The 70,112-nt window shown below is 48.9% G+C and overlaps 4 protein-coding genes across 6 annotated transcripts; 1 reads left to right on the forward strand and 3 right to left on the reverse strand.

The window, feature by feature from the left end:
• Positions 1-6,291: 6,291 nt before the first annotated feature.
• LOC125715804 (transmembrane protein 235-like) lies at positions 6,292-17,185 on the reverse strand. Its single transcript, XM_048987753.1, has 4 exons — positions 16,968-17,185; positions 12,379-12,459; positions 10,678-10,815; positions 6,292-6,830 (listed from the first exon to the last, which is right to left on the reverse strand). The coding sequence occupies exons 1-4, from the start codon at positions 17,143-17,145 to the stop codon at positions 6,517-6,519; spliced, it is 711 nt and encodes a 236-aa protein (XP_048843710.1). The 5' UTR covers positions 17,146-17,185; the 3' UTR covers positions 6,292-6,516.
• Positions 17,186-19,454: 2,269 nt separating this feature from the next.
• On the reverse strand, positions 19,455-21,949 carry birc5a (baculoviral IAP repeat containing 5a). Its single transcript, XM_048987943.1, has 4 exons — positions 21,573-21,949; positions 21,366-21,475; positions 20,684-20,801; positions 19,455-20,108 (listed from the first exon to the last, which is right to left on the reverse strand). Exons 1-4 carry the CDS (start codon positions 21,678-21,680, stop codon positions 20,016-20,018), a joined length of 429 nt encoding a protein of 142 aa, XP_048843900.1. The 5' UTR covers positions 21,681-21,949; the 3' UTR covers positions 19,455-20,015.
• Positions 21,950-22,146: 197 nt separating this feature from the next.
• Positions 22,147-27,902, forward strand: faap100 (FA core complex associated protein 100). 2 transcript variants are annotated; one of them, XM_048987938.1, is made up of 8 exons: positions 22,147-22,296; positions 23,556-23,674; positions 23,775-24,625; positions 25,157-25,313; positions 26,012-26,927; positions 27,019-27,135; positions 27,384-27,470; positions 27,563-27,902. In XM_048987938.1, exons 1-8 carry the CDS (start codon positions 22,147-22,149, stop codon positions 27,689-27,691), a joined length of 2,526 nt encoding a protein of 841 aa, XP_048843895.1. In that variant the 3' UTR covers positions 27,692-27,902. The 2 variants fall into 2 exon arrangements, with proteins under 2 accessions (XP_048843895.1, XP_048843896.1); XM_048987939.1 differs by lacking the exon at positions 22,147-22,296 and adding an exon at positions 22,741-22,969.
• A 4,276-nt stretch (positions 27,903-32,178) lies between these two features.
• fscn2b (fascin actin-bundling protein 2b, retinal) lies at positions 32,179-44,326 on the reverse strand. Of its 2 annotated transcripts, none has more exons than XM_048987942.1 (6): positions 43,814-44,326; positions 42,798-43,639; positions 35,442-35,598; positions 34,641-34,762; positions 33,374-33,541; positions 32,179-32,384 (listed from the first exon to the last, which is right to left on the reverse strand). In XM_048987942.1, exons 2-6 carry the CDS (start codon positions 43,618-43,620, stop codon positions 32,179-32,181), a joined length of 1,476 nt encoding a protein of 491 aa, XP_048843899.1. In that variant the 5' UTR covers positions 43,621-43,639; positions 43,814-44,326. The 2 variants fall into 2 exon arrangements, with proteins under 2 accessions (XP_048843899.1, XP_048843898.1); XM_048987941.1 differs by having other exon boundaries at positions 42,798-43,642.
• Positions 44,327-70,112: the final 25,786 nt, after the last annotated feature.

Here is a 70,112-nt window from a genome sequence, read left to right on the forward strand (position 1 = left end):
TTGTTTTTCAGTACCAGGGGCTGGTACTCCCATTGTTATTCAGTACCAGAGGTCAGTACTCCCTTTGTTATTCAGCATCAGGTGCAAGTACTCCCATTGTTATTCAGTACCAGAGGTCAGTACTCCCTTTGTTATTCAGCATCAGGTGCAAGTACTCCCATTGTTATTCAGTACCAGAGGTCAGTACTCCCTTTGTTATTCAGCATCAGGTGCAAGTACTCCCATTGTTATTCAGTACCAGAGGTCAGTACTCCCTTTGTTATTCAGCACCAGGTGCCGTTACTCCCCTTCTTATTCTGTACCAGGTGCCGATACTCCCCTTGCTATTCGGTATCAGGTGCAGATAATCCCCTTGTTATTCAGTACCAGGTGCCGATACTCCCCTTGTTATTCAGTAACAGGTGCCAATAATCCCCTTGTTATTCAGTACCAGGTGCCGATACTCCCCTTGTTATTCAGTAACAGGTGCCAATAATCCCCTTGTTATTCAGTACCAGGTGCCGGTACTCCCCTTGTTATTCGGAATCAGGTGCCAATAATCCCCTTGTTATTCAGTACCAGGTGCCGCTACTCCCCTTGTTATTCGGAATCAGGTGCCGGTACTTCCCTTGCTATTCGGTACCAGCAGATATTGAGAGGTGCCAGAACTCTAAAGAGAAAATACCTGTTGGTACTGCATACTGGTGAGTATCACTAGATGCCACTGATTCAAATATTGACTTGAATTGAATGATTTAATGATGATCAATTCATTTTCAGTACTGCCTTTCAGGCCTGCCTCTTCAGAGACAGTTAGTTTTGGGCACTGGACTGAACATCTCTGCTCCCCAATCCTGTATGAAGCATGATGCCCTTAGTGTAGGTCAGTAGTTCTCAATCCTGTTCCTGTCACATTATTACCGTCACAGTGCTGCCTGCCCAGATGTCCCCCTCCTCCCCCATCCTTAATATCTGAGAGCCATTACCAGAGATAAAGAGGCAATCTCTCCCTCGTGGTGGGACAGTTGACAGAGGGGGGGGGTATTACGCAAATTGCGCCGCAATTGCCTGTTTCAGTTGAAATGTGTTTACTGGTGCTGGAGTCTAATACTGGGAGGGATCTGGTCACGCAGGCTGTGGAGAAACCTGAAAGATGCTTCCCATGTCCTGTTCTCGAACCCTAGCAAGGTCCTAGTAAGGAAAGAGTTCAGCACTCATCGCTTGGTTTGGTTGGGTGAGGTGCAGTGATGCTGTGGTTTACACCGCTGCCTCGCACGCCGCAGAGACCAGGGTTTCGGTCTCTGCTAAGTGTGGAGTTTGCATGTTCTCCCTGTGCCATTGTGGTGTTTCCCCCCACAGTCCAAGAACATGCTAAGGTAAATTGGAGTTGCCAAACTGTCCGTCAGTATGAATGTGTGTGTGCCCTGTGATGGGTTGGCGCCCCACCCTAGGATGATCCCTGCTTTGTGAAAGTAGCTTCTGGGATTGACTACAGACCCCCATGACCATGCACAGGACCAGCGGGTACAGAAGATGGATGGTTTGGTTGGTAACTGATTCTAAGTATCCTGTTCTTGATTGGTAGAGTCAAACACTGTATTCTCGGATGTGGTAATTGGTCGGCTTATTAAAAGAAATATCTCAAGGAGGAAGCTGCAATGTGATTAGCTGCCCAAGTTTACTTCTGGGCAAAATTGACTGCAAAATAAATAAATGTCAAGGAAAATATGGAGCCAGAGTCCGTTCCCAGAGATTCAGCTGTGATCCTTTTATATCGCTAAGATACGTGCATCCCTTTCAAAAGCAGGGCAGATGTTGCCTATCTTTGTAGGGCGCCTGAAAACATTTGTGCTGTGATCGGAAGGTCGTTGGTTCAAATCCCGATGCGTAATTCAGAGTACAATGATTTAGTCCCTTAAACTCTGACTGCTCCAAGGACTGGTTGACCCTGCTTCCTGTGGGGGGGGGGACATGCAGCACCTGGGGGCATTTCATGATGACTGGCTATTCCACTGTCGGTTTATTTTGGGATAGTCTGTGCTCGTTCCTGGGGCTACATGAAGTGCCTGTTTATGAATAGCTGGGCTTGCCTGGGTGGCACATGTGACCCAGCAGTCAGGCTTCACGCTCATGAAAGCAGAGGTGATGGACTCTGCTATGCAGGGCCCGCAGCCCTTGGCCTCGCCGGATTACCATGGAAACACCTGCGGGGTCCAGTCATCGAAGCTGTCGGAGTCCCTACGACTCGGCTCTCGAAGGTAGGGTCATTATTCAAGCTGCATTCATTTGTAGCCTGTCATTCCAGTGGGTTGTTGGGGTGCAGGATTACAGAGATAGGGAGTAACTCTATTGGGTCGTGCTCCTCTAGGACCCTGGTGGAGGAAGCTCAAATTTCTATGGGGGGGCAAGTGTGTGATTTATGGACTGCAGCAGTAACAGTGTGGAGGTTCCGTTCAGCATGGTGACAATGGCCACATCCTTTCCAAAGCGGCCAGAACACATTGCAGCTCACGCTCGCAGACGTCGCATCACCGGCCCCTCCTGTCTACCACGGGGGGGCCACCTTCCACCCAGTGCCTCTCATTTTTCCGTGTCTGCTCTCCCCGAGCCGGACCCCCCACAAGGCGCCGGCCAGCTTTACCTGATTGGGTGAGAACCTCATTGTCGGTGAAAAGGACACGTACGCAAGGCGCGAAGGCACAATTATCACCCTCACTCCAACATAGGGCCGCAGAGCGCAAAACAAGCGGCAGGCATGTCCGGGGGCACTGCGGCTCGCGTCCTCGGAGACGGGGGGCGTGGCATGCGCTAATTGTCAGGCCAGAGTAATTCCCCGGCATGGCGATTCACCCAGGTGCCAGCCGAGTGCTAATTAAACAGTACGTTCATAAACCAGCCCCCCCCTTGGGGGTGGCGGAACCACAAACTCCCACCTCAGAAAGAACGCAGTGTGAAGGGATGTGTAGGCGCGTATCCCACAGTCCTTTGCTCCATGTCAAATTAAGGCGGCCCAGAACCCCACGGGGTCTCGGCCACAGTCTGTACACGCGCGCTTTTCCGTTCTGGACCGGAGCGGTGCCGCTTGAGCCGTTGATGGAATTTCTCACACATATTCACATGCTCCTACTGCATTGACGAGCTTCTTTTCTTCTTTATCAGGAAGCGCTATTGCAAAGATGATGTCGGGACGTCATTTCTCTGTCTTTATTTGTAAACCCTTATCGATCTTGATTCGATGAATTAGACATGATGAATTGTTAATGACTGACATATTAATTGCGCTAAGCTGCCGGACAATTAGGCTGAAGCATGAATTCCTCTCCATTACCAGGTACTGCTGCCAGTGATAGGCAGCCTGGCTCTCATTAGTGCTGGAAAGCATTACAGTTCTCACAGGCCAAACTGCAGTGCATCACAGCCACTTACAGGATGATTATAGAAGAGAGTCGGTCATCAGCTGTTTTGCAAAAACGAATCTGAAAAATTCTAAAAATAACTTGGTTGCGTTCAAATAGACAGGCAACAGGAATCTTTTGGCCAACCAGCATAACTAGCCAGACAGTTTATCCACGATTCCCTGGAACAGGAACTGGTCACATGATCCTCACTGGCAAATGACAGCATACCGTCAGTCTTCGAAGCACCAGTTGTGACGTTCCTTGTAGTAATGATCTGGGCTGCATGTCTAGAGTGTCCATCAGCTGAGGCAGCAGCAGGGGTCATCACTAAATGCCGAGAAAGGACCCCTCAGCGGGGCTGCCCTAGCACTGCCTGTGAGGTTTGCGACAGTGTTGAGCAGAATTTGGCGAGATCCCTGTTCCAGGTCCCTGTTCACTGGAACTGGCTCCAGTGCTACGGCTAATTGTCCAATTTCCGCGCACGTACGCACCCCGCGATCAGCATGATCCCTCTAATGAGCATCGTCTAATGGTCCGTCACCATCACCCGCCGGCATTATCGCGTCTCTGTAATCCACTCCGGCTCTGCAGAAATCGGACACCGCCGTTCTGCCGCGCCGCTTCCCGGCAAACCGATATTACCCCTCCGCTCGGCGTGGATACAGAGACGCCGGCATGATGTCAGCGGGCAGTCAGGGGGCGTCCGGCGGCAGTGCCACTGCCATCCCTTTCACCAGGGGGTGCTGTCCTGCTCACGGGACCCCTGCACTGATCTGTTCGTACGGCTTGGGCTGTGATCCGTCCCTCTGTCTGTGGAGCTGGAGAGATGGCTCAGCACTGTTTACGCTGGGGGGGTGAAGGTGTCATGAGGTGGGGGCTTCAGGGTTTGCGGCTGGATTGTTTGCGGAGGTCTGCCCAAATGCTGAGATCGGTCGTGTCCCTGTAAGAACGTTTACTGGGGAAGGTGGGATGGCATCAGCATGCTGTAACTGTGACCGTACTCTGCGGGTTACGCCGCGCGGTTGCCGGTTTTGACCCCGTGCCGGCTGGGACTTGCTTCCGGTCTTCGACCCCATGGCCCTCGGCGGCCCTGTGATGAACGAGCTGCTCACCTGTTGCCTGAGGCGACCTTGGGAACCGCCCTCGGCTGCCTCATCTGGTGCCGGGTTGCTTAAATTTGGTGGCAGGTCACCTTAATTCTGCGGGTAAACAAGGGGCCCTCGTTACCAGGCCCGGCCCTGGCACGTCCTTCGTCTGCATTTCTAATTCCCCAGGAAATCATGGCAGGTATATTTTTTAATGACCTTCTGAGTGAGTGTGTGCAATTCAGCTCCCATTCCACCAGGGGCAGTGTGTGCCAGCATTCATTATGCAAATAAAGAAAAGGACTTAAAAAAATTGCTAATTACTCCGGTAGTTTGCTGATTGGGATCCTGGATCGGAGCCCACACACAGGGCTGGGGGGGGAGGCAGGGTGATCCTTTCCCGCGGGCGCTGACGTCATGCAAACTGAGGTCATGTCTGCCCGGTGCCCCCTGGCACCAGCGAGGCAGATGAATGTAAGGTCATTAAAAAACTTTTTAAAATCCATTAAGATATTTTTCTACAGACCTGAGACGTGAAATGTGAGCCATTCTGGAGGGAGAAAAATGTAGTCAGATGCAGTTTTAGGTCACTAATATAATTCTAAAACCGTATGTGACACATTATGTTGTTTTATTCTGGTTGCCGGAAGCGTCACAGCGGCTTCCACAGGTGAAGTTCAGAGAAACACGAAAATGAATCATTCGCCATCTGAGGGTTACTTTACATCAGCTGTAGGACGGAGGACAACAGCCCCTCAGTGCAGGCTGCAGTACGCCACTGAACACCAGTTCAAAGTTGACGCTGCGATATGGATTTAATTAGCAAAGCGAGACACCGCTTACATCTTCAGGCATCCACTTAGAAACACATTGTACAGATAGCAGGTGACCACATTCAGGCATCCTACCAAATATAAACAAAACACTGAAATCAGTAAGGCACAAAAATCGAAATTTTCTGTGGGTTTTGCGAGTTTCTCCGAGGTAAAGCTGCACGATTTTCTTCAGCCGAGCCTGACGTTCACACAATGACGTCCAGCCATCCAAATCACAGGCAAATGGATGTCTGCAATTTTGTGATAAAATTTCAGTGAATTAAAGCCAGTAGCGAGACTCGATATGTGAATCCATTCACATTAGATGATGCGGTTGAATTCTGTGCCAGTTCTCTGCCAGGAACAAATTACGCATTAATTGCTGCATGACAGGGCTGCACACAAAGTCTGGCGAGTAAACAAATTAATGGGGAAATAAAATGCTACAATCTAGCCGAATACAAAAGCACACGACGCAGGTATATTTACCGAGCGGAAGGTGTGTTTGGGGCTAATCGCGATGCATAATTCAGAGAGACAAGCTTGTGGGGGGACGGGGGGTGGGGTTACACATGGCTGCGAAGGTCCGTTATGGGGGGGGGGGGCTGCTCTGGAGGGGGCATAATGTTCCACGCGTCTCCACCCTCACTGCAGAGAGCCGTTCTGCCCAGGAACATCGCAACAAACACCAGAACTGTTTCTTTCCCAGGATGCACTAGTGGTAGCTGTCCTAACCCCACTTGTGAAGGTAACACACTTTACTTAAAGCTCTGGGGCCTGTACTGCAAAGCGGGGTTACTGGCATATCAGGGTAACTAGATGGATTTAAGGTAGTCGGGGCAAAATGTAAATGAACGAATATGAAGTCCATTTAAACTGTGGTACCCTAAATCCGACAAGTTACCCCAACAAGCCAGTAACCCCACTTCGTAGCACAGGCCACGGATCTATACCGCACTGTAGATAGTTGCGTTCATGCATTCTCATAGACATGACATTCATAGAAAGTGTTACTGTCTATGTTATTGACACATGGAGCATGAATACGAGTTGATATTTACAGATGGGGTCCACGGGCTCTGCCTTTTCCCAGATGGTGGAAATGCCGATGGTGAAAGCCGGAAGAAGCTCCCCATTCATATGCAAGCATCTGACTTCTCTCTTGAGCTTGACTGTGTTGCGTGAAATAATGGCTGGAATTTGGACGCAATCTATGGTGGGTGTAGAGCTGTGGGGGGGTTATTCCATGACAGAGAGGCTGGGCTGCGGCAGGTAGGAGAGGCAGGGGGGCTGTTCGGGGCCCGGGGGCCCGCCCCAGGCCATGCCGGCGGTGAAATCGGGGCCCCGCCGCAGCGAAGCCAGCCTGGCAGCCAGGAGCAGCAGGAGGCCAGCCAGCACCTCCAGGCAGAAGGAGAGCCAGGCCACGCCCAGCGACCAGCCGAAGGACACCTCCACGTCGGCGAGCTCCTCCGGGCCCAGCTCCCGCTCCAGCTCCGCCAGGGCCTGCTGCGAGTAGCTGATGTAGATGCTGACCCCCGAGAGCGTCAGGAGGCCTGGGGAGACACAGCAACAGGGAAGACATTAGCGGGAGAAACCCCACCGTGGGCGGGAGTACACTGCGCCGTCCAATCACTGCTCAGGTTCACTCAACGGGAATCATGGGTCGGAGAAGTGGGCGGAACCAAATGTTGATCTACAGCACATTGTAGCCTCACCCACCATGGACATCAGGGCCTCTCCCCAATCAGCTTCCTGCTTCTTCACATGTTGCTGAAACCTTCTCTTCATCATTATGTTAGCAGGCTACGGCATCAGCAGTGATCAGTCACAAAACCAAATATCACTCCGTAGCTTCTCGAAAATACACAGATAATAGTGTTTTACTCCCCTCCCTCCTTCACTGGCCACGTGTCCTTTATAGTGACCTTTGTTTGACCTCCACCCGCTCCATGGTGACAGTGAATTCTTTTTACACTGCAGGAGTTGTGAACTTTGGACCAGGCCACCATCTGTCTCAGCCTATATAAAGGTGGTTTTTTTTGGGAGGGGGGGGGATCCAATACACCCCCCACTATCTCACCCCCAGACTTCCTGGTGGTCACAGTTAATAAAAGGGTTCGAGTTCAGAAATGGCTTCCAGGGTTCCTGCATCCTGCCCGGGACAGATCTGATGAGGCTGCAGCCTCTGTCCACGTGTCTCTGTGTCCCCCGGGTGGGACGAAGGGGGCAGTGTGGTCTGATGTGTCTGAAATGACACCCATTTATATCCCACAGCAATCTGCTCAAACTGATAGTGGCACAAAAGGTAAAGAGACGGGGATATATGCAGACCGGATGCATACAGATTACAGCTTTTATTTCATTAGCACAAAATGACCAGACTTTTACAAAACCAACTTGATAAAAACAGGGTCCATAGACTGGGGGATTAGGACTGCGGTTGAAAGGTCGCTGGCTCCGAACCTCCCACCACTTTGGACAAAGACAGTCCATGATGTGAAATATGAGGGTATGAAAAGACAAGAGCATTGGATATTGAGGTGATTTTTTTTGAGATCCTGTGTAAAATATAACCTCCTCGTGGTGTAGACATGCAATGATGGACATGGCCCTCAATGTCCTCCTGACCAGCAGAGGAAGCAGTGCCGGGGGGGGGGTTCATTCGCCATTTAAGGTGCACATCATTTCCCTCTTAATGTCCTCGTAACATCATGCCCTCTTGAAGTGTAGTTGATGGCAGACACGCTAAATGGCGTAAAGAATCTAACGGCTTGACTTGTTTCTGTAGTCCTTCATGATGTCCATGAGCTAAGCTCCATCCTGGGAGGGGGGGGAACCAGCGTGTAGTGGGCATACGGGGGGGCTTTTTCTGAGCTAAGCTTCCCCTTGACCTTCTCAGAGGGTCCCCATGCCCCCCCACCTTGCGGATACGTGAGCTGAATGGCAAGATTGTTGGAGATGCTGATGTCCACGGTTGGAGGGGTGGAGGAGGCTGATGCTCCGGATGCTTCTTTTTCTGCCATGAGTTGCCTGGGTTACCGGAGTCGTTTCCTGACGCTTCTCTGCTCAGCGGCGCTAAGGAGCAGGTTCTCAGCCAGCCTTGCTCCCTGACCTCCCCTCGACACAACCAACCTGACCCCCCCCCCCCGGCACATCCTGCCTGATTCCCGTCCCCCAGCACAGTTGACTCAGATCAGAGTCAGCATTTTAAGCTCAGCATGTTAAAGTGAGCACTGGCGCTCAGTCCCTCACATGGCCGCGTGCAGCTAACATCTAACCTTACAAGGCAGCGTCCATGTCAAGAACAGAGTACAGGGTCTGAGTATCTACAGAGCCGCCTGATCACATGATCAGCAGGGGAAAAGATGATTGGCTGGTGGGTACTGCCAATTGAACTCAAGCAATCATTCAAGTGCTATTCAAGAGTATTACTGGTATGAACGTATAATCGGCTCTTGAATTGAGTTTTTAATTATAAATAATGGAATTATAATTACTAAATTACCCAATTGCAATGGAATTTAATTGGAAGAAAGCCTTGTGTAATCAAAAACAATGTGTTTGAGTGGATGACAAAGTGCTTAGCAGCTCTCAGCCGTGCAGCGGCGGTGTGGCGGGGGCGTGTGGGGGGGGCGTGGGGGGGGTGCTTTATGGTTACTTTCCTTCCCCTGTTAACTTGGCCAAGGTCCTGCAGATGAAACCATTACATTTAAGTTATTGCAGTGATATTTACTGCCTCACACAGTCTCTGTCCATGAAGGAATAAATAAAACAGAAAATAAAGAACGGACAGGTCCCTCCTCAAAGGAGGCCAGAGGCAATTTACGCCTGGGTCTGAACGAAATGGCCCGGTGATGAAAAAATGATTAATTTATGAGAAATTATTTCCAGCCTAAGTTGAATGTCCCTTTAGCTATGTTGGTCATTCCAGACGTCTATAAATAAATGTAACACAATCGTGTCTGCGTGTGCAAACCATGTTATAGTCATCATACCCTGGACTTCTTCTGACAGGCCACCGGAATGGCTATGATCTTGAGTGGTGGTCTCCTGTTTGTGGTGGTCTGGCCCACCTTGGTCTCGTGTTTGTGGTGGATTGGCCTGCTGTTGTCTCCTGTCTGTGGTGGTCTGGTCCGCTGTGGTCTCCCATTTGTAGTGGTCTGGTTCACTATGGTCTCCAGTTTATGGTGGTCTGGCATGCTGTGGTCTCCCATTTGTAGTGGTATGGCCTGTTGTGGTCTCCTATTTGTCTAAAGAAAGCACAATAACTTGCATGCCCGACTGAAATTCCTTTTTCCTTTCCTTATAACAGAGAAGACATTTATGAACTACTCCCAGCCCAAAACACCCACTTCTTTCAGGTAAGACAGATATCGCCAGATTGTTGACAGCAGAAAAGGATCATGGGATATGGCGTGGGGCTGCAGTAAATAAAGGGCTTCATTTGGAAGCTAACAGCACGAAGCAAAGTCCACCAGGCATCTTCAAAGGGCCTGTCAGCAATTAACTCCTCATAGACCAGTGCATGTTTCCTTCATTTTTTGTATCTGAAGGTAAAATTGCAAAGAGTTATTTGATCTTAACAATGCTGGTGTTGCTGTGTTTAGTTAAACCATCTGACAGCCTACATTTGGCTCTTGTTCAGTCAGGGGCCCCTTATGGCAGCCAATGGGAAATAAGACTTCTAAACACAACCTGGGTAGGATTACTATGGGCTGGTTATCTGAATGGTCTAATCAAATGGAAACCAGTAAACTGAGGGTGCACAGTAGTCCTGCACATCATTATGTTGCAATGCTGGTAGAGAAATGTCGGTTCAACAAAAATCTTTCCCTGGGTTTGCTTGCTTCCTCAGACGGAGGTTCCTGTGCTATGGTGCTTGAACCATCCCACTGAGCCTTAGAGAACTGAGAGAGACCACATGCAGGTGCCTGTAGACCAATTCGCTCCAAATGGCAACAACACGTGTGACCCTTTCCACCAGCAAAAATGAGAGGCTTCACTGTGACCGGGTCGACATTAACAGCCCAGCGCAGGCCCCCTTCCACCACGACCCCCCCAAGCAGGACACTCGCCCCTATTTGGCCAATACCCAGGACGAGCAGTCGGCACCCTGTCGACACACGGATTATCTGCGAACCCATTTCCCCTGTGGGAACAGTGGTCCAAAATAGCCGCTTTTGTCAGAGGAGCCTGAAGCTGCCCGTGTCCAGAAAAACACAGGCGTGTCCGGCTATTTCCAGCAGCGCTCAGAAGACATTCTGTAGTGCTGTGCGCAGCCGTGATAAGCACAGATGCAGAGATGAAAACAGGGGCTGATGAAGACCTTCAGGTGGCTGGCGAGTGGGAAAACGGCTCTGCAGTCGCACGGTCTCACCCTGAGCAAGGGCGGGCACTTACTGCAAAGCAGAAGGTAAGCGGCGGTCCCTAAGAGCAGGGTGCGGCTCCGGGCCAGTGAGCTGACGAGGCCCAAGATCCCGCCGAAGACCAGCAGCACCAAGCTGAGAGGCAGCAGAATGACGATCGCCTTGTGCAGGCCTGTGGGGGGCGCCAGAGAGCACAGAATCAGACGAGGGATATAAGGGCATGAACACACAGGTATGTGTTGCCAAATTTACAAATAAACTCTACAAAGACATGGGCATATTCACATACTCCTATACACACAAAGCACAGAGATACCCAAAAGAAAAGTGCCAAAACTGTACACACGCCGAGCTCCACACAGGAATTGCATCACTCTGTGGAAAAAAAGGGTCTGAACCACATTTAACCAACAAACATGCCTCACTTGCGCATAAGCACAGGTACATTGGAGCACTTCCCTTCGCTAGACTGCATCTTACTCCCCACAGCTTGGGGGTCACGGCGTAGGGCCAGCTAATGGGCAGCACCCTCTGCGGAGGCTCAAACCAGCGACAGGCGGCTCTTAAGCTCAGAGATTCAGACCACGGAGCCACTCACCAGCCATGTGTATTAAGGCAAGATCCGGGAGCAGAACTATTCTGCAGTCAGTCTGGAAAAAAATGAGTCTGAGGCACATTTAACAGAAAAACACTTTATTGGCAAGTACATTGGAAGAACCTTCTACTGAGGCTCAAACCAGCACCGTTTGAATCACAGACAGAGAGACTTAAGCCCACTGAGCCACTCGCTGTTTTAAATCCCGGACGCGCATTCGGACCAATATTGGTCCTTTGTGCAAAAAGACTCCAGGCCAGATCCGGTTTACGGGTCTGTGGTGATTTCTGACCAACATTTGGCCCGGATCCGGATCAGTCTCACCTTGCTACCTGGGTAGCATTTTTCAGTTTTGGGATAAACTGCCCCTTTAGCACATACAGGCATGCAGATGCAAATTCAGGCGCATGCCTGCAAAACTACAGCTAAACATACACACACAGCTAAACGCTGCACATAAATGCAAACACACAAGTATAAAAACACACAGCCAAACCAGAAGCATTAAGTATCTGTCAGTGAATAAAGATAATACACAAGTCAAAACTGTCACTATACACCAAATAATACAAATATACCAACTGCGGATACCATGCACATATACCACCTGCGGATACCATGCACTGTACTTTTCTTTCGACCAGGCAAACGATAGAAAACTTGAATGGATGTGTTCTCTACACATGTTGTTGTCATGGAAACCTGATGATTGACCTCTTATGGCTCATTAATCTGTTAGGGGAGTCAGGAGACGCATGTTCCTGTTCCTGACAGTTAGTTTCAAAATGCCGCTTTTTCATTAGAGCCCAGCTAGAATGATTGTACATGGGAGGCAGTTAATCCGCTTAGGGTTTTTTTACATGTGTTTGGGCTCATATCATGGAGCAAAGCTAGTCTTCACTGCTGCATGGAGGCGGCAGATGTGTGTCAGGTAATATGGCCCCTTCCCAGAGTGACACTTCCTTGTTTACGTTTTGAATTGAATAATCGGATCCCTACATCACTGGGCTGGAGTTAAGATGCCCTGCATGATACCTACAGTGCTGACATGGCGTCCACCCTATTCAACTGCGCCCCCAGAAGAGATGGTCGCTACATGCAGTTCCCCGCCTTGCTGCCAGGGCGCGCACTTGTACTCACTGAGCAGATGCTTCTCGGTTTCCGAGTATTTGGAAGTGTCTGCAGAAAATGAGTAGATGTTGTAGGAGACGTCATCCTTGCCTGCAATCAGAGAGGAGCACGCTGAGCGATGCAGTGCGTTACGAGGCACCACGACTCATCACCCATGCATGGCATGAATATCTGCAGGAAATGCACCGGGACATTCTCCAAACAAAGCTTAGGAAAGGCTGATGCTGAGTCTCAGTGTGATTACAAGTGTTTTAAAAGGAGTTTGCTTCCTCTGCTCAGTTACCTCTCACATTAATCCCCCAAACCTTAATTTGTTCTAATTTCCAATGTTAATTAGTTTTTCTCAGTCACATCCCTATGATGTTGTTATATCTGTGTGAGTCACGTCAGGTGATCACATTGGAAAGCAAACTGTTACGAGGTTAATTGGATTCAGAAGCAAATGTCTGCCACGCCGTTACATTTAAAAATGCAACACCTCGAAATGCGATTTAGGTATGTAGGTGAGTAGTAATCGTGGGCATGCTGAGGGATCTTTAAGGGTGGCGAGGAAGCTGCAGGAGATTCGCGTATAAAGTCATACCCCATTACGACAGATTAACGAGAGTGCGCTAACAGGGATTGTGGGCGACGTTTGCCGCACACCTCTGTGATTCTGCCCTAACAGCGGCAGAATCCATGTTTTAGCTGGCTGTAATGTAACTTAAGCATTATGCCTGGCTGCTTGGACAAATTCACCCGGCGTCGGCTGGAAGCCTCCAGGCATCTACACAGACCTCGCAGAGAGCATAGAAATCATTGCAAATACATTAAAGTGAAAATCAGGTCTGCAGTTCTTTCCCCAGCCAGTGACGCAGACTCAGGGACCTCATACTAAACACATCTGGAGGATAGGCTGCCTCCCCCCCCCGCCTTTAAAAGACTGCTCTAGAGTCTATTAGCTGTGTGGCTAATCGGGCATTAGCATAAAAAACCCTCCAAATGGTGCCTGCGAGCTCAGACGATGAATACTGCTTCCTATTCTGCCTCAGGCCATAATGAGCTCATTAAAATCATTATTCAGAGAGTCAGTCAGTCTCCAGTCACTGGTTCTAGGTGCAACAAACTCAAACGTCTAATTAAACTCTTAAACGAACTGAAATAATAAAAAAAAACAGTTTCAAATAGAAAAAAAAAGTTTAACCTGCAATGGCACCTATCCCCTGCTTCAGTTACGACCGCCTTATCTGGAGGGGTATGTCACACCAGCGCTTACCTCTAAACATATGTTAACATACACTCTGAACATACAATCCATCCAGAACCCCCCCCACCTGAGCTGGACCAGCTCTCACCACCTACACCAAATGATTTAAGCACAATCCCCAGGGGTGGGGTTTAGGGGACACCCCTCACATGAAACTGGACATCCAAGAACCAAGATTTTTTTTTTTCACATGAAACTGGAAAAATCCAGCATGGATTTTGTAACCAGTGTGTTGCTTGTTCAAGTCCCAGAAGGGCAACTGCTGTTGAACCCATAAGCGAGGCATTTAACCTTTGATTCTTCAGTAAAATATGCAGTTTTGTTATTTTATATTAATATGTGGCATACAAGCGAGGAAAGTTTGTGGCCAGAAAGCAGCGTTCGCCAGCATGCACCACCCCCGGGAGCACTCAGGTACTAATGGCAGTTTGATTACTCTGCTAGTCATGGGATTTGAACCTACAACCATATGGACATGGACACAACACGCTGGGCTACACACTAGTGGTGGACCCATGCCATCTGAATTTCCAGTTAGCATTTTCCAGTAGCGGTCCTGGACTGTACCACAACATCTTGCCAGTTTAAAAGGGCTCTGGTCCACAGACCCAGAAGAAAATGTTATGTTATGCAAGAGAATCATGTTTATGGGCTTTTCAGCAACCTTCATTCGCTTAAAGCACTGCCCGAGTGGGACCTTTTGGATGGTGAATAGTCTTTCATTCAGTTCCACTGGTCTGTGTGTCTAAACTACACTGACACAAGGGGTCATGCGCGTAAGGAAATATGGACTTCACAGCTAGCGGGTTAAAGGACAGGAAATAACACAAGCAGGCATCACCAGGACTGACGCTGCCAGGAACTAAAACACGCAAATGAACTATTTCCCTCCAAATGATGTAGTGAAAGCGAAGAGATAAAGTACAAACGAAAATGTCCATCTGGGACTTCTGCCATAAATTTCCGCAGTTTAATGAGAAACAGTATGTCTAAATAACGGCATGACTATTCAATCCATACAGTAGGATGTAACAAATTTCCTTCATATTGCATTATCCTCACTGTATTTGGATTTAATAGGAAAACACAATTAACATCTCTTCGTAAAGACAAATGGGTCTGATATTGTGGGCCTATTGCATCTTTGACGTGTATGTGTGTGTGTGTGTGTGTATGTGCGTGTGTGTGTGTGTGTGTGTGTGTGTATATATATATATTATATAATAAAAAATATGATAAAAAATCGCATGCAACTTGTGATTTCCAATTACGGTCATTGAGCTTTCCCGAAATGCTTAATAGGTATTATGTTGCAATGGAACGGTTCTGGGTGTTTTTCAGATATGCGTACTTGGCCATACTTGAGTTCTCCTGTACCCATTTTATGTCCTTCTTCCATGACTGCTCCGTTGGCCCCTTGAGCGAGGCCCTTAACCTGCAGTGGATTTGTCCTGCGTATGACATTAATCTACATTCAGCCCTGCAAGCAGGTCCTCCACCTGGCAGGGGAGAAACTTAGGGGCTGGCGGCAGGATTGGTACTCCAGTCACTGGAAAAAACCTCGCACTGGTCCATTTGGACTCGTGTGGTGCTGAGGTATCGTCCGGCGCATGGCTGCACTCAGGCTCTCGTCCCTGAGGTTGTTTGTCATTTGGTTGGTGCAGCAACGCACTGTAATCAGCATATGCTCCTTAACTTCCATGACGGTAAAAATCCCCGCGTGTCGTTCTTGCCCCGCCCCAAATGTCAAGGATACAGTTGCATCCTCGCCAACTGAGACCAATCCCCTGAATCACTGCATCCCAAGTTCGTTTTTGTGTGGCACATTGCGTTCTTGGTATTGAGAAACGCCCGTCTTCAAGATGGCTGCCTTACTGGGGAGCTCACGTGCATCTCCCAGCACAAAAAATATAAATATCAGGGTCGTGCCCTGAAAGTCGTGCATTGTACTTACCTGTGTTGAACGTGATCCTTGTCGCATTCTCACGTGTCTCTAGTCACCTGCAGATACTTACGGTGTGTGCAACCTACTGTTAGTAACGTGACTATGCCTTCCTTTGCATCATTGTGGCGTCTGTGTCTTAGTAGCAAGGTCTATTTTTGCCTGTTAGTTTGCAATTCACGGTGCGTTTGCTTCGTTGTAGGTCATTAAAAAACGTTAATGTAAGTACTGTTAATAATTAAGTGCTGTCAAATTGACTTAACCTCCCTTGTGATAATGGCGAGGGTTGCGGGACACTGTCATAATCCGCTTTACAGTCTTCACGTTCATTTACACGAGTCAAATTAAGTAACGCTAGTATGTATTATAGAGCAGTAATTCATTTGCCGTAAAGTAGGCCTATACTCTTTTAAATATCTCGTTATCCTTCCCGCAAAATAATGGTATCTATAGAGTGGCTCAAATCGTGCTTTAGGTTTCAGTGCGGAGGGAAGTCGGGAGAAGGACCAATTAGATTTTCTTACTTTCACATTGTACGAGATGAAGTGTTTAACATTACATTTTATCTAGCGTTTACGAGACACGAAAACAATGATCAGTTCTTTTAATTGTTTTTGCGTAAAACAAACCAGTGCTACTAATTCTGTAAGACTACCAGGTCTTAATCTACAGGTTCTATGTATTCTTTTCGTTTCATGTAGCGAATATATCTTAATAAATAGACTACACCTGTAAATCATATACACCTAATAAACAGCATTTTAAACTATGAATAACTAAATGCGCAACGCTATTTTGTATGGGTTAGTAGCAAACAAATGGCAAAACGGTCGCGATCACGGCGACAAGAATCTGAGACGGGAAAAATCACAGCTGAACAAATAACAGGCACTTTCAGCCGGGTATCACAGTTGATCACAGTTGATCGGAGTTGATCACATTCAACTCTGTGTCACGATGGAATTTTTACTCCTGCAATGTCGCTGTACCATACCGTATGATCTACGCGAGTTTGATAATATTGTAGTAGTGGCAAATAATCTAATTGATTTTATTACCTTTTCCAACTGAGTAGGCTAATGTTAAGTCATTTTCTGGGCTTCGGCTGCAGCGATCTTTCGCGACTTTAACGCGCTGCAGACCTGTTGTAAACCCTTATCAGCACAGTTAAGCAATCTATATATTTGCAATTGAATGTTTATCTGCAATTGAATATATATTTGCAATTGAATACTCCTTTAAATACAGGGTGATTACACAATTTAGTCTCAGAACTAACGATTGCATCAAACCTGTGTCGGTTCTTTCCGTCACACTGACTTAACACTGACAATTAAAGACTCACAATAGCTATTATGTTGCTAACTCGTAACACGCGTTATAAATCAGCATCAGTATCCTTAAATTTACCTTCGTATATTCTCCACAGTCCAGAATGGGAATTCAAGTCTTCTGAGTCAGTCTCGTTGGGTCTGTTCACCACTATGATGTACCAGTACTCGCTCCCGATTGCTGCGGCCAGCAGTCCGAAGCTCATGATGCCAGCGATGCCAGCCGTAACCACCGTGGTTCCGTAGCTCAGTCTCATCCTTCCGCCAGATGCTGTCGCCTGTAAGGATGCCCCGGCACTTCCGCGCAACTTTCCTAAGCGCAAAGTGGCATGACGCAGATGGACTGTCCGCACCCGTATTCAGTCTTTTTTCTGTATTTTTTTTCTCTCTCTCTCAAAATAACTTGAGGGCTCTAGTGGGACGAATCAGATCTTTATGGAGATGTGGAGTTCAGCTTTGTATTGAGATCTCAGTATAATGCACTTGCACTTTGTGTATGACTAAATGTGCACTGAACCAAGCACCTGCCAGACTTATAGTGGCGCAACGACTGTAACGACAGGAAATTTAACGGAGCCTTCAGTAGACTCAACGATTTCCCAACCTTGTGGCCCACGTCATTGCTGCATAAATTACATGATATTCCAGGGAGAAATATGTAAAAGGAATAGATGCTGTCGATGAGGCTGGGCCGGGTGTGCAATCAGAGCTTAATCAAAAGTGAATTAAACTCTCCGGTTTCTTAAAAAAGATCACGTTCGACGATCACGGATCATGGCAAAATTAGTTTATAATTAAGTTTTCCCCTCTACGCACTGACATATTCCGCGTGCACAGTGTAGTGGATAAAATAGGCTAAAATGCAATACATAGGGTTTAATAAGATACTTTTATTACGAAGGCCAGTGGAGGTTTTTTTCTGTAAATCTGTCTAGCCTGTACTTTACGCATTACTGCAGCAACACCCGGCTTTCGGAAGTGAAGGAGGACTGAACGACGCAAAAAGAAAGAACCTTCACTGTGCCGAATAAATTAGCGCCATTTCTCCCACTGATGGAAATTTAATAAATGCCATGCCATTACATTAAATCTGGGGGGAATCATCGCTCAAAGGGAATGAAAAACCGGCTTTTAACCAAATAGGCATATTCTGAGAATATTAGGAGACATTTATTGTACCGAAATGGCAATAATTACGTCAACTTATTTTCTCTGAAAAATCGACAGCCCGTTTTTTTTGCGATTAGTGACTAACAAAAATCCGCAATAAATCGATTTTTCAAAATTCACTAGAGATTTCTGAATGAAATGCGTAAGCTAGGTGGCGCCAGAATATGTGTGAATCTGTCAAAAAAAAAACTGCCATTCATAAAACAATTAGGCTACGAGAAACATTATTCTGGGTATCTTCAGCAGAAAGACTCACTATACGGCCGGAAACGGCTGATGACGGAATTTACTCTAAACCAGAAAATGCTTAGTGATCATAAGCTCAGCTGGCTAATAGCAGATCAATGACTCGGGTCTCCCTACAGGATGCTTTGTGAATCTAATTCCCGAATGACCTCATTCGGTCTATTCAACCAGCTTTCATGAACATCGCATTTAAAACGGCATAATTCGCTCGATAATCAGTTCATTTAGGTTTACGGGGTTAGCAGATTAAGAGTGGAGAGCACCTGAATTATTAAAGCCGTTTACAGGAGGCAGAAAAATGACCAGAACTCCCCACGTCCCTAATGACACAATTATAGTTTGAGAAACATGTCCAGGCGTAAAATAGACAAAAAAAAAAATATTTAAATATGCAGAATCGCCTTCATACCGACACAAAAGGGAGTTACAAGCAAAGGGGCTATGGCACACAGCAATAATCACTCATTACAGCCAATTATTTAAGCAGAGCAGCCAGTACAAGTGGACTAAAACCAGCTTAACCGGCATCCATTTGTACCTAACACATGCGGTACCCATGGGTTACCAGGAAGCGTGCTGTCAAATTGCAGGCTGATACAAGATGCACTCTGTTGCTTAGAAATATACATTAAGTAAAATATTGGTTGTCATGCATCTCCGCCGACAACCCCATAGCCGTAAGAACAGGTGCTGCAAATCTCCCAAACAAACCCGTCTTCACAGGAAACTTCATATTACAGTAATGCTGCTAAAATAGGTGACAGAGATTAAGGTCTGTTATAGCCTGGAGCTGAGAGCCACCACCCCAGTCATTTAAGAGGGAAAAAATAAGTATAAAGGGCTCAGTAATTCAAGGTTTAGGCTCCCACAGTATAATTCACGGCTAAAAAAAAAAAAGTACGAGTATTTCTCTGGCGAGAAATAGGCCATTAGTAAACACACTACACCAACATTGTGAAAGTAGAAACACATAAAGGTTAGTGGGTTATTGTCATCCTGTCTGAGCAGCCTGCACTTGAAGGCCCCAGAAACTATGAACTCGCATCACCTTCCTGAGTTTATGCAGTTTTAAAAAGCGGCCGGTTTCCCCGGCATCACACAGCTGAAAGGCCCACGTCTCCATCATCCAAGCAACCCTGAACAACAGAGAAAAGGTCACCAAATGCACGCAAATTTATTTACAGAATTTCAAAAACAGAAAAATGTATATTTATATAAAAAAAAAAAGGTTAGGACAGATCCCAGATCTTGCTAGCATTTGCTGAAGTGAAATCATCACAGGAGTTTTGGAAAACTAAACAGATAAACAGCGGAAATGAAAGCGACAGACATGAGCCGTAATCAATGACAACAACAGACAGGCTGGAGAATAACCCCCTTTCTGTGGGGCCACGAGTGAAAAACAGCCATATGTCACTACGGTTGCATAACTAGTTAGCGTCACACAATAATCAAGCACAACAGCAGTTAAGGAGGTGGAATTTGAAGACAGAGAAAAATGTTCTTCTTGTAATGCCTGAGCAGCAACAAAAACATCTGTCCGCCTAGCGAGGCATGAAAGTAAGCGTACATATTTCAGGTAATGGATGAGGCGGTCTTCAGAATAATAAAAAAAAAAACCTCACAAATATGAAAGACGGCAAATTAAAAATTTCAGGAGGATCACTGAGGATTGGAGTCCGCACAGAACCGACACAGAACCCGCAGTCCATCAGTCCTTGTCCATGGCCGTTTTAACCAACTCGGCCCTCCGCGATTTGGCTGCATCCTCGAATTTCTCGATGATGTGATTGCACTTCTTTTTCTGAAAGGGCAAAGTTGCAGACACAATAAGGTTTTATAAGTGGAGGAAGGGGGGTGGTCACTTCACAGTCCTTCTACAGAGATCTTCAAACGTGATGCAATTCAGCACCGTGGACCAGTCTGACAAACACTTGAGAATACTGTGAAATGTGAATTCTAATATTGTCTATAGATTTATAATCATATTTTAGCGTGTTCTACATTCTAAGAGCAAGAAAGAAATGCGGCCTCATTATGAAACTAATTGAGATGTCTAGCAGGCACTTAGGCTGATATCGTTCCTTGAATGCTAAGAATCCAAGGCCCTCCTCAGGAACTGCAGAAGCATAATTATATCACCATGCGAGTGTTTTTACAGCAGTCGCATAATTGAAACCACAAATTTCAGTAGCTGTGGCTTATTAATTTTGCATCATTATAGCAGCTTCGAGGTGACCATCACCATTATCACAAATCTTTGATGTGACAGTTCTAACTGCTGTCCCACAAACGGACAACACGCTTTCACGCCGCCAAAAGGCAAACGCGACAGCCTTCCACATCAGCGCACCGGACCGCGGGCGAACAGGCACTTACGATGAGAAACTTCTCCCTCTCTTTCTGCAGTCTGATGACCTCCTCGACTGTGAGCTCGTTCACAGACTTCTTCAGCGTGATGAAACTGCAGGCTGGTGAATGGGCTTTGTGCTCCTTCCTGGAATATGAAGAACAGGCAGCTTTAACACACACACACACACACACACACACACTCCAGAAACCAATACAAAACTGCAGAATAATTCCAACATCACTACGTATTTTCACACAGAGTATCTTCAATGGCTGTTCTCAAAGAGATTATATACATATATATATATATATATATATATATAAGATACTTAGCGCCTGTTAAGGAAAAGAGTATGTGCAGTACATGCACTAGCTAATGAATGCCCTTCCCATCAATACTGATGGCAATAAGCCGTAAATTGCGATACGTGCAGCAATTTCTGGTGGTAACGGCACCAATGCGTGCGTTATGCTTCTTTAATACGCATTTGCTCTGCTACGACAAGAAATTGCCGTGCGCTTTAACCTTTATGCAGCCAATTCGTACTACACTCGGGGTTTAAAAGTTAAAATGCACGTTAATTTCTTATCATAGCAGAGCAAATGCGTATAAAATAAGCAGGCAATTGCGCGGTTACAACCAGAAACTGCCGCAGGTATCGCATTAAACTGCGAATGCGTTGCATTCCGCAAATGACAGTCGCCTTACACAGGATCGTCCTCCGGTTCCCAGCCCTCCAGCTCCTTGAGGCAGAAGAAGCACTGTGCCGTGTCGGGGCTGTTCTCCGACGGCGTGTGGATGAACCCGGCCCTGGCCATCTGGGTGGGGGATCAACACAGACGTCAAATCCAACAAAGGGAGCATGAGCTTCACAACCACAGGCCAAGAGCCGCAACCCCGCTGCCCGGCACTCACGTTTTCCGAAGTACAAGCGCAGCCATCCTCGAACGGCCACCCCGAATACGTCTTCAGCCTGTTCTCATAAAAGTACATCTTAGTTTCCTCGTAAGTGACCAGATCCATTGTACTAAATGCCACGTACGTGGTATAACGTATCAGTCTCGAAACAAAGTTTAAAGTCTCCCTCTTTTCTCGTACTTGCTTCAACTAGTTACGATCCAGCTCACTTTGTCAGCGGTCAGGTTTAAATTTTCTGTGAGCGCTCCCATTGGCGGGAACTGTACGTCGAGCGTCTCTCCGGCATCATGGGAATCGTAGTTTCTTTTCTTGACGGGCTGCGATTGGTTAAAACGCAGCGCGCGGCACATTGGAGGAAGTCTCTTGCTCAGAAGAGGAATATTTCATTTTAAAGTATATTTTATCATCAAGTTATCAGGTAGTTGTACTGGACCTGTAATACAAATAATCTTTTTAAAACTGACGTACTAGTAAGCTGTTGTCGGCCTTGTAAATAAATACGGACCGCTTCTTCATGGCGATGTTAATAACAGGCAGACGCGTTCTGTAGGAGCCGGTATCCTGCGTTGTGATGGAGGGATCGAGGTGTTCGGTCAGGTCTCTGGCCGCTCTGGATCGTCCCACTGGGTCGGCGACGCTGGTCTGGGCCGGGACCGACTTGTTGCTTAGCAACGGAAGCAATCTGGTGCTCCTTCACAGCACTGCGGGGCAGACGGTGAAGGTAAGTGGCGGAGTTCATCTCCGCGTAACCTTTTTCAGCGGTGTAATTATTGTTATAGAACAGGTTCACTTTCAGGTCGCTTCTTTAGGGCCGTCAACTTTGGTCAGCCGGCTGGAGTGAGATTTTCAGTTTGAGACAAGCCTGCACACACATGCACTCACACATATACATGTATCTATCAGTCTTATTACCTCGTAAAGAGTCTGCAGGGTTTGCAAACTACCCCGCAAGCTTCTGATGTAGCTCATGTTAGGTGTATAATGGAATTATATGGATTTGCCCTAAGATTTCTTGCGTGAGAGGCGGCAGCCCTGCTGCACCTTCGGCAGATACGTGGCGTTACTTTCTCGGCCTTCTGCGGATCGTGTGCATTTTGATCTACCGTGAAGTTTTATAAACTACATAATCGCAGAGTTTGTGTCACGTTGTGCGAGTTTATTTTGCCAGCTGAGCTGCATTTGTACCCGTTTAAACTTCCCGTGAGTTAAACCAACAAATCAAACGCGATACTTCATAAACCGCTGTTTATGGTATAATTAAATGACTCTAAAACAACTCTATGTTCAACTCTAAAATTTAATTGGCGGCAAAATAACATCCATCCATCCATTCTCTGAAACCGCTTATAAATGTAGCTTATCCTGTTCAGGGTACGGAGCCTGACAAAATGACAGTTAGTTCATTTTTGCATTCTTTTAAACCTTTATACATTTTCCCAGAGCCAGTAAGTGCAATGTTTAAGTACGCTTAAAGTATTTAGCAAGGAGATGGGGACACCCTGGGTGTAATGCATACAAACAGAGGCAACAGCATGCATTAATGGTGATTTATAAACTAAACTGCACGTCTTTTGTTCGTGGAAAAAGGCTGGAGTGCCTGAAGAAGACACTCAGGAACATGATTATATTAGGAAATGGTTATAATCATTTAAAATGACATTTTTAGATTTTTGGAAAGGTACGGTCTGTCTGTTCAATCCTCCGGACCCCTAGGATTGTTAAAATGTGTATTTTGAACAATAAAATATTTTTATATTTCTCCTAAGGAGAGCAGTGCAAAGAAATGTAATAGGTTTGCTGATTTGATGATTTCATAGCGAAAAAGATAATTACAGCTCAGGGGAGGTCAGTGATTTCATGTAGAGCTATTCTGCTGGAACCGTGAGTTATTTTGCAGGACCCGAGGGGGCGGTGCCTGCCATTTCTGCTTCCTGATGCTGCCTGATATATTCTTGTGTCCTCCTGCCTGTCACCCTATAGGCAGTTCACACGTTCCCCAGCCCTGTCCTGTGCATGGCGCAGAGTCCAAACCAGCAAGGCATGTACACTCTCTGTGAGCACGACGGGATACATTTTGTCCCTCTTCCACAGCTTCTCAGGTAATCTAGGACATTAAGATCTGGGGATAAAAGTTTTTAATGACGTCGGAGCTCACAGATTTAATCACCAAAGGACTTTTTTGTGTGGTCTCCCCCGCAGGTCTTCCTCGTGCCCCTCGTGTGAGGACAGTGGTTCAGGGAGTGTTGCCACTAATTCCCAAGTGATTGCAGACCCTGCTGTCAGCTCCTTTGTTGTGGCAGACGGTGTCTTAGTGACAGTGGGGCTGGCGGATGGCAGGTGGCGATTTAGCTTTTATGAGATCCCAGAGGCCAATGCAGCAGAGCACAGAAAGCTCGCAGATCGCCACATCTCAGCTACCGCTACAGGTGGAGGTACCATCGGAGCAAGGAGCAAGAGCGTGGCTCAGCACCCAGTACTGTGTTGTGTGTATGCAAGGTGCAGTTTGACATCCCAGCCACCAGAGGGCAACGATTGCCATGTCCTGGACCCGGCTCTCTTCAGCCTGCTCTTTGGTGTTGACTCATCGCTGATCCCTTTGCCCATGTTCGTCTGCGGCCTGCCTGACGGGAGGCTTTGCAGTCTGCCTGCCCTACAGCAGTCTGGGGATGTGGGGCCTGCAGTGAAGGTGCTCCACAGCTTGGAGGAGCCCATCGTCTTTCTTGGCATCTCCATGGCTGGTGACGGCAGCTCTGGGGCCTTGGTGGTGGTCGGTGGCTTTGGAAAGATGCTGCTGGTATTGGCTGAGCAGAAGGAGGGGTGCAAAGTGCTGGCATTTAGGGAGCGGGGTGTAGCCGGCCCCGTGGTGACCGCCTGCCTCAGCGGGACACGGCTGTACTACAGCACCCGCTCAGACCTCCTGGCCCTGTCGCTGGGCAGCACAGAGCAGAAGCCAACCATGGGTTTGGAACCCGCTTCCTCCTCTCAGAACCCAGTCAGCCTGAACGTCGGTGGCGTCGCAGCATTGGCCAAGCCTACGACGGCCTCCACAGGTACCAGAACCAGAAGCTCTTATGCATGTCGCTGAGGATCTTGGGTTGTTGGTTTGTCAGATGCTTTTTTGAAACATCTTCTCACGCGTCTTTAGATGGGGGGAGCTGGGGATGACGACGCTGCCACCGGTCTCAGTTTCAGCGAAAGCCAAGCGAAATCAATAAATGCGTTATAATAATTATTTTTAATTGGCTTTTAGAGCCGACTGAAATTGTTCCCTTGCAGGCTGTATGGTGCTGTAGCGAGCCTCTTATTGTGCGTGCAAATACTTACCTTTTTATCTTGGGAGTATCTTTGGATTACAGGGAAATAATGCAGATATTTTCACTGCACGGTTGAGTGGTGCAGTCGTAGCACACATGCAGTTAAGCTGTGAAATGGAGGTGCATTGTCTGTGAGGCCGTTGTTAGCGGTATGGAGCTGCGCTGGAGCAGACCCTGCGGCTCCCGCCTCGCTCCTGCCTGCCGGTGTGTTCCTGTGGTTGTGCCCTGTGCCTGCGTGTTCGGATTTAGCTTTCCTGTCTATGCCAGGTGCTGTGGAGCTCATGGCCATATCTGACAGAGGGAGGCTCTTGCAGATAACCCCATTGGGGGGGCAAGTGGGGGCCCCCCCCTCAAGGCTTTCCACCTCTCAGGTCGGCCAAAAAATGAAGGACCTTCTTGCTGGCATCGGGAATGTTGCAGAGCGGTGGGTGCGATTCTTGGAGTGTGTGTACATCTTGGCTTTGGCGTTGAAGTGTACACTGTATGGACAAAGTATTGGGACACCCATAGTATTTAAAGGATTGGGCCACGTTTGCCACACCCACTGCTGACATACAGGTGTATAATTAAGCACACAGCCATGCAATGTGCAGCATCAAACAATGGCAGCAGATTAGGTGGTCATGTCGAAGAGGTTAGTCAGGCGAGGACCGTCGCTGGACACCTTTGGACACCATTCCAACAAGTCGGTTCTCTACATTTCTGTCCTGCTGGAGCCGCTCAGGTCGACCACAAGTGAAGTGATTGTGAAGTAGGAACATCTGGAAGCAACTTCGGCTGTGACATGCTCACAGAGAGGGACCTGATCACCCAACGTCAATACCCAACTTGAACGGCAGCAAATCCCACCAGCAATGTTCCAGCATCTAATGGAAAGCCTTCCCAGAAGAGTAGCATCTAAGCATTAGCAAACTTCATGTTAATACCCTTGGATTCAGAGTGAGATGCTGGACAGACTGGTGTCCCAATACGTTTGTCCATATAGTGTATATGACTAGTACAAATCCCCAGGAACATGGAGGCTGAGTTCTGCGTTCATGTACTTGTTTTATACCATTTTGGCTTCCTCGCTCTTGATATGTACATCTTTCCAATGAGTCTCTTGTTTATCTTTTTGCACAGAGCATCCTCGTTGAAAAGTAGTATTCAAGTGAGGAACACAGCTCTCAAGAAACTTAACCAAGTGTTTAACATCTGCTGTATGTTGCTGCCCAGTCAGAATGGGAGGGAGGGGCATCTTGACTGCAAGCCTCCAATCAGCTTTCATCTTACGACCAAGTGGGTTAGCCTACTGCGAGAGGAGTCCTTGACCTTAAGCTGCGTTCTGGAAAACTCCAGCAGCTATGTGCTCGAATGTGGTTGGACTTTGTGTATACAGGTGGTACCTTCATATAGTTCTTCGACCTCGGAAGACATGGCTACCAAAACCTACAGCTTCCCTCTTGAAGAGCTGGCTCCTGGTAAAACCTTGGAAGTGACGTTGCCCTTGGCACCTGGGAATGAGTTGCGCTTTCCTGTGAAGGTCTGCTCTTCACTCATTTACTCTTTGCAAAGCATGCTGGGATGCTCGGAGCTTGAGTGTCTTCTGCTCAGAGGAACCCCGTGGTCCAGGCTGGTCTCAGATTCTGGGTTGGTCAGCCTGGCTCTTGATACTGTCACCCTAGACTGGCTGCACTGTCTGCACATTGATGGACCTGTTGCTAACGGCAATAGCTTCTGCTCCGCCGTGAGCTCCTCAGCAGACCCCATCCAGACCTTCCTGCGGGCCCGGAGGTGGGAGCAGTGGAGTTGTGACCGCAGTGGGCCCGGTCGCGGCTCCTGGGGGGTTGGCCCCTTCACTGCGACTCTAAAGGTGTCATCGGCGCTGTTGAGGACGATGCTAGCAGGCTCTGCACTAGGCGGCCCCACACTCTGTGGTTCTCTGCTGGCCTGGTTGGTGTCCAGCTGCCCTGGTAACCGCTCCAGAGCAGACCTGAGCTCCCCTGTGGTGTGTGCTCGCTGCCCTCGAGGACATCGCCTGAAGCTAATGGCCAACGAGGTGTGTGTGTCTCAAGTCTGTGGTGAATGCTCACCTGCGAGTTCATGTCATCATTTACTCATCTTAACCTCAGTTTCCCCGATTGGCCCAGGTGACGGTTGAGGAGATGAGCTCAGATGGGCTTCTTCTGGTCGTGGAGGTTCAGCTGGAGAGTTCCTCACTGGTCTCGCTCTGTGGGCTGCATCATGCTGTTCTTCACCGCCTGCAGGTACTGAGGGGAGTTGGTGTGTGGCTCCGGGGGCTTCGACTCTGCCTGTGATGGGAAGGTCACTGGGCCCAGAGCAGAACCCTTAACCTCCAGTGGCTCCGGGGACTGTCTGACCCCGCTTTGAATAAAAGCATCTACAGAATTCATACATATGTAATGCAAATGCTTTACGGTAAAATAGCCGGTTATGTGGCATTTTTAATGAACCTTGAGTCACCCAGTGTGCTGCCCGTGCGTCTCGATTGCAGGCCTTGCTGGGTGGGGTCACCAAGGCGACTGAGGATCTGGCACAGTTGCAGGGGCGGAGTTTGCGAGGAGCCCTGGAGCGTGCAGAAGTGAGCACCCCCCCTCCAGCCCTCCCCGCTGCAGTGGCTGTCTGGGATTCCCCGCACTCCTGGCCGGCTAACGGGGTGCCTCTCTCCTGCAGGGGCTCTTACGGGAGATCCGGGAGGCTCGCGATCAGGCGTCCCTGGGTGCCGGGATGACGCGGCGGGCGGCGGACACGCTGCTGCGCGTGTACACGCAGCTGAGAACGCAGCCCCTCCTCATCCTCTGACACGTGTTGGGAATCCAGCTGAATCCAGTGATCTATGGATCTACATTCTCTCTGTGTACTTTGTGTTATGTAAAGGAGTGAAATTTAGTGAGTTACCCGATAAACTAAGAAAAGTAACATAGGAGTAAAGTCAACTGAGAGGAAGCCCTACATGTAGGTATTTGAAGAGCTGAGCGTTCAGCAGCTGTAATAATAAATGTGCGGCGTGCTGTTAAGGTGTTAAGGAAGGATGGGCTTCATCTTGAAGCACCGTTTCATCCCTCTTGGCCTGGCTGATCCCACATTTTTACGTGACATTTCACTGCCGGATGCTCATGTGTGTGTAGCGGTCGTCGGTGGAGGGCTGCCGGGCGCCTGATGTTGGCGGGGCAGTCCGAGGTTGTTTCGAGTCACACGCTGTTAAGCTTGACGTGTCTGGCCATGAGGTGGAGGGGTAGTGGGCCAGCCTTTCACTAGTGGCGCGGGGGTGTGGCGGCTGTCTGTTCTCACCCTACATGACACCAGCGGCTGGTAGCCTAGCCTCCATTCGTTAGCCACTGGTATGGTGCAATACTGCAGAACTTCACCTTTCTGCTGTTAAAAGCCTTGGCCGTAAGCAGGACAGGGGCAGTTATCCATCCCACTGCAGCAGCCACTGAGCCGGGGGTTAAGGGCCCTGCTGAAAGGCCCACAGTCATGACTGCCTGATCACAGGCATCGAGGCTTAGCCCACGGAGCTGCACACTGCCCCTGTTCCATTATTTTGCATTTGAGAGTCTCTTTGAGAGCCAAACCAGATATGCACATATTTATATCCACAAAGACGTAAAACATGCCATTTGCTTACCAGTAAATCAATCAAAGCTTTTGCTAGCTTAATCGTGAGTAATGGGTTACTATGGCAAAAAGAGAAGCAGTTGGATGCCATGCTTATCGTTTAATTAGATGGGACATTTTCACGTCTGACAATAGTAACTGATTGTGAACAAGCACCTGCTCTCCAGTGGGCTCTCATTAATGTGCTGGGGACACTGGGTTTTTTTTTCACTGCACCATCCAGTTAGTCTGGTTCCTAATGATGTATAAAACATTGTTAACCTGCAGTTGCTGTCTTTGTGTGGTATGTGGTCCTAACTAATCGTACCTGGACTCTGCAGATCCAGTAAATCATGCCACAGTCTACACGACAGACTTAGGCAAACTTGTAGTCTATAATCGCGTAGTTCAACGTTTGCCCTGTAGAGGGTGTTAGAGGTGCACCTTTAGAATTTTTACCCTCACAGGAATTCAGAACGATGGTGTGTGTCTGGTCGTGGTGAGAAGAACTTCAGATGAAGGTGCATCTTCTGTGAAGCTTGAGTTCTGTCTCACATTGCCTTCAGGTGTGAACTCTGTCCGCTGTAGCATGTGGTAAAAGCTGAGGGATCAGTCACTACAGTCCTTGTAAGAGGAATGACCACCTCCTTTTGGCAGAGATTTACCAGTGAGTCACATGCAGGTTATTTATGGTGAACCTAGATGGGTAAATGCAGGAGACTCAGTCTATTAAATGAAGACATTTACAGACTCGTACGGTATTTTTGTCTGAATTTACTGGGTCATTTAAAGAAGTTTCCTTTACAGGGATAAAATTGAGTTTCTGGGACTGGAGTTGGCAGCGTTCTAGGGCAGGTGCTGCTTTTATTGCTGCTGTCCGTTATAAGAGCTAAAGCCTTAAGCTTTGTGTGTACAGATGAAATGTAAATATTCCCATGATCCTCTCTGTCTTTGCAAAGATGGACCATTTTGCAGAAATTAAACGCCTGTGGATTTCACGAGTGCGATGGGTCTGCCTTGAGGTCAGGGTGCTGTGACTCTGATGGTCTGTGGTTTCCCCGGGTGGTCCTTGCAATTTATCTGCAGAACATTTGCACTTACGGTATAGACGTTGTGCTGTTTCATCTTCAACGTATATACATTTCTGGAAGGATGCGGATGTGATCGAATATTACTGTAATAATTCATGACACATATTTGATTGCCGTTTTTTTCCAGAGCAACTTTACCAGTTTACACCTCTGGATAATTTGCTGCGGGACTTTACTTAACGTAGCCACCCTTCCATGCTGTTACATGGCCTACTACCACAGGGCCCTTTCTGTAACACTGAACGAGTTTTTGTTCTGCTATTCCATCCACGCAGCCTGGTTACTGTGCTGCTTGTGTGGCCCATGTCATTTTTGGAATATGGAAAAAATGTAAGAGGTTATGTAATACTGGGACTAACATTTGTGTAACGATAAGCAAAGTAGTCTGTCCTGAGAGGCTTATCGCGCCTCCTCAGTTTTGAGGGTGTGAAGACTGACACCTACTGGAAACGAAGTGCACAGCACACTAATATTCCTTTTCTACTCTATATTTAATCTGTTCAAATCAGGAAAACAGTCCAATGCAATAAATAGCAATAGGTTTTTTTCTTGTTATGCCTACATTAACATAAATTGTGAAAATATTGGCTTGCACAATGATTTATTATGATGTTTTCAAAATTGGTTTTTCCATACACCAGTTGTAATACATTTATTTGACAATGGTGTATAAAATTGGCATATAAGGATTACCTTGGACTTGGACTAGTTTATGAAAGGTGAAGGAGATGGGAGAGGTTTGAATCCAGTGGTGAGACCCAGGTCAAACCGATTAACATTAATGTAAACGGGGGAAAGCTACGGAGGCTGAAGACCGGCTGTGAGATCGGCTCCTTATGCATGACTGGCAGGGTCATTAGCAGCAGAATTTGCACAGCATGGGATTTCTTCTGCCTTTATGTAGCCTGCTGCCCTTAAAATCTAATTAACAAGTGGCACCATATTCACCTGTGGATAACTGGAATTGCAAGATCACCGTTTGCATGAAAATGAAAGGAAATTAATCTTGGGAATTATTGTTAATGAACAGATTGCATAGTGTGGCACGTCCATGCTAAGTGGAAGGCAACGCAGCCACAAATACCCTGCATCAGCATGAGAGTGAAGAGAAATGTCACGTTTATTGTGGTTTATTCTTTCCAGAACAATTTCAGACAATAATATTCTAAAAGAATACTAGCTTCCCTCTAACTTTAATGAAATCCTGTTAAGTAATAGACTGATGCTCCTACATACCGGCTTTGGTTTCTCGGGTAACAAAGCCCTGGTTCCGTTTGGGGTTTGTACGAGGGTTCATGTTCCCGAGGAACCTGATATATTAACCTGGTGACCACATCTTACGAGATCCTGCTTACTACTGATATGTTAAGTCCATTGTAGTGATGGACAAAATGACCCTTCGTGAACCATTTGCTGCATTTTTTTGTCCCCACTAGATGGGGCTCTTGGCTTGCTTCAGGACATGCTATGACTAGAGAGCACCATCTAGTGGGGTTCAAAAATACAGCAAATGGGTCAGGAAGCGTCGTTTTGTCCATCACCAGTCTATGATAAGCTTACTATTGCAACACTGACTGTAACTTCTAACTGTAAACTGTCTTGGGAGGTGTTGTTACTTTAGGATTGGCAAAACAGACAATATAAGGAGAGGGTTGGGGTAAGCAGGGAAGAGATGAAGGAATTGTGTGGCAGGGTCCGTGGAGCTTAGTTAAGGCCCCTTGGCAGTATACCATAGTGGGTCTGTAGCATTCTGAGGACTTTTTACAACAATTTTGGATTGCCACATGGGGACTAAGGAACCTGGAAGACATGTCTGTTACAGCAGAAGTAATGAAATCCTTCATCTTGAACATTGTGATGGTCTGGCCACCACGGTGCATATACACTTCAAACAATTCTGTACCAGTATACCTGGATTTCAAAGAGCAGGTCTTTCATGTTTTTGGTGGTAGAAGGCAATTTTATACCAGAAGGTTCTGTCCCTCCAAAATACTTCCTTGAAGACTCCCAGTTATCATCAATGATGCTTGTTCTTCTTGAACTGTTCACCGATAATATCCTGAATCTTGTTTACCACCTAATCAGGCCTGGAAAATGTAATGACCTTCTGATTTAAATAGCATATTTCTTCAATTTAAGTGGACGTAAAGCTTATCAGAAATTATATTAAACTCTTTCCTCCCCACAGAAATATAAGTGGATGAAAACATAAAAAATAACTTCCAAGTCCTTACAAATAGCCATTTTTTCAGATTGTTTCAAGGAAATGTAATGTCTGGAGATTAACTCTTTTATTGTCAGGAATAAGTGCAGATGAGCCTTAAAGCTCTTGTAGAAATCTGTTCCTAGGCTATATGCTCTGAAACAAAGCCTGTGTGAATAAAGTTGAACCTTTAACCTTAGTTTTAAGTTGGACAGTGGCAAGGAAAATATATAAATACTGTATATTCACATATATGAATTATTTCTTTGACTTGTACTGCTTTTGCTAGGGAAGAACCCAGCTGAACAGAGAAGAGAGGGGTCAAACCCGTTTCCCCTCTCTGCGCTGTTCCGCTGGTTGAGCCAGCCACTGCCACTTCCTGCAGTGTCCAGCAGGGGTCAGTACTCCCAGAGGGAAGAGCTGTCCGCTGCATCGCCATCGCATTTCAGCGTGCCGCCCTGGTCCCCGCGCAGGTACTTCCCGTTCTTTCCCTTGATGGCCACTCGCCCCTGCTCCAGCAGCTCCAGGAAGAAATCCTCGGGGATCTCCCCATCTGAGCACACCAGGCCGCTGCTGGAGACGTACCAGAACCTCCCGTTGGTACCTGGGAATGAGGAAAGGTCACTCGCTATAAGCTGGGCAGAGCTAACAGGAATGGCGTCCCTGTTCCACACGTGCTGCATTTGTTAACTCGTCTTTCAACAGGCTTCCACATGACCAGAGAAAGTGTTGCATAGTTCGCTTCAAACACAAATGCCACTGCCCATTCTGACTAACCTGAAACGAAGGTGACGCAGAACATGAGCAGGAAACCGTATCTGTTAGCTTCCGACTCTCCGTTTGGCGCTCGTTTACCGACGGCTAACATCTGTAAGCATGTAGCTCGGACAGCACTTCAGCAAAGGCATAACTAAACGCTGACCAGTTTATTCAACGTAATGTGTATTTGTGAGAAGTTTAAAAGACAGATACTTTAATGGAGAGTAGGTTTGGATCGTCTGCCACCTGTAACATCCAAGCTTTCTGCTTGCTCATCATATCATGAGCGATGTAGAGGTGCTTACTGTGGAAATACAGCTAGTTAAATATTATACGGCAAATCTATATTGTGGGCAAGTCCATCATTTCCAAGTAATCTTATATTTTATGGCATGAGATTTATTTTTTTGAATTCAGTCTGCTTTTTCATAACTCAGACATCGCAATCTATCACCGGCATGCCGCGTCAAAGTTAGTCTGCCATTCTCAATTAACGTGACTGCTAGCTTTGTTTATGACATCGGGAAACTTGTTTTTTTTTCCATAAGGTTTGATAAGTTTGTGTATAAGACTGAGGTTAATGATTGATTGTTTGGTCTTGAGCAGAGTCTCCCACCTTCCGGAATTGCAGATGGCTGACTAGATAACATTGTTAATTTCCTGACCACTCACATCTGTGCAAATGCTGTGGCTGATAGAACAGGTTCTTGTTTTTCTGTGAAATGAGTCGCCTTTCGTCACGCTGCCTGTGAGACCTGCACGGCACGTGTTGGAGGTCACCTCAGCAAGGTGCCGTCCGCGGCGATATCTCGGGATCCCTCGGGGAGCGCTCACCTTTGATGTGGTAGGCGCCGTCGCTGAAATGCAGAGTGAAGATGTCGTAGACGGAGCGGTTGGTGTCCAGCGTGTTAGAGCTCTTGTGATGGCACACGAAGCCGTTTTCCCCCCGGAGGATCAAGATGGGTCGGTTGATGAGCTTCAACAAGAACTGCTCGTCCTCTCCTGAAGATGGAGGTGGAGCACTGTAAAAACCAAGCACTGGATGCCTCCCAGCACTGGCGAGATTCCAGCTGGAGACTCGTGGTATATCAGGACACTGTTGGGTTAGCACTGGATCACTTAATAACGATCTGTCAGTGACGTCAGTGCCTGGTCCCAGGCTGTCCACATGTGAGCTTTGTAACCCTGGACCAGAGGATCCCCAGCCTCAATCTCAGTGACCCCCACCCCATTAGGAGCCATCTGATTATCAGTGCCAATTAAGACAGCCTCTTATTGGTGGGCTAATTCCTACCTGCTTACATATTAATGCTGGTCTTCAGCTTTACATTTCCCCTTCATCCCAAACCCGAACTGTACTTGATTGGCCACCTACTAGCAGCTCTCTGTTATCAATGGACATCACTAAGTGGCAGATGGTGAAGATTAGGTTGAATACTGACTGGATGTCTGCTCTATGTGAGGTGGTTATGTGGACCCTGGTCTACCTATAACCAAACGGCACACTAGAGAAGTTGACTTTTGACATATATTTGACTTGTATAACAGACACCAATCTAGATGTGCCTGCTCCTTTGCTGATAAATATCAAGGAGCGGAGACCATGACCAGAATAGAGACAAATTCCTATACATCCAGTAACATCCTCTGATGTACTTGGGGAACCTGGAAATTTTTCCATTCCAGCTCAGCTTCCAGCTGAACCACCTTATTAAACTCATCATTGCCTGGATTTACCCACTTTAAGTCTCAGACGATAGACTACCATGCTGGATCACGGTCCCAGACCACAGCCCCCTCTCTACAGTGCTTCTCCAGAACAAAACGCCAGACTGAACCCTGGGCATATGGCCACTAGGGGGCGAATGTGTGCCTTTCTGCTTCAGCATAAACCATGTACTGTGGGCGAAGTCTACATGCTTGAGTCAAGGGAAGTCAGATCTGCCTGATTCCTGTTTTGCTAAATACCACCAAGAAGGTGGAATTATTCACTAGTCTTTTGTCTGAAAAATCTGAGCAGTAAAAAGGCTTGCTGGGCACAAGCATGGTGCCATGTGGTACCTAACCGGGCTCAGCCCGGTGCGAGGCCCCCAGCACTTACCCACAGCCTCGCTGATGGCGGCCAGCTGCCCGTTCTTCTTCGTGCACACGTATCTGCCGTTGCCGGCGCGGACGGCCACCCTGCGGCCCAGCCACTCAATCTGGAACATGGTGTTGGCACCCCTGAGGTCATGGGCGTGGAAGGTTTCAAGGAGAAGGGGGGCAGTCAGTGCTCATTAAGGCAGGGGCTCCATACAAATGTCAAAAGCAGGAAAAGGGTGAGTGGAGCACATTGGGACAATGGGAAGAGATCTCTCTAACCATAGCCAGTGGCTTTGGACGTGAAGGCCTGTATCCACCTCACTTTTACATTGTGGGGGCAGTGAGGCTGGGCTCCACATTTTACATTTACATTTTTACATTATACCCGTATATATACATTTATATGTGCACATATGACCATGAGGCAAAACATTATGATCACTCTCATTTGACACAAATATCCTCGTTTAAAATTGGCGCTTGTCAAGGTCTCGGATATTTCAGACAGTGCGCTTGTATTCGGTGCTTTTAATTGACATATTAAATGCAAAAGGAATGAGTAGGATAGATCAGAGCGATAAGGGCCTAATCGTTATGGTCAGGTGACTGGGTCAGAGTTACCGATAGAGCGTGAAATTCAAGTAACCCTTGAAATTTAATCAGTCGTCACGGACGCACATATAAGATGCACATGGGCTATATGCTGCTGTATATGCCTGACATATTCTAGGTTTGTTACAGGTTTGCCTTGGTAATCAGTGACAGTTCTGGCTAAAACAATAGATGGGTGCAAAGAAGGGAACATAAAGGGATTCTTTACCCTTCCGTAGCTGTGCACTGGATGCTGCCGTGGGACACCAGCGTCCAGGAGTCGCCTGCTTTAGTCTGAAAGACGCACTTCCTGCTCTCTTTGTCGATCTCCACCTGGAAGGTCTCCATCTCCGTCTCGTCGCCCTGATTGGCTGAGACGCTGACCCCTTCGGCAGAAACGAGAAGGTATCGAGGCTGCAGCCAGCTTCTCCCCAAGGGTCCAAGTCATTGTTTTGATTTTTAAAAACTGGTCACTCCAAGCATGCCGGGCTACCGTGCGGCTTTCGGCGAAGCTGTCATAATATATCCGTCTATGTGAGGACAGCCAAGATGATCCTATACGTCCCTGACCCCCCCCCCCGTGCTCCTCCGAAGCAGCGCTATATGAAACACCAGCCGTGAGTTAATCTCTCCTGAGAGCTGAGCACCTGGAGTTTATTACGTATGTGCTGGACCTACAGAATTAACCCGATTGACCTTCTTTTCCCCAAAGTTTTATGTATATATTACACATTACGAATTCAGCCGATTCAAGGTGTGTCCCGATACGGGGGTCCCAGCTCAGTGTCTCAGGGGGAGAAACCAGGGAACTTCTCCAGAGCCCGGGCTCCAGTAGGAGGGCTTCTTCTTCATGGGAGGGGGGGGGGGCGCTGGCTGTAATTTATTATGCACATAGGGCCTGTGGAGTCCAGCCTCACTGCCCCCACAAATGGGTCGGCCCCAAAGTAGCATCTTACAGCTTGTGTGGTACGGTGCTGCCAAGCTGTGGAGAAGCTGGAGGAGGTCGGCCATTTTGTTTTAATGATAATCAATAGTTTGCCACTTGCAGTGTTGTTTTCTTCCACCTCAGACTAAGTCTGGGCACCGTGACTGATTAACACCATATTATTATGTAGGGTGACTCGTCTCAGCACTGCTGGTGAGACGCCCACAGTACAGCGAGCGTTCTTCCCACAGTGCTGTGACCTTGCTGTGGGACTCTGCCGGTCCTACTGGCTTTGGTTTTCGTGCTGGGGTTTAATTTTTATTTATAAAGGACATCAATCAAAGTGAAAGGAGGAACAAAAATCCTTCAGCTTTCATGTTTGTGACTCAAAGGTTGCATCAAGCAATGCAGCACTCAGCATTTCAGGCTGGAGACGAAGACAACAGGAAAGGAGATTTTATGGAAGATATTCCTGTACGTGGGCAGGAATTTCCAGTGAGCAGTGTTATGCGAAGAAGATTTGTAACTATAAGTGCTGTTGTCATGGAGTTTATGGTCTAAAATTTGGAGGGAATCGGCATGAACAGCCTCATAATGTAATAGCTTGGAAGTACTTGCAATGAAAAACACATTTTCAAATTCTCTGAATCCTTGGGATTGTAAATTGCCTTAGTAAATCAAGTGATGGGATTTCGGATGAACTGATTTTAATCAGAGCTCAATCTGTAGCGTATTTTAAGGATGTGCGGACATTGGTCGGTTGACGAATGAACTTCAGCGGGGGGTAAAGAGCGACTTAGCATACATTAACTGATTAGCCCTCGCCGGGTCCTGATGTTCAAATGAATTCATCTTGAAGTGAAGCCTCTGCCTTCTTCACGAAGGGGGGGGGGGGGGGGGGCTAATGAATTTGCAGGCCCATGTGTCTCATGAATGATTCAAACTCCGACTCTGGCTTGATTAAAAGCCAGGGCGGGCCCCACGCAGCAGGGTGGGACGTCCCCAGAGCCAATGCTGCGGCGTGCTCAGCACCCAGCCCCCGTAAGCTCTGGGAGTGATGCGGGGGCCCACGTGTGAGTCCTGGGTGGCCCTCAGGACTCAGAGATTAGCCCAAAACCTTTCCTCAAGTGCCAACTGTTGAGGGGGGTGACAGAGGTGACAATTTTTTTTGAACAGAGCTATAATGTGGGTCAGTCCTCCACTCTCAGTCTGTGGGCACGGTCTCTGTGTCTGACAGCGATTCTGGTTTAACCTCACCCTGAGCGGTGCCCGCGCTTAAAAACGAAAGGAAACAGGTAAATACGTAAACGGCCACGCGAAACAAAAGCCACCACGGCAGACTGTGTCCAAGTTAGATGCCACAAAAATATCCCTCTGTTCTTTCCATAATCCTTTTTACTGCGCAAATCCTGCCCTCAGCCAGCCAACCCCAGCCCAGTCAGCTAACTGGCTGTAATTCCCTCCTCGCTGGCAAAGCCGGCAGTGCAGGTACCATTAAGCGGCTTTGCGTCTGCGGGCTGCCACGGCTGCTGGGGGGCCCGGCCCGGGAAAAGTCGGAACAAAGCAGGTTCGCTTCAAAGCGGACGGCACCATCCCTGCCGGGCGCGGCGACCGGACCACATGTGGGCCGACACGGGAGGTTGACGGGGGATCTCACAGACCGGCGGGTCTGTGTGTGGCGGTAAGCTCGCGGGTCTCCCTGCCAGCTGCCCTGCCTTCTTCGACTTACCGAGGACCATGTGACACGCCAAGTGGCCATCAGGCATGTCTAATCCTGCCCCGCCCCCCCCACACAAACTGACCTACTCCTGGCCTCATTTCCCTTCTCGAAGGTGGACACTGAATGTTTATTACGATTTCATGTTGATTGCTTTACACAGAGTCATGTTATTTTTAAATATCTGAGTGAATAATTCATTGCCAGCAGGTGCATCACCCCTGACACTATGTAAGGGTGGGATTGCTTTGCACTTGGATGGATGACCTCTGCAAGCCATCAAGCTGCTAGCAATGGGCCAGAATATAGTGTGGGTGGACCTCTGCAGCAAGTACAGTGCATTGAAGGGAATTTCAGCAAAGGAAAGAATACTGTCAAGAGATCTGACGTTAGGATAAGACAGCAAAATAAGGTCTTAAATTGTTGCTGTCAATATGGATACCAAAGAACTTAGCAATGAAGTGTAAGCTTTATCTATTTGGACCCTATGAGAAAACCAAGGACGTCTACGGATCCTCTTCCAAAATAACTAGCTAAATATTCCCCTGGTATAAAGTCTGATGTCTGGTATATATATTCCTCTGCAAAATGGCTGCTTATTTCCATGATAAGTAGCCGCAGGCGCGTTCCTAAGGAAGGTGTGTAAGGTATAACCGCAACGGTACGGAGTCATGACCCAGCATCGATCTCTCCAGCCCACTGCGATGACCGTACAGGCCTCAAGAGATTAAGAAGTCTTTTTGTTTTATTTTTTGCTGCTGAAGACGTGGGACACAAATCAGTTTTACCAAAGGTGACCTCTTGTCTCAGCAGAGCTGGGGAGGTTATCTGCTACGCTGACCGCTTTCCCAGTCCGCACCTCTGTTTACATGCCTGCTTCTCATACTGTACTAATGACCGGGGCAGATGTCTGCACTGCTCACGGCCCCTACACTGACTGCTGTTCCACACTTCTCCTTCGAGCACTGCTTCACACCACTTAATCGCACCGATTATGGGACACGCCTCGCTGTAAGCCCGCGGATGACCTCCAGCGACCACAGAGTCTGTTTTCTCGGTTTACTGTTCGGTGAACTAGTGGATAATGGTGCCGCGCTGGACGGCCGCTGCTCTACCGACACCTGGGACGTGGGAATGCCAGTTTTATCAGGCCCAGCATTGATTAAAAAAACACAAAAAAAAACAGGACTGGTATAGCTTTCTGTGGTCTATAACGAGTCGGGATGTAATGGGTTTCAGAGGATCTAAGGACATGTCTGCTGATGAGTCCCAAAATCAAATCCAGAATTCGAGCTGCGTTTCCAGTTCCTGGCGCTGGCCACATCGAAGAGTGCCAACTGGAAAACAGGAGACGGGTTTGGTAATTTATCGGCAAGGTGCTTGGAGCTGAGGCTGAATAATTGATGGTAAGCTGACACCATGTCCCTCTCTCACCCCCCCCCCCCCCCCCGCCCTCCCTTTCTCTCTCCTCCCTCCTTTTTTGATTCCTTTTTCTTCAGCCTTCAACACTCCTCCACACTGCTGGCACACAATCAGCTTGTCCCATTGAGTTCCATGATTGGTCCCCAATCCACAGAACGCTGAAGGAAAAACCAAGAGCCAACAATGGATGGGATAAAGTGTCTTTCAAGGGCCTGCGGTACTTCGCCTTTTGTGTTGGTGGTCAGTTCTCACTCAGCACTAGATAGGTGCCCCGTAAACCCTGTCACCTGAATCCAGCCGTCCATCACGTCCATCCCACTGCGGCTACGATGCTTGAGGAATTCTGACCTCCTGTTCGCTTCTTTCAGGTGGCATTTTCTGTAAGCCCCTTAATATTTACTGTGGCAGCTGGGGCTTAAAAAACTTCGATTTAATGAGGGCGGAATCTTTTCCGTTCGTCGTGAATGATTAAGGGAACGTTAGCGTACCCTCTCGGAAGCCATCGCCGCTGTCCTTCATCATCCCCAGACGCTCGTTGGTGAGGAACCACTAAAGCTCATTAGTGTCATAGCTTCTACCAAATTGCTTTCAGCAGCTGGAGTTTGGCCATGGAGAAAGGCTTCACCTCCTCAATGACATCGGCTACTCCTTCCATCCAACACGGAGCTCCATAAATGTGATGCTAAGAAGCCCACGGTCTGCGTTTGATTGCCGTAACACACGGTGTCATTGCACTCCAGAGCGATAACAGATGGCAGTGGAATGGCAGACACAATCAGCCACGTGGATATCTGCAGTCAGATACGCCCTGAACTCTGACTCTAACAAATGTCCCCGTGTTACGAAGGCTGAGCTGATCATAGACAGATGTAGACCCAGCAGCAGCAGCGTGCCGGCAGGCCCAGAACATTCCGAAGCTCTGCATCTACTGGTTTTGGAGATGCTGGCCTTTTATGTCCCACCACCACCTGCGTTTCACTGGGAAGCTATTAAAACCAAACGGCCATGTGGTTCAAATTTAATTGTGTTGAGAAATGTGAGTATTGCTTAACTTTGTTTAAATGATGGCAGCAGGTGGAATGGTGGTCAAGAAATGGAACCTGTGACAAGCACTGGGTCAGGTTCTCCAGATCTGTTCTCCAGAGACCGCAGTGGCAGCCATTTCAAATGTAGGCGTAACCGTAAGTTCTGGATCTTTCTGTATAAACTCGGATGATTTGTAGCTTGACTGAATCCTGACACTACTTCACGTCATCCCCGTCCTCAACCCCAGACACCACACTGCTCCCTAACACAACCAGTCACCTTTACACCAGAAATCTTTTCATTCTTTTCATTCTGTTCCACATGGCAGGACGTTTTGCCGCCGCCCCCCCTAGATGCATGCGGCCACCACTACTGTTCCCGTGCTCCAGTGTCCAAAGCCTGTTGATGTATAGTTCTGTGATGCGAATGGCAGCAAAGGCAGCTCTGTACCTGTGTTGCACTGCACTGATTATGCATCGTTTTTAGATCCCAAGGTGGTTTGTACTTGAAAAAATACCTCAGCTACCCTCCACTTGTCTTCGTTACCTGCTTCTACTCCTCTTCACTGTCTCCTTCTACTCCTCTTTACCATCTCCTTCTACTCCTCTTTGCTACCTCCTTCTGCTTCTCTATGCTAACACTTTCTACTCCTCCTTGCTACCTTCTTTTAACCCTCTTTGCTACCTCCTTTTGCTCCTCTTCACTGCCTCCTTCCACTTGTATTCACTGCCCACTTTTACTCCTCTTCACTGCCTCCTTTTACTCCTCTTTGCTACCTCCTTCCACTCCTCTATGCTAACACTTTCCACTCCTCCTTGCTACCTTCTTCTAACCCTCTTTGCCACCTCCTTCCACTTCTATTCACTGCCTCCTTTTACTCCTCTTCACTGCCTCCTTTTACTCCTCTATGCTACCACTTCCCACTCCTCTTCACTACCTCCTTCCATTCCTCTTTGTTACCTCCTTCTGCTCCTCTTCACTACCTCCTTCCGCTCCTCTTTGTTACCTCCTTCTGCTCCTCTTCACTACCTCCTTCCGCTCCTCTTTGTTACCTCCGTCCTCCATTGCTTTCTGCGGCACTTTCACACACTACATTATTATTATTCAGTGAGGCCGCTTTCCCTGTCAGACCACGTGTCCCGGAGGACTCTCTGATTTAGGTGCCATTGTGGTGCTCGCTGTCCCCTCATAAAGACGGACCAGGGCTTGTGTTTCTGAAAGCAGACTCCACCATCAATGAAATGTCGTCTCAGATTAATTATTCATTGCACCTGACTTTGGCACTTTTTTTTTTTCTTAAGATGACCTAGGTTAGCTGTGACCTCGTCTCTCCATGCGGATCCAGGATCTAGATACGCGTTCTGCTGAGTGAGAGGAGAAGGTTCCGTATCAGATTCGAGATAGTATTTGAAAAAAAAGAGGTCTCTCCAATTGCACCTGAATTCGGTCATCGGAAATGCTCCGAATATGCAACACGGACAATTAGGTGGGCTTGGCTTACCCCTCGAGGTTTGCAGTACATAGTCTTGGTGACAGGAATCTCTGTTAGAAAGCCCTGGGGGGCGGAGTGGACTGCCGGAGATGAGCGGTGTGCTTTGAATGCCGGCCACCGTTTAGGAAATTTACAATGGATAGTGTGGAGGGGAACATTACAGCAAGCTGCTGGATCGGACTCACTGTGCATTCCAGGTCGTCCTGAATGGGCCTGAGTGTTTTCTATTCTGAGAGTCTCTAGAGCCGCTGTTGAATATCAAGACTAGCGACCATTTCCTATCACACTAAAAATGTTTATATTGTGATCTAATGACAAAAACTGCCCTCTTTCATTCTTTGTTGCTAGATATGTAATTGGGTGATTTAACTTCCCCACTGCCTACTATCTATTCATGTCTTTTTCACTGTGTGCCGTAGAGATAAGCTTGTTTCTCATCTTTCAGACAAAATGCAGTGAAGCAGTTGCAGTGAACGTAAAGTGAGTCGTGGCCTGCAGTTTGGGGGTCACTGAGTATTCTTTGCAAACAGCTTCCTACGAGGTAATGCACGGCTTAGCGCTGTCCTCGCACTACGCCTACTGCGTAAGACGAAATCAGCGCAAAGTAATAAATGGACTTCGACGGACGGATGACGGTGCTGTGTGTCAGCACAGAAGAGATCACCCACAAATTGACACCACTGGATCAGGGATGCGGTGGAACAAGTCAAAAACATTTAGTGGTTATATTATGCCGCCGTGGAAGCAAGTGAGCAAGTCATGCACACAGATTCAGAACTTACTCTTCAGTAAAAACAAATCCGAATTACTGCACGATAACCAGCTGACTTATTATTCGAATAAAATGTGTATATTTATCTGGCCGAGAACCTAAATTGCTATTTACAAAAAAACTAATTCAAAAATCTACAGATACATGGTTCTTGGTTGAAAGGTCTTCACAAAGACCTTACAGAGAAGTACTTTGACCCAGCAACTACAAGATCTGAGATGAGGTATTTACCTTGTCGGATTGAGACAAATCTGTTGTTAGCTGCCTGGAAGACCACCTGTGGACGGCTCTCCTCCAAGTCAAACAGTTCGTCTTTGCCGGGCTTAGAACAGCGTCCAGAACGCAAGGTTCCAGTCGGGCCCACAGGGGAGAGGTACTTCCCCTCACAGTCCTTGAAGGCCAGCTTTCCAGACTTGAGCTCCAGGGTGTAGCTCGTGCCCTGGCTACTCTGCATCACCAGCTTGCCGTCATGATTAAGGAAGCGGTTGTCACAGGTCTTCAGGCAGTACTTGCCTTCCAGGTACACAAGGGTGAGCAGGGAATCCACACCCCAAGGGATGTTGCTGTCGACAGAGATCTCGTCGTCAGACACTGCCAGGTGGGCGTAGCGCTTGCGGCTAATGCTTAACAGGTTAGCCTGTGGATGCAGCGCCAGGTGTACAGCCCATAGCTCCGGTTCTCCAATGGATTGGGAAAAGCAAGACAAGTAATCCTCTGAGCCTCCGAAGTATCGCTGGTAGGGCTCAGACTGCAGCGCCCAGCGGCCATCTGACTGTGCCACGATCAGGAAGCGGCAATCCGTCTCCGGCTTCTCCGCTCCGCAGCTCACCTTCCCGTCCCTGTCGGAGGCCAGATATCGGCCTAGGTGGCTCCGCAGGTATATCACCTGGCTGTCGTTCTCATCCTGCTCGAGCACCCAGATCTGCTTCTTCTTCATGCTGGTCGCGGACGCATTCGCCTTAAATCCGAAGGCCTCCGCTGTCAGGTAGCGATTTTCGTGGTTGATGAGCCCGAACTGCAGTTTCAGCGCCTTGTTTATCCCGTTCATGGGCATCTTGGTCTGACTTGGTAGGCTACTGGATTACAGGAGGTTTGGGGAGATTAGGGATGGGAGGCGAGGGGTTAACAACAGGAGTAGAAAAGAGCTGAAAATATTACCGAATAATAATAATAATAATAATAATAATAATGATAATAGAACCCCCTCCTTTATTGTCCCGTAAGTCTACTAAAGGGTTTATACTTACATGTGTTGCACTTAGTTGCCCTCGTCCTTAAGTTTGGATTGTCTTGAATGTTCTTGAGTTCTAGCTTCTCTCTTTCTTTAGCTCCCTCCTTTTGTCCGTCTGCCGTAGCCACTAAGAACAGCCGATTCTCCCGGGGAGCCTCCACGGGCTCCTGCTTTTTCTCTTTCCTTATCAGCTCGGATAAATCAGCAGGACTCAACACCTCAGTCCCTCGTGCTGCTGACGTCACCCCGATCCTGCCGCTTCTCCCCTGCTCTGCTTGCCTCCCTCCCTCTTGCTCGCTCTCTCTGCCCCTACATCAGCTCTCTGCTTTTGGATGTCCGGCCTCCCTCTCTAGCATAAGCTCGATTCTTCTGCTCTCTCTTGCTACCACCTGCTGGATTACTGAGCCCCCGATTTGCTAATGAGAAACCCTGGTGTGATGATAAGGAAAGATGGGTGTAGCTCTGCTTTCTCACCTCTCTCGCTGCCCCTCCCTCTCTCTCTCTCTCTCTCTCTCTCTCTCTCTCTCTCTCTCACTGTCTCTCTCTCACTCTCTCTCTCTCTGTCCCCTCCCCTAACTTTTCCACGTCTTACCTACCTAACAAAATCGGCTGTGGGTTTGTTTAGCACTCTTAATCAAGTGCCTCTTGGATTAGCCCCCTAGATGTCTCTAAGCCTTCCAGAGCAGAGTGATCCTGTACTTAGGGAATCTATGACAGCAATGAGTATAGAGTTGGGGGGGCTTCTGTCCTTCCCTTTGTTCTACCCTTTGCGCCCAGTTAATGTGGCTGTCAGAGATGCAGACTCTTGTTTTCCGTCTTCCTCCAGGTTGCGCTCTCTGTTGCCAGGCCTCTCCAGCCCTTGCAGATTGCAGATCCCCCCCGGCAGCCCCAGGCAAGCTGGGAAACGTGAGCCGGCGCCTATGGGCGGCAGGAGTCGCCGGGCCGAGCCCAGGGTGTCTAGTTACCAGCTCAGTGTCAGATGGGGTTTCGTGACTCCACTCCGGTTCAGGGCCTCTCCAGTCCACGTTCATGGGACCTTTTCCTTTGTACGGTGTGTGAGTCCATTGTATGTGTATAGCTGTGGGTTACGCCCCCCCCCTCCCCTCCCCGCACATACACACTCCAAATGCACAGACAGTGACGTGTGGGCAGTAGGAGAAACCAGACATGTGACTAAAACAACTACCCGCATTCCTGAAGGGGGCAACTGTTACTCCTGATACATTAGAGGAAATTGCATCCACTTCATGCCCGTATCACGGTGTGATGTATTAAAGACCCCCAGCTTTGTGAACCACACAGGATAACAGTCTCCTCTGTATGATTAAGATACGGAAATTTTCATAAAACCATGGAGATGATGCGTTACACGCCTGGCAGGAGAACAACCACAACAGCTTCTGCTGACCCTTAATCTCACTCTTTATCTCTTTGAGTTATTAATCCACTCCAATCCCATCCATGCCCTCCCCCATGTCCTGATTGGTTAGGTGAGTGTTCCTCCATCTGTCAGCGTCTAACCATCTGAGTGTCTAACACACACACACACACTCATATTGCACAATCGCACCTCTCAGTAAATAAACAGACCCCTGACAGCCAGCCTCCCAAGGTTACACCAGCATAATGTACAGCCTCCTCTGCAGGGCTGCTGTTGTCAGGAACAGCACGCCTTGTTTATACAAACCTTACATAAACTTTTTATCTTCCTTTGTCTGTTTTTTTTTCCTCCTTTCCTTCGGAAAGAGGATTACACCAATTTCTCAGTGTAAGTCTAAATAATCCTTGGAATTTTTCTCAGCTTCTGTTCGTTTAAGATTCTTTCGAGTCGGGCACAATGGAAACTAACGATACACTGTAGATGGCGACTAAGTACATAAGCAACAACACTTTTACCATGGTGGGACCGCAGTGGCAAACGTGTGTTTTATGTAAGCATTTTGCAGGGTCAAATCGTTCCCTCCCAGAAAACGGCAGGCGTCCTCAGGAAGAGACCAGCACGCAAATCTACACGCATGACGTGTCTCGCGGACGGCCTGCTCGCCGACGGCCTGCTCGCCGACGGCCTGCTTCAAGCTGCTCATCCAGGCCTGATTCACTAATTACGATACCGGAGACCAGGGGGACATCACTGGAATCTCACTTTGTCTTATAACTTAATTTTCTGTCAATAGCACTAAAACTATTATCCGAAGCCACATGCAGTCCTGAGGCTGAGGCAGTCTGGGCTAAGTACCAAAGCCTTTTTTCCCAGCTCTCCCTGAAGACTGAGTGTCTGATTATTCTGTGTTCCTATGCAATCCTGGCCAAAGGCCACCTTCTGCCCTGGGCATACTTCACCGCTGGCGCCCCCTGCCCCAGACAAAGTGACAATGCATCAGAGCCCCCTCTGTAGATGGCACCCCAACTGACCGCCTGTGTCGTCCAATGGGGTTGGCTAGCACTGTTCCTATGAAAGTCCTATACGTTCCGTATATTCGTTAAACCAATAGTACACTCAGAACTCCAACAGTTGTTGAAGGGTGTTGTGGCCATTCGGATAAGCTTCTCGCCACGTTCCTCAGCCCCTCCACAGCTACCAGCTAGCAGGCTTTCCACTCCTGTTTGCTATATGAATCCCTAATGTGTTGCATCTCTAGAGCCAAACCTACAGCTTGTCCCACAATGGTTGGGATCCATCATTTCCTGCCAGAAAGGACCAGATGCCGGCCTGAGAAACACTGCAGCAGAGAGGATGGGTGTCGGCAGCCATTTAAGGTCTGGGGCTCTTCGTGTCTCCTGGTGTCTCACAGGTCCTCTTCTGATGCATAGGCAACGTTGCTAATTCATTGTTTAATATGCTTATGTAGCTCATCATGGTTGTATGACCGCTAATGGCTCTGTCTTCTGATAGCATAATGATTAATAATAAATGATAATTACAGTGATACACTCAAAGCTACTCATTTGAGGTTTTGTTCCTTGAGTTCCTGGAACGTTCCGTTTCTAAATTAGGAATGAAAGGTTTTGTGGTGAAAACATCTAAATTTAACGTGTAAAACGATACATCTATTCGGGCTTTATATGGTCAGATTCTACACCTAAGTGGAACAACCGATTACTGTTTGCCCGTTATATGCAGAATAATCATCGATTCTGGCTTTCGGCATCATATTGGAGTGTTATTTTCACTTTGAAAATAAGCATCATCACTTGACAAACACGCGTCTGTCATTCATAACCTGGCGGCGTTTGAAAAACGCTCGCAGGGCGTGAATACTACTGCAAAGGCATTATATATGTTTTTGTTGTTATTGCCTGAGAATTTAATAAGGACACCTCAGGCCCTGTGATAGCCGGAAAGGCAGGAGAAGGCAGAGAGCAATGGCTTCGTCTAGGCTTTTAACAAATAAAAATGTCCTGATCTCTTGACAGCCTATATGAGTTCCACGGCAAGGAAAACCTGGCTGGGGGAGAGGGGGGGGGTAGGGGGGGGCTCAATTTCCAGCTGTCCCCGACCAGGCAACCTATCCAGGCATAATGAGAACTGGAGAGTGGTGCCTTGACCACAGCGAGCTGATGAAAGATCCTGATTCTCCCCGAGGTTCTGATTCCCCATGTGGCTACTGAGGGCCCCATGATGAAGGCTGAGAGCTCACATCTCTCTCCTCTGTCCTCTTACACAGATCACATCCCTCTCCTTCACCGCCCACTCTTTGCTCACTTCACACATCCCTCTTGCCCCTCCCTGCTTCATCTCTTCCCTGGGTGTTTCGGCGATGAGCATTCGTTCCATCTCTCGCCTGTGTCTCGCCTGTGCTCTGTCAAAAAGCTAACTACAGCCCCACTAATGGCCATGACCTCACTAACATTCAGATCAGGTTTTTAGCTAATGCTGTCGCTCCGGTAAGTGCGACGCACCAACAGGGAGCCGTGTTCAGTTGTGTTGTGTTGACAAGCCATGTGACACGACACGGTAGCACCTTGAAGCTGGGGTCAGACCAGTAGGTTTTCTATCCTATCTGCCTTCTGATGAGTTACACCTTTTCCTGGTATTTACCTGAGTGCAGGAGTGGCTCACCGGAAGCCAGCCAGGACAGGGAGCCTGCTGGACAGCAACTCTCAGAACTGGAGACCCCAGCCTTAAAGTAATATAGTCCGCTGGCAGAACTACGAGTTTGCCAGGTTAACACTGACCGCAGTGCTACTCCTCGCCTGCGACACATACAAAGGGCTTCCTGCAACCGCATATCGAATATTAGCTGAGCATATCAATTATGTAACACGCTGTGACGTAATACATAGGGTTCCCAACGGTGGCGTGAAGCGCACGCATACTGAAAAATTATCTTCTTCAGACCGGCTTCTTATGGTTTTGAGTCCTTTGTTCGTAAACCGATACTTTTCTCGGAATGTTATATTAGCGGTTAACATTTAATGACGCATAATGCCGTATGACCGGTACGGCCATCGTCGTTATCAGGATAAACACACCCTTAATTATAACACTCTTCTGATTCCGGACACCTTATTTAAAGCGGCGTCTTGCCCTCCCCCCGCCGCCTTTCATGCAGCCTCCCCAAGGCGACGCGCCGTGAATGTCACCCGGCGCCAGCGTTGGGTGTCAGCCCGGAATCCCCCTCCCTCCGGGTCCGCATCCCTCATTGTCGCCGTTCGCTGACCTTCTATGAAAACGCGGAGATGAAGTCCCAGTTACGGTGAGCAGACTCAGGAACGTGTGCATCTGTTGACCTCATTCAGGGGCAGTGTTCTTTCTGGTACTTCATATATTTTAAACACCTAATCGTTAGCTCTTAAGATAATATGTAGCTGACTGGTTAGCAGAACATGCTGCCATCGTATGTCTTGAATAAGGAACGTGTTTTTTTAGTATTTTGAGTAGTGAGTGTTTGCGGCCAACAGGTGGCCCCCGGACCACGGGTTTGAGTGGTAGGTTACATCACTACTGGCTCTCAGCCTGGACAGTGAGAGGTGTGATTCCATAGACAGAGCACTGAACAACACCTTAATTCATCCATCTTTCCACCTTTCTGCTGCTTAACCAGTACAGGGTCCAGTGCAGTGAGTTTGTGGCGTAAACTCCCCAGCTTAAAGGCTTCGGTCAGGTAGACCAACTGTTATTATCAGTCAGTAACATTGCTGGGTCCATAAGAACGTCACAGTACTTCTGGTTTTGCTCCAGATCAGAGAGCATGAATGTTACACTGAGAAAGTTCTGGGCTGTAGAGGTGAAGTCCAAATAGCTTCTTAAAAAAATGGCCAGCAGACCAATCCTTCAGATGTGTCATTTGAAGCAGAATATGCCGTGGGCTAAGATGTGGTATGGGCGGGGGATGGAGCTCTGTGGGTTGGGGTACTGAACCTGTGTCCAGAAGGTTGTGGGTTTAAATCCCATGGCCAGGAGTATAATCATACCACTGTTGGGCCCATGAGCAGAGTCCTTAATCCTAGCTGCCCCATGGTGCTCTCCCCCCAAGCCTTCTTCACTTGTATTTCACTTTGGGCAAAAGAGTTGAATAAACCTAATTTAAATAGATTACTCCACCTGTCATCTTTACAGGGGCTTTGTCATGTTGTAAAACTGTAATAAACACACACTGCCACTAGGTGTCATTAGAGTGGTTGAGGATGATGGAGTTGGGTGGTGGGGGGGGGGGACACAGCCAAATAGAGCAGGCAGCTCTTCCACTTGGAAGGTCTCCTGGGTGCTCTTGTAATTTGCTTTAAAACACTAGATGACTTGTCTGTCATCTGCCAGTACAGAGCTCCGCCCAGAGTGAAACACAGAGCTCCGCCCTGAGCGAAACACAGAGCTCCGCCCTGAGTGAAACGCAGAGCTCCGCCCTGAGCACCACACAAGGCTAGTATTAATCAATCAGCCCTTTTTCCTTTTATTTCTTCACGTGGCCCAGTGACTTTCCGGAGTTTTCCGTGCCAGTGTCTCCCCCACAGCTCTTTCCAGAAAACAACTCATTTATAATTGCTGGTATGTGTGGATGTGTGACTCTGCTAACAGATTGTGTCACACACACGAACCATAAAAGCTTTGCGGGTCTTCAGAAAGGCACTCAGCGTCGAAACCAGTCCACAGGGGCTGGACTTCCATCGTCAGGAGAATGGGGGGGTGAGGGATGTGTGGGATGGGGCAGGGCGTAGGCGGGTGCCATTGTGTATGATCGTATCATTCTGTTTTCCAGTTCACCTGCACCCTGCCTCAGCCCCCCGCTATGTGCCATTAGCCTACTGTGCCGCTGCCACCCTCCTGCCCGTTCTTGTTCTGCCCGTGGCATGACGGAGCCCTCAATGGCCAGTGGCAGATGTTTTTTTTTTTTTTTTTGCAGGGGGGGTGGGCAATGGGGTGGGGCTGCCAGCTCCCCCGCCGGACGGTGCTTGGGTGCCCATTAAAGCGCCCTCGTGATGCTGCTCAAATAGCTATCATTACAGCGCTGCCAGGGGGGTGGGGGCTGGAGTTTAAAAATGAACATTTCAGAGTTAACAGCCCCCGGCGTTTTCTACCCTATTAACTGCCCTATCACCATTTCGGCAGCTCTGCGTGAAGCTGTTCCTCACCGGCCTTGCCTCCTCCCCTGATCACCACCCTTTTTTTACACCATACCCCCCCACACGTGTCACGTTGTGTCCCCCCCCCCCCCCCTGCTGAATGGCTGCCCTTCCTCCGCTACTGATTATTCCTTTGCCCAGCTTTTCCCCACATCTGTCTGCTGTTCCATTGTCACTTCGTCCGCTCTGCTCCCAAACTCCCACCTGTCCTCTGTGCTCCTTCATCACCCCCCTGCTTCGGAATCATCCTCAATCCTCATTTTCCTCTCGTCATCTGCATTTTACTCTCTCTTGTCATATCTCCAGTCTCTCTCTCGGTCCAGGCTCCCAGCTCTTCTGCCTTACTCTTTTTAACTTCATATTTTCATTTTTATGTTTTTGTTAAAGAAGCCCCCCCCTCCCCAGTCCAGGGGAGGAGGAGCAGATGGTAGCCTCAGGGTCCTACATGGACCAGGTGCGCACTGACCGCTACTTCCCGAGGTCTAGGAGACAGATGAGATATACTGCACACAAACGGTCATGCAGACCGTGAACGGAAACATGTGTAAGAAACCGCACATCATGGTGCGGAGAGAGGAACTCACACGCACACACACACACACCGCGACACAGCCATCATTAACACCCGACACACATAATTAACAGCATCTAGCATTCGCTCCGGTAAGGCACGCACACGTGCCCTGTTCACACATGTCGATACTTAAAAACACTGAGACACGCCGTCATCAGCACGGCTCTGCAGAAACGCATTATCACGCACACATAAGGGGACGCGCGTGCGAGTTTCTCTGCTCATACATACAACCCGAAGCATTTAAACGTGTTTTAAAAAATAATTACATTTATTATATTTATTAATCAGGCAAAGTGTCGGCGGGGGTGCTTGAACTGCAGCATAAGTTCTATTATATATTTAATATATTGAACTCATCAAGAGCCTCCCCCCAAGCAACAATATAATTCCAAACACGGCCATTGTAAACAAATTGTAAACGACCGTTGTTCCCAATGTCTGTCACTGTATCAGCTGACGTCACTTCAAAGGGCGTAAGTTTGATTGCGACACTGGTCGGGACCAAATCAGCTCCGAATCCCCCAAAACATACACGGTACTGCCACAAAATTGGTAGGAACATGTCCGTACTATATCTATGCCCTTGGTGGCTATACTACGTGCAGGCATTGAAACTCTTAAACGTCACACAGATAGAAACAATAGCTGTCTTCTTCTGATTAAATTGGTCTTGTAAAGAGTGATAAGTACCATAAGAATGTTAATGTTACAAAATATAGTATGTTTTGTAAACAGATAAATGGCCCTTTATTCATTGACACAAGTGGGAGATCCAGTTTAATTTAAAACGATCTCAGATGGGTTTTGGCGAAGTGAACCTGTATCACTCATCAGTAGCTGTAATGGCCTGGTTTATAAACCAATCTAAACCGTAACGATGGCTGCGGCAATAGATTTAATGCAAACCAGTTGTGCTATCTAAAATCCAATTGAAATCCAGCTGACAGTATATATAATGTTTCCATTTGATATTTGCAGTAGGGTGTGCACATTTTGCAGTAATGTTACATTACGTATTACATTAAAATGATGAGTTGCAGTTAAAGCGCCAGCACTTGGATCACGTTGTGCTTTGCTAGTGAAGACGACCCCACTGGCAAGTAAATATCACGGCGCTCCGTGCAGTTCACTTGATTTGCCGCTGGGTGGCAATGTTGCAGTTCCATTATCTGTGTTTCTATATTACGGAAGGGGGGGATGGAAAAAAAGATTGATGTTCGGTTTGTCAGTCCTGGTGCCCCTGTGACCGTGCACATGGTAGGGCAAGATTCTCATTACTATTTTTAATCAGCCTTTTATTGCACAGTTAACTAATGGTCTCTCCTAGAAACGTCACTTGTGAACTCAAAGACACCAGCATGAGGATGCGATCTAAATCATCACTGAAAGCAGCTGCTCAATTAAACACTTAAATATGTCAAATGACCAGTTGACGTCGCTTTGCTGCTAGCCGACGTGAACCGCGCAGTATAATCGTACAAATATAGCTGTACATTGCAAATACACGTGGGCCAGCGACTGGCTTTGTAATCATCACATGAAATTCCTCCCGTTATATTTGTTTCGTTAGTGGTCTCGTTTTTAAACGCCCTATTGCGCTTCTTCACAAGTAAGAGTTTCGTCCATTTAAAAACGATTATTTCCATCTCTTAACACAACAAATAAGCACGCGTCATGTAATTGGGATTTTATGTAATAAACATAGACGTTAATCCCCAACGACTGCGTATTGAATTAACAAACGGTTTACAGCGTCCTCCTTCCCTTTAAATCAATAAGGAATCTACCGAAGCGTGCTTGCCTGTTGATCATATTCCTCGCTTCTGCTGTTTCTCACTAGTGGTACTTACTAGCGGCCCTAATGGATTGGGGTTTACGGTTACGGCTGAAATATTTGTTTTAATATAAGAATTTACTTAACATTGTTAAACTAAAAAGTTTGCGTCACCTTACGAAGCCCATCATGCAAACGGCAGTAATGCGTAAAGAAAATTAAAAGAAAGAGCTGTTTTAGACATCTTATTACTTGGCTCGCAGAATATAATCAGAATTGAAATAAAAGTGTCCGCAAAGGTGTTTTTATTGTGGAGGAGCCACATAGCGCCCGCTTTCTGTGACACACGCCGAGTGGCAGCTAAGGGTTAAAGCGGCGGGCAAAACAGGAAGAGCGCGCCGTAAGAAATTCGCCGCCGACCAATCCCGTGTGAGATTAGCACCTCGCCCTTCGTCGATTGGCCGTAACGGATTCAATGGGCAGTCTGCACAGTATGGGCCCCACGTGGGCTCTGGGCTCACGGCGGCATTTCCACGGGCTGAGGCGGCGTGGAAAGGACCGCCCCCATCCCCCAGTCGTTTTCCTGATTGGTCGCACGGTCGTGCTGCGCGCCGTTACCGCCCCCTTGTTCCCACTAGGCGGAAATACCCCCCCGCGATCAGAGAGGAGCCAGCGCCCTCGGCTCATCACTCCGCGGCCAGCAGGCAGTGCGTGAAACTAACATGGATCTGACATTTTGCACCGCACAACTTAACAGCCGTAATATGATTTCTTTTAAAAAACATGATTATTAGATATTATATTTAACTCAACGTCTCCGCAGCCTCCGTGCAAGACAGGCGCGCTTGCCTGCTGCAAATCTTTCACCCTCTTTTTTTATTTCATTTTATTACCACTTGCTGTAGACTTTCCACCTCTTCGTGTTCCACCCCCAGCCAATATCCGTATTTTACTGCCGAGAGTTATACTACTGCGTATTTTAGGACACATCAAATACTCCAGGAATCAGTGTGGTTAGTTAATTTATTATGGAGCGTATTACATTGCGCGCTGCTCGTTGTGAGTTTCAGTACATAAAGGAACGTTAAAAGGCTGCCTTCGGTGTACCCTGTAGAAAGAAAAGAAAAGAAAATAAACAAACGTACAGTGAATGTAAGACAAAGTGTAACACCAACCGACAGTCACTGCCGTGAAGACGCCTAGCGCAATAACTGGGTATTTCTTGGGCAATCGCAACCACTTACTTGGCAGGCGGGCCTGTAAGAATTGGCGAAACGTGTATAAACATGGATATATAAATTCATGCGGGGAGATTGGAAACAAGAAGAATTATCCGCATTAAACCTTGGAGTTACAGTCAAAAAGATTCACAGAATCTGTCCCGAATGAGACTCTTCCTAAAATCTGAACGAAATTTGTCCATATCTGTCCATACAGCAAACGCTGAAACAGGAGTGAGTGAATCCTACAATAACCAACATTCCCATGTCGGGCTGGACCAGGCCGGGCCAGATGGCCGGTGACATGGAGGGAACCACCAGTAACAGCTTCGTTAGGCCTTGACAGGTCTGGTAGGCGACAGTGTAGGAGGATTTACGTTTAAATTTACCATAATGAATGCTCTCAATTAATGGAGGCAGCATCAAAACCAGAGTGTTAATTGGATATGGAAGAGGAATCCCAAGTCCATCTGTTTGATTATTATTATTATTATTATTATTATTATTACAACCAACATTTTTTCTAATATCGCTGCTCTCTGGACAGGTCCTTGCAGTTTTAGCTCCACACCCAAACGCTTCTCTCCTGGCCAGTGTGCTGCGCAGTGCAGGCCAGTGGCAGATCGGCGGCTTCCGCAGTAAGCGCTTGCTGATGCAACTCTAAACAGCAGTATGTTTGTTAATGGCAAAACAAGCCATGCATACTGTATTTCAGGATTTCATAGCCATTTTAAACTAACAGGCGACACCTGTGATTTATGATTTTTTTTTTGTTAATAGACAAAGGCAAAACACGCCTTGTCACGGAATGTGAAGTATCTATTTTCTTTTTTGGAAAAAGGTTCCTGTTTTACTCTGTCACACGTAGATACAAATGAGGGAGAACTTAGTCATTAAAATGCTCCCTGGTTGAGAAAAGGTCCCTCAGAAGATCCCTCAAAAGGTCCCTTATAAGTTCCTTCAGAAGGTCCATCAGAAGGTCCCTCAGAAGATCCCTCAGAAGGTCCCTCGGAAGGTCCCTCATAAATCAGCAGAACAAAAGCACTTAAGAGTTTAATTTTCAGAAGGTGGAAGTCTGGCTGCCCCCCCCCCCCCGCTTTTGGGCCAGTGGGGGCGTCGTTGGCCTGGTAAGTAATTCTTAAACTGAAAGGACACCTTATGCACTAATAACCGCCTCTTCATTGGGTCGTCACCGGTCACGCTGGGGTCCCGGCGCCATTCAGCAGACACGTCCCGCGGCGGTTCCGGCCGGATGCTAGAGTGAAGCACTGAGGGGCCTCACCTGCTTGCCGGGATGGGGGTCCGGATATGGGGTGAAGTTGCCCGCCCCCCCACTCTAAAATATTCACTCCCCAAACCACCAGTAGCCCCCGGGTGAAATGAAACACTTTACCGGGTCCCAGTTTGAGATCTGAGACAACCTGGGGGAGCCCCCCCCCCCCCACCCATCACCTCTAGCTCATTGACGTCGGTGTTGTGGAGATTTCTAATGTGGCATTCGTAGGCTGACAGGACTGATGGGGTGGGCTGGGGGGGGGCATTAATGAGTTCGCTTTGAGCCCCCATCACACTTGCTTGTGCTCACTCTTCCTGTGACTCGGCCACTGGAGTGTGGCGAGTGGTGTGAGACGTCCGTAATCCATCACGGCAGAGTGCACCACGAGGGCCTGTCCCTGTTCACACACACACACACACACACACACGTGTGAATATGCATCATCATGCGGCACACACACACACACACTCACTCACGTGGGCCCTTCATTCATATGCAGTCTCTCCCTCACACATACGCTTCCCTACCGTGTAGCCTGAGTTAGGTCAGCTAGCAAGATTAATAGCCCCCCATGTGTCCCAGAGGCCGGGCAAAAATACACAGTTTGTGGGGGGGGTGCTTTTTGTTGCTGGGTTAGTGGCACTCGCTGGCCCTGCAAAGCTTCGGCACCCCTGCGTGGGGCCCTCCACCCCCAGCCTGGACATGGATTAATGCCTTCAGGACAATTATTTCATTCATTACTGTCTGGGACTTTTTGAGATAAGGACATTTTTCAGGTTGCTAACCATTATTACTGTCAGGACTGCCAGTGCGTCTGGGGGGGTTGGGTTAGGGTATAAAGAGGCAGCTCTTCCTTTGTTAGGGGCTACTTTGTGACCCCCCCCCCACACACACTCCCCAGGTCTCCTAAACCAGCCCTTTTGCTCAGACAGCCATGAACCTGTGTCTCACAGTGACTGTAGACCCCCACATTCTGTGTTTCTGTAGCTGCGGAAGGTCTTTCCTCTCCTTGTTTTTTCAATATTTATGCTGGGGGGGGACAGTTTCAGGGTATCATGCCGTTGGCTCTGCCTCCAACCCCCCCCCCTCCCCAGGCCCTACTGCCTGTCACCAGCTCTGTTCTCAGACCTCTGGTCTCCGGGGGGCGCTGTGACAAGGAGCTGACAGCACTGGGCGGCCCCTTGAAACTGGAGCGGTCCCCCCAGGCCTGACATTGCCCGCCATCCTCCCGTCCATCCCACTAATCAGCATTCCATCCCAACACCAACCGCTTATGCTCAGTGGCTCCTGCAGGCTTCGTCCAATGAGGGAGGAGATGGGGGTCACATGGCCCGGTGCTCTGATGGCTGGGGGAATGTAAATGAGCCCTGGGGGGGATTTCTGGGTGACGGGGCCGAGCGGAGCCTTTCCACCTGCCGCGGAGACAGAGATCGCTTTACAGAGCACCTCTGGTGTTCGAGACGCAACCCAGGGGTGGCCGGGTCTGGACCAGCAGGAACGGGTATGGGTGGGGCGGAGTTATTGCGGTGAGTCGACACCGTATTTTAAAATGATCTGCGCATCCTGGGCTGCTACAATTGGCTGGACGGCAGGCCAAGCAGCCTCTCCAATGGCCTTTTGTCATGTGACCTGGTTGTCATGGCAGCCACTGCCAACCATGGCCTGAAGGGTTGTGCTTTGGAATGAGGCGACTGACAGGCAGTCCCAGAGAATGGGGTGTGGGGGTCCAGGAGAGTGGGTCCGGGGGCATGTGAGTCAGATTCCACTTTGATTGCAAAGTGTAGGTCATCATGACCTCTCTGTCCCCCCCCCCCTGCTGGTCTTGATCAACACCCTACTGGTCTTGCCTGCCTCCTCCACTGCTCTCTGACATACAACTGCCCCCCTCCCCATACAGAGCTTCACCCACTACGGACAAAAGGAGCAGGTTTTTGTGACTAGTGGAATGGGGGTGTCCCTGCCGTGCTGGGTGGTGTGCATCTGTGTTTACTGACACCTGAGTCTGGTCTAGAATGATCAAAAGGTAAAGGGGTCTACGTACCGAGAGGTCTATGCACCGAGAGATCTACGCCCCAAGAGGTCTATGCAGCGAGAGGTCAATGCACCAACTGATCCACATACCGAGAGGTCTATGCACCGAGAGGTCTATGCGCCGAGAGATCTACGCCCCAAGAGGTCTATGCAGCGAGAGGTTAATGCACCAACTGATCCACATACCGAGAGGTCTATGCACCGAGGTGTCTACGCCCCAAGAGGTCTACGCCCCAAGAGGTCTATGCACTGAGAGGTCTACACCCCGAGAGGTCTACGCACCGAGAGGTCAACTCCCCGAGAGGTCTATGCACTGAAAGGTCTACGCCACAAGAGGTCTATGCACTGAGAGGTTTACACACTAAGTGCATTCACAAAAAGGCATGCCACATGGCGATATTGTCAAAGCACCTTTTTGTGTGTGGTTGGATAGGTGACAGCATGTCGCACACCAGCAGGAGGCGACGACGAGGCGTTCAGTTAGTCACTCTTAAAAGCATTTACACGGGCAGCACACAGTCTCAGTGGGGAGCACTGTCACCTGACGCCTGCAGGGCTGGGGGTTCGGTATGCCTACAGTGTCGGGGGCGGGGGTGGAATTCACCCATTCTCCCCGCGTTTGAACAGGGTTCCTCTGGGGGCTTCGCTTCCTGTCTGCCATCCAGCAACACCCCGTTAGGTGAATCGGCGTCTCTAAATTGCCCATTGTGGTCCTGTACTCTGTGATAGACCGGCTTCCTGTCTATAGTGTCCCCTGCCTCGCGACTGTGTCTGGGGGGGTTAGATCCAAGCTCTCCATGACCCAGTACAGGATGTGGATGATGGATGGATGGATTCACGTCGAAAACAAAAACACAATTTATCATTGCAGCAGAACAATATTGTCCAACACGCGGAGGCTGCCTGCGTTACTGGTCCGAGCAGAAAAGGCTTGTGGGGGTCAGAGGCCTTTATAATCCCAGAATCCCAACACACACAGAAGGAACGTTTTTACAAATGAGTGCAGGTTTCTTTTTTGTTATGTTTTTGTTATGCTTTTTAAATCCTAAAATTTATTTGCATCTGACTATAGGACGTAATGCAGCTTTCACCCACGGATCCTTTGGAAGCATGCAGGTCACTCGCAAGGCCACAGACAGAGGGGAGGCTTGGCTGAGAAACCGCGGAGTAAAGCGCAGGAAAGGGCCACAAAAGGGAATTGTGGGAATTTGAATCTGCAAGCCCTGTCAGGACTGCAATACTGGGGGGGCATCGTGGCAAAGCAGGATACATGGGGGGGGGGGGGGTTTGTAGTTATAGCCCATATCTCCGTCTGGTGGCTCTTCTCCATGAGAAATTCCACTCTAGACGCACAGAGCATGATGGTCGCCTCTCAGCGAGCGCGATGGTCACATGTTCTCTCTCTCAGTGCAGATGCAAACAGCACCCCCTTCAGGATGCTGGCGCAACCCCCCCACCCCCCACACACGCTTACAGCTGTTTGATCTCTTTATTAGTTTATTTATCTTGCCGATTAAACGACGCCTTCATCAGAATCCCACCCCCCCCCCGCCCGCGCTGTGACAGATTTACTAGGCGCTGTAACAGGGCGCTGAGCGGCCGGTTTGCCACCAGCCCATTAAACGTAGCTCAGTAAATGTCAGTGCGTCAGACGTGGCCCAGCCAGCAGCAGGGGGGGGGGGGGGGGGCTCCTCTGGGCCTAATCGTCACTTACGCACTCATGTCGCATCGTCGCCGTGGCGTCAGGTGACATGGGGGGAGTCTTGCACGCGTGTGAGCGCACCTGGGAGGCAGCGACACTAAAGCGAGCGGTGTGTCACATGACCCACACACACACACACACACACACAGCCCGCCTTGTTTACTAGTTGGCTGCTGGCTCAGTGCCAGGCGTTAAATAGAGATGCAAAGTTCTGCGGGGTATTTTGGTGGCCGGGGGGTATAAAAAGCACCACCGTCGTGTCTCACCCCCCCCCCCTGCAGAGGCTGACAGGTGAGAAAATATATGGGGCCAAGGGGCTCGTCTCCTAATGGAGGATCGGCTCGCTTTCTCAGAAGATCCGGCCGCGTAAATTATGCCCTGACAGGTGTGCGGCCCGACACCAGTGTGCTCTGGCACTGCGCCCCCCTAAGCTGACACCGGCACAGACCCTATTCCTGTCCTGGGGTGGCCCTCCCTCATCGACAGGGGGCAGTGTACAAAGCGGGTGAATGAGGGCCATGTATTTCTGTGTGCCTGTTGTGCTCCCCCTGGTGGCTGGAGGTCTACCTGCAGTGTGGTTGCTTTAGCAGTGGGCTAATCATCCTGAAGCTGCGAATTTCAACAGGAATTGCAGCTTCCACCCAGTAAGAGGCTCCATAATTGAAATTGTTCTGGAGACGGAGAAGTCTAGGCGGCAATGGTGCGTGGCCCAGTGGGTAGGACAGTGTGCTTATGTTCGCGAGGTTTGTTGGTTCAAACCCCAGCATCAGCTGTGTGATATTGCTGTTGGGCCCCTGAGCAAGGCTGTTAATCCCAGTTACTCCAGGAACCGGCCGATCCCACTTTCTCTCAATGCGTTCGTCATTTTGGATGAAAGTGGTTGCTAAATAAGTAAGTTATGTGAAACAGCCACCTTGTATCAGGCGAGTTTGTTATTTTATCAGCTTGTCACCCTTTTGTGAGCGAATCCCACAGCCATGACCTGAACACAAAACTTAGACTAGCGGCAGGGTTGTGTGTGTGTGTGTGTGGGGGGGGGGGTCTTGGGTTCCATTTCCTGTCTTTGTTTGGGTTCTCCGATTCCTGTTCATAACCAACTCAGTATCCCCCCCCTGCCTGCAACCACCCACCCCACTCCCAACAATTAACTGTGCTGATAATGGATGTTGTTTACCGTGTTCCCCTCCCAGCGAAGTGAATTAGCACGGGGGGGGGCGGGGGCTGAGTGATTATCTTATCAGCTCTAAGCACTGCAATGAAACATAGTTATATATATTGGTGCAATCCTTTTTAACAAATACCTGAGCACAGACCAGTGATAAATCAGCACCTGATCATCTGGATGGCCGATGGACGCTCGGGTTGGCACGTGTGAAGCAGATGGACGACTCGAGGACGCTGACTCATAATACCAAAAAAAACTCTTAATTTTGCAGAAACTGTTTTTTATTGAGAAATGTGTCTTTTGCGTACAAAGTTCCGCAACAAGCAATTTGGGTATGTAATCTCCCCCCCCGCCCCTGCCACCCCCCCTTCTGCTTCTGGTATTTTTAAATTGCTTTCAGGAGACGCCGTTTGGGGCCTCCTCTGGCAGCCAGCGGTATTGGTTTGGCCTGGCATTAACCGAACACGAGACACAGTCCAATAGCTTTTAACTTTTTGTTTGCGTTTAAGATCAATTAGTTTTTCAACAGAGTCATTTCCCTGATTATTCGGCCTGTTTTCAATTACGGCGCGGCTGGTCCGGCTCAGTGGAACGAGGCCCTGCCGCTACGGAGGACGGGCCGCCCTCTCAGAAGCAGCTCTCCTTCTCTTTCCGCTGTCACGCTTTCGTTGGCACGGTGACTAATTGCCCTAATCTCGCACTGCCGTTCTGGGAGTGGCCCCGCAAAGTGCTCCCCGCGTCCCATCCAAAAAATATGAGCTTCGCCTCGCGTTATCCAGCGATGCGCTTATTTGTCTCGTCGCCAGCTGTTACCAGGGAAACACGTTTTTTTTTTTCCCCATAACCCTCGGGTTAGTGAATAAAACTCAGGGGAGGTCAGAGGTCGGCAGTGGAATGTTTAATCCTCGCAGCGAATGTTTGGCTCAGGATCCCCCTGCTGTTGGCCGTGGGCAGCATGAGCAGGGGGTAGGCAGAAGGGGGGTGTCGGTGTCTTAGAGGAACAAAGGGGATGCGTGCCCCCCCCTCCCCCCTTGGCCCTGGAGGTTGGTGTAACTTGGTCCAAACAGCACCCATCTGACAGGAAGCTTTTCCCACAATGCTCTGTGGCCAAGAGCTTAACCTTCTGGGGCTCCTTATAAGGGCGACTCTTGGGAACTGTCCAATGGGCACCAGCTCTCACTACAGATCGGCAAAGTTGCGAGGAAAGCACGCACGCAAACTTATGTGTGTGTGTGGTGTCTCAAGAAGTTGATCCAGGGCACAGGAAGCCCAGACCCTCTGGGGTTTACTTCAGTAAAGCAGGGGAGGTGGTGGGGCTGTGGGGCTCAGGTCCATAACCACACCTGGGTGTCTCTGATGGGCGGGGTCTATGATGGGCGGGGTTTGTAGCACAAATGGCAAGCCTGGATTTCTCAAGCATGTGCTTCACTCTTCCTTGACCTATGTGCCCAACAAAGATGGCTCTTCATCCCCGCTGGCTCTCACATTGACTGGTCAAAAGAGAAACACCTGGGGAGCCTGGAGGTCCGGGCAGGTTTCACCACACCTGCTGGTGGGGCAGAAGAATCGCAGTTCCGGCTCGTTTGAGGACAGTCAACAAAAGATGGATGCCAGTTCTTCCTGATTATAAGATATAAGAAGTGTTTAGTGGCCTGGTGGGGAGGGGGGCACCCCAGTGTGTTAATCCGGCGCACTTCAAAGGGTTAAGAGGCCGCTGGCCCCTCAGCTATCAGGCCCCTTGAAGAACCTGCAGTAAATCAGGCAGTACTAATCATCCATTAAAATCCCCATTACGTTCGCCATGTTTGCCGTCACCCCCCCTGCTGTCGCCATGGTGATAGGCCGCGTACTCCAGGCTGGACCCCCGGCAGGTTCGCCACCCACAGCACGGGTGCTTGGCTGTCTGTCCTTCACCAGGCCTTCGGCGGCTCCGTTCCCCTTCACATGGACCACCTGTCCTGCGGCTCATAAATGATAGGGGTGCGACATTGGAGTTCTGTGGGGGGAGGGATGGGTTTTCCCCCACGATACTTATCTCCTTTTTGATGCATACAGCTTTGAAGGAGATGGCAGACATAATCATGGTATCTGGGTGACGGCAGTGGCACTGGGGGGTAGGGGCATTCTGTTTGGGCCGAGTGATGAAAGTATGGAAGCAGCGAGGAACGAGCTCTCCTTTACAGACGCCCGGGTCCAAATGCTGGACCTGGTTCCAGCAGGATGGCCTGTTTGAATGAACGTGGTGACCATTCGGTTTCCGAGAAGTTCCCAGTGCTTTCGGTAACACCCTGGGCCAGGAAAAGGGCCACTTTCTTTGGTGGCTTTTCTGCTGAGTATATATAGAACGGATGGTCGTGTTTGGGGAAACACTAAGCTCAGTCACTATGGTCACTGTCACGCCGCACCCAGAATTTGCCGTCAGAGTTTCCCAGAGTGAATTTTTCCCAGGCTTTTCACCAGTGGCTCCCTGTGTGAGAAGCAGAGTGTTCAGTGAAAACCAGTGAAGGACTCTAACATCATCAGTGCTGCCTGCCTGGGAAGGCAGGAGGGTCATGTGACCCCATACTCAACTGGAACATGGTCCTGCCATGCTATATTCTTTTCTAATCGCCTCCCATCCTCTCTCTCCCCCCCCCACCTTGAAATCAGTTCTTCTTTTCTTAACAGATATTTACTTCAAGCTCATAGCAGATGAATTAACAGTGGCGGAACGACCCCTCCCCCCACCTCACTCGTCCGGTTGGCCCAACCACTCACCGTCTACTTGCTAAGAAAACATAAATGGTTCTTGTTGTCAGGGGGCGCACCCCCGCCCGCTCCGCCTGACATTAAGGAGGAAGCAGATAAAATAAACAAGGAAAGAGGAATGTGACGGAACTGGTCGTAGCCGGTGAGACGGGTCACCCAGCTCCACGCAGCCGTTGCCGCGGGAAACGGGCCCCGGGCATGTCCCCCACTAAAGCCACAGAGCTGAGACCCGCTCAGGCGCTGTCTGTACCACACGCAAGGCGCACACCGACCGCAGGGACCCAGCGGGGGAACGCCGGCCTCTGACTGTTCAGCCGCTGGTGCAGTATCCGCCAGCCCCGGGGGGTGCAGTATGTCTGGGGCCCGCGTAGAAGTTCAGCAGACCAGGTTGGTGAGGGGGAGAGGGAACAAAAAGCCTTCAGCCGATATCGATTCGCCGCCGGCATCCTGTCACCCAGGACGAGCGTGCGTGCCGGGCAGGGCCGCGTTTCCATGGAGACGCAGACGGAGCAGGAGGCGGCCAGTGGTCCATTCCCGGCTTCCCGTTTTCCCGTCCCTAAATCCCAGCTTCCTTGGCCGGTGGTGCTGGGGGGGGGGGCTGCTTTTGTCCATCCTGGACTCTTCACGTCACCCTTCCCCTAGTTCTAGAAATGTCACCCCCCACCCCCTGACATTTTTCTTTGTTTTTTTTCTCCATGGTGTACAATTCCTTTTGGCAAAGATATACATCAGCCACTGACCTTTTGCCGTCCCCCCTCCCTCAGAGAAAGCACCATTAGGCCTCCATCTGAAGCCCCCCCCCCCACCCCCAAGTGACTCAGCTCCCCTCTGACCTTAAAACACAAAAGAGCGCGCAGGGCATTTCCTGTCCGCGTGACGGCATCTGCCAGGACACATTTCTTGACTTAACTCCCCTCCCACCCCTGTCCCCAACTTCCTGTGACTGTGGCCCCCAACTTGCAAATCTCAGTCCAGGCACCCAGTCAAAGATTTTACAAAGCACAGTAGGCATGGACACTGCAAGGCTCAGAATCCAATAGCTCATCCCCCCCCCCAGCGGTGTGTTTAGACTGCTGACTCAGTGATCTGTCCCTTGGGGAGGGGTGGGACATTTCACCCCCCAACAGGTCACGCCAGTATGGACGCAGATGCCGTTTCCAGCGGTGTGGAGAAACCGCGGGTCTGAAAACTAGTTTGGTGTGTTTGTCTCTCTGGGGGGAGCAACACGGGCGACTAGGGGTGTCAGGGGGAGGGCAAAGGGGGGGGGAGAAGCTGCGGGGCACAGGTGAAGGTAGAAGGAGGGATGAATGGGCGAGGAGCGGCCACATTAGCTGAAGGCTCTGGGTGTGACGGCATGTCTGTCGTCTTCACTGATGCATGCAAGCTGAGTTCATTCAGGCCGCCGGGAAATTCTCTCATCCCTAGATTTTTTCTATCTGCATTATATGGACAAAAATATTGGGACACAACTGTTCATCACTGAACTCAGGTGTTTTATTCAGGTATGGAGGTTGTTTCTCAGGGACTGAGCAAGACCCTTTAGTTCTAGTGAAGGGAGCCCTCAGCTTGTGGACAATTCTGTCCTTCCAGCTTTGTGGGAACAGTCTGGGGAAGGTCCTTCTGCTCCAGCATGACTGTGCCCCGGCGCACAAGGCAGGGCCTAGAAGGACTCGGTTGGATGCATTTAGCATGGAGGAACTTGACCTCAGCCCCATCGTCCAGCTTTTGGATGAACTAGAATGGAGATTGTGAAGCAGGCCTCCACGTCCGACATCAGTGCCTGACCTCACAAATGCTCTCTGGATGGATGAGCAAAAATTCCCACAGTCACACTTTAAAAGCCTCCCCAAGAGAGCGGCAGCTGTTACAGCTGCAAAGGGGGGGGCGACTCCATATTGACGCCTATGGATTTAGAATGGGATGTAGTAGATAGGTGTCCCACTACGTTTCTCCATATTGCAATTTTTTTACCCCCCCCCCCCTCCCGGCACCCCCAGCTTTTCACCAGCCGTCGGAGCTGGTCTCTTATGCACCGTGAACAAAATCTTGTCCCTCATAGCCATCCCACGTGGGTCCTGTCCGTGTGGTGGTCCACGGATGGAGCAGAACACCACCCCCCCCCCAGCTCATCTTCCGCACTTGCCCCCACGTGTGTCAGACGCGCGCTTTAGAGCAGTGCTGATGGAGGAGGGGAGGGGTTATTTGGTGACATGGAGGGGTTAGCATTTGGTACATGACATCATTGTATTCAACCTCACCTTGTTTTTGGTGGGAGGACAGCTGGTCAGGGGTATGCGTCCCACCCCATCTCTAATGAGCAGATGATCACATCTGCTGTGACCCACCCTTCCAGGTACAGTGGGGGCAGGGTATGTCACTGGGAGAAGGGGGGGGGCTACTGTCCACCTTCTTACATATTCATGCAGTTCCAGCTTTATTTCGCTCAACGACCGCACCCCTCCGGAGATCTTCTGGCCATCTGACCTTGGTCTCAGTACCCAGCCTCGTGGTCCTCAGAAAAGCACAGTGGTGTCAGGGAGCACTGGAATGTCCCCCCCCTGCCCCCAACAGAAGAGAGAGCTGAGTGATCTTCTCAGCTGCTGAATGTTTGCTCTGATTAGGACTGGTTCCACCGGTTCCTGAGTGGATGGGGGGGGGGGGGGGGGGGGTGGATACTCGGAATAGGGATATAGTTGGGAAACCCCCCCACCTGCCCCCATATCCCCTGAGTCTTCATATTTCCTCACACACTGAGTTTCCAGTGAATTTATTTAGGGTAAAGTTTCTGCCCAAACATGTTAGTCGCTGTACAGGGTGAGAACTTCCTGGCCTGGGCTGCAGACCAGCCCTGCAGTTGAGGCGATGATGGGTGTCAGGACCTCACGCCTTCACCTAGGCCCTCGAGTGAGGACCTGCACATACAGGAGCGTGCAACGCTGCCCCAGGGAATGCTGGGATAGGATCACCTGCACGCAGCGACCCGCGGTGTCACGGGCGGTTTAAACTCCGGCTGGTTTCCCTGGCAGCAGTTGGCCCCTCCCATCGGCATGGATACCGGCGTTGCTCTGCCATCGGAGCGATCTGCTCCTAACCGCCGAGGATGGAAAAAGCATGACAAGGTCATGCGTGTCCTGCGACATGTGGTGGTAAAGACAAGTTTATGGGGACAGACCAGAATTTAATAAGGTTTGTGTGTGTGTGTGTGTGGGGGGGGGGGGGGGGGGGTTGCATAGATCACATTTGGATGAAACGTCCCCAAAGTGTGGTGTAACCTGAAACCTTCTTACTTTTGAGGACACTTCTTCAGGTCCCCATTTGGATAACCTCAATTTCATGAAAATCTGTGAATGCGATCAAAAAAGTAAAAGTGCCAAAAGTCTTGTATTTTGGTTAGTTACTTATGGTTAAGGTTAGGGCTGGGTAGGGGTTAAGGGTGTCGTGATTGGGATTAGGGTTTTTCCCATGGAAATGAATAGACGGTCCCCATTTAGATAGGAGGACCAACGTGTGTGTGTGTGTGTGTGTGTGTGTGTCTGTGCAACCATAAGTAACCAAACAAAATAAGACTTCCGATATTTTTAGTTTTTTGATTGCAGTCACAGATTTTTATAAAAAGTTTTCCCTTGCGGGGACCAAAAAAATGTTTTTCCCCACAAGCTCAAAATAACACGTTTTTAAACATTTCATCTCCACAATGTAATATAACTCCCCCGCCAATACATACACCAGCATACAGACACATTTGTATTCATATCTTTGTGGGGACCATCCATTCATTTCCATGGGAAAAACCCTAATCCCAATCACGACACCCTTAACCCCCACCCAGCCATAACCTTAATCATAAGCAATCAACCAAAATACAAGACTTTTCTTTAGGTATTTAAGAATTTGTAGGTTTTTGATGAAAGACTTTTATAAAATTCAGTTTTCCCTTGTGGGGATCAAAAAGGTGGGTCCCCATTACGTCAAAAGTGGGTTTTTATCACATTGTGGTTACATTTGTTCCCTACAGTGTAATATATACATACCCCCCCCTGCCCCCCCACACACACACACAGTGCTGTGATAGATGGCCTGTTTCCTGCCCCTCCCCCTGGGACAGTACAGGTCCGTCTGTCCGTCTCTCAACTGACACAGCATGCTCGGTGTGTGTGTGTGTGTGTGTGTGTGTGTGTGTGTGTGTGGGGGGGGGGGGCAGAAAAACAACCCAGCAGCCCCGTGGCTCAGCGGCGCCCCCCCGGGAGCCCGCCATCCTTATCGGCGCACGGGATGATGGCGGCCCGGATAAGACCCGCTTTGAAGGCTCTCTCTGTTTTACACTTTGTTTTGTTGTGCGTTCAGTTGTTTTATCAGCTCCCTCCATTCGGGGGGGGGGGGGGGCAGGTGGAGGACACTGATCCTCTGTGGAGGTAGCTGCCATCACAGCTGATCTGGTGGGTGCAGCAGTGTTTTTGGCCTCTAATCTACTCACAGCCCCCCCTCCCTGCTGACTGCGGCCGTCGCACGGCCAACGCGCTGTCACCGGTCCGGAAGCATCTGGGTCACCGGGCCACAGCCGCCTTACGGACCGCAGAACACGAGGAGAGCGAGGACCTCAGGGGGCCTAAAACTTTTAGAACATAATTGGACTGGTGTTGGTTCAGGGCCCAGAATGTCATGCTTCCATGGGGCCCAAAATCTCGTGAGGTGTCCCTGCGTCATTGACGAAAATGTCAGCACATATCCCCATAGGTTACATCATTTTCTCATTTGTAGCATATCATCATCTCGCGCCTAAAAAAAAAATCTCCGTTGTCAAATAATTTACATCATAGTTTTTTTCAACATTTGTGCACTGGTTCAGCCGTCGGGATGTGCCCCCCTCCCATGAGAAGTTCATGCCCCCCAGTTTGGGAATCTCTGTGTTAAGCAGACAACACTGTCACCTGTCTTTGAAGGCTCTGCCCAGATTTGGAGCTGCACCCATGATGCTGTACGTTCTATCTCAGTGACCTGAAGTTGCAGGAATGAGCCCCCAGGGCGGCGCTCTGCTCTCACCTACCAGCTAAAGGTACTTTAGTTTTACATGAACTTCTCAGAGAAATGAACAGCTGTCAGATATGAACAGCATGATGTAATGTTGAATCTCAAGGGAGCAGGAGCTACATTTACAGCGCTTCGATTATGGCAGTGCTCGTTTGGTGCTCGCTAACGGGGGGGGGGGTGGCAGTTTCTGTTAAGGTGCGTAACGGAGCCACTTTATCCGGAGAATCCGACTGTCCCAGCGGCGGAGAGCTGCAGTTAGTGTTACTCAGTGCAGCGAAGCTAATGAAATATTCATCGCATCCAGGCAGTGGCGGGTGGGGGGGCTAAGGGGGTTATAAGTATGTAAGTGCTGTTTCTGCCCCAGGGGTCGGAAGTACTCACAGGTGTGGGGGGGTGAGGTGCTCCATGGTAACTTACGGTGGTTTATGATGTTCAGGCTGGCAGTGTGTGTGTGTGTGTGTATCTGTTTGTCTGTGTGTGTCTGTTTGTCTGTGTGTGTGTGTGTGTGTGTGTGGATTAGATTTATATTACTATTATTATTATTATTATTATTATTGTTGGGGGACAAAAAAACAACCTGTTTTTTCGACGTTGTGGGGACCATTTTTTTAAAAGTAAAAATGCCAAAAATCTTGTATTTTGTTTGGTTACTTATAGTTAAGGTTAGGACTGGGTAGGGGTTAATGTCGTAGAAGAAATGAATGGATGGTTCCCACAAAGATATGAATGTGTGTGTGTGCGTGTATGTGTGTGTGTTTTCCTTATTATTCGTAATTATTTCTTTGAGAACCACATTTTCCTGCACTGTGATAAAAACAATGACTGGATCGCATACATCACGTATATCAAGCCGTCGGTCACAGACGTGTTGTCCCCTGTTGTGGAGTTGGGAATATTATAATGAATGTATGTTAACATATATTTTTATGCACTACATGCAGACTTGTTGTGAACGTCCTGTATATTACAATATATTAAAGAATTATATCATTTCAAAGAGCAACAGTAGAGGCTCCACCCCCAGAGAGCAGGTGGGTGTGTCCACCTCCATGTGGCCACACCCCCAAGCATGGTATCTCGAAATGGCTCATAGAGCTACTGTGAGTGTGACTTTGAGCTGCGAAGGCCGACCCCTCTCCAGGGGGCACACGCCCTGTGCATGCTGCCCAACATCATTCAGTCTCCCCCATGGGGACTGGAGCCTCACGCCTCCTGGGTCAGAGCCGTTATTATTGTCCTCGGCTCCGTCCACACGGGAGAGTTTCCACGTTCTCTCAGTGATTGCACAGCTTCTTCTTTATATTGTCCCCAAGTATAGTTGGTCACTGCATTAGAACAGAGAAACGTCGCTGATCCCCGTGAGGAGACCGTATTCTCCACGAGACACGCAGATACATATAGAAGTGAGAGCAAGCCTGGGCTCACGGCGCAGGAGCAGCCAGCATGCAGAGCCCCTGGACAGGTGCTGGTGAGGAGTTGGGGTGTCTATACCGTTAACGCAGCCTTGAAAACACCTTGGGGTACGGTCCCCAGCACAGCACAGCACAGCACAGCAGGACAGATGGAGGGTCCCCAGCACAGCACAGCAGGACAGATGGAGGTCCCCAGCACAGCACAGCACAGCACAGCAGGACAGATGGAGGTCCCCAGCACAGCACAGCAGGACAGATGGAGGTCCCCAGCACAGCACAGCAGGACAGATGGAGGTCCCCAGCACAGCACAGCAAGACAGAGCAACAGATGAAGAAAGCGTCATACCAAGTCCATCCACTTCCTGTTTTTTAATTACCTCATCATGGAACCCAAAGAATATGAAAGCTTTCATTCCAAATATTTATTGTGTCTGTTTGCTTTGATACACCACAACTGTGTCATCAACAGCCTGCCTGGGGAATTAATAATGGCTCCATTTACATTTCTTGCCAAAAAGACATAAGCTCATCTACTTTCAAAATACTTTCACTTTGTAATTTACTACTTAGTTATTATACATTTTAAAATATAACAGTCCAATGAGTTCACTAATGCCATTTAAATCTCCTACCCACTTTTCATGATGCTGTAGATGATGTGGCGGTTTGGGCCGTCGTACGGAATGACTTTGCAAGTCTCCGCAAGAAGCTAAGTGATGGAGAGGAGAGTGGTTTCCTTCCTTAGAAGTTTCCTTGTAGATCATCTGGTCCAGGTTGACCTCCACTGGGTAGGCCTCCCTGCTAGGAGAACGTGCCAGAGC

This window comes from Brienomyrus brachyistius, chromosome 20, assembly GCF_023856365.1.
Source record: "Brienomyrus brachyistius isolate T26 chromosome 20, BBRACH_0.4, whole genome shotgun sequence".
NCBI classification, from domain to species: domain Eukaryota; kingdom Metazoa; phylum Chordata; class Actinopteri; order Osteoglossiformes; family Mormyridae; genus Brienomyrus; species Brienomyrus brachyistius.

Excerpts from the sequence above, each read along its gene's own strand:
- LOC125715804 (XM_048987753.1), bottom strand. The coding sequence starts at position 17,145 with ATGAGACTGAGCTACGGAACCACGGTGGTTACGGCTGGCATCGCTGGC. Across the intron at positions 12,460-16,967 it reads ACTGTGGAGAATATACGAAG|GCAAGGATGACGTCTCCTAC; the intron begins GTAAATTTAAGG and ends CTCTGATTGCAG. Across the intron at positions 6,831-10,677 it reads CGCTTACCTTCTGCTTTGCA|GCCTCCTGACGCTCTCGGGG; the intron begins GTAAGTGCCCGC and ends GTGTCTCCCCAG.
- faap100 (XM_048987938.1), top strand. The coding sequence starts at position 22,147 with ATGGAGGGATCGAGGTGTTCGGTCAGGTCTCTGGCCGCTCTGGATCGT. Across the intron at positions 23,675-23,774 it reads CCTCTTCCACAGCTTCTCAG|GTCTTCCTCGTGCCCCTCGT; the intron begins GTAATCTAGGAC and ends TCTCCCCCGCAG. Across the intron at positions 27,471-27,562 it reads GAGCCCTGGAGCGTGCAGAA|GGGCTCTTACGGGAGATCCG; the intron begins GTGAGCACCCCC and ends TCTCTCCTGCAG.
- fscn2b (XM_048987942.1), bottom strand. The coding sequence starts at position 43,620 with ATGCCCATGAACGGGATAAACAAGGCGCTGAAACTGCAGTTCGGGCTC. Across the intron at positions 34,763-35,441 it reads CAGTGCACAGCTACGGAAGG|GGGTGCCAACACCATGTTCC; the intron begins GTAAAGAATCCC and ends CCATGACCTCAG. Across the intron at positions 33,542-34,640 it reads CGCCATCAGCGAGGCTGTGG|GAGAGGACGAGCAGTTCTTG; the intron begins GTAAGTGCTGGG and ends CTCCATCTTCAG.
- birc5a (XM_048987943.1), bottom strand. The coding sequence starts at position 21,680 with ATGGATCTGGTCACTTACGAGGAAACTAAGATGTACTTTTATGAGAAC. Across the intron at positions 21,476-21,572 it reads GCGCTTGTACTTCGGAAAAC|ATGGCCAGGGCCGGGTTCAT; the intron begins GTGAGTGCCGGG and ends TCCCCCACCCAG. Across the intron at positions 20,802-21,365 it reads GAACCGGAGGACGATCCTGT|GAAGGAGCACAAAGCCCATT; the intron begins GTAAGGCGACTG and ends TTCATATTCCAG.